The following is a 72,089-nucleotide window of genomic DNA, read 5'->3' on the forward strand; positions in this document are numbered from 1 at the left end:
CGATGTAGAAACATTGAATTAGTTTTCTATGTTGTCTTGGATCTGGGTGTTCGTGGTACCGTCGTTTCTTCTGACTTTCCATAACACAACTACTTTAGTTAGTAACATTGGGATCAGAGTAATATATGTGATGTTATCCAATATGTACCTATTATATTATTCTATACATGACTTGATTTCCAGGCACGATTTATAATTAAGTTGTACTTTATGCACATATAAATACTCTGTAATTATAATATTGGACAAAGAGTGACTACTATATACACATATTAGAGCAAGTTTCCTAAAATTCTGCTTTAAGAACGCACTCGAGTGAAATTCCGATCATCTCGTAACTCGTTGTGACCACTGGACGATATTATTACGACAATAGCCATCGGCAACAAGGGCGTGAAGTTGCCAACTTGTACGTAATCTTGTCCAGCGCGAAGTCCGGCAAACTTCGACTTCAAACAATGAATAACTTCAGACCTTATCATGTTTTGTGATGTGTGGTCGTCTTATGTGTTTAAGTTTGCTATGATATATCATGTGCAAACTTTATATAGTTGTATAGTTGTACAGTTCGTATGTTTGCTATGCAAAAATAAATAATATATTTGTATTTAAAAATTACCCTCGTGGATATTTAGGACTTTTTTAGATAAGCGTATCAATTAAATTTATAGCTTTATCGTCATCACATTAGGTTTATAATATGCTGCGTCTTTTATAACTTACGACCTTATGGTATTTGATTGTATTGTTTATAGATTGCTTAAAAGACTAAAGAATTCGATCTTTTAAGAACATTTTGGTTTCCTAGAATTCAAGCTTTTAAAATGCTGGTGCTTCTGAGAATAGGTCGTAAAGCCGTTGGTCCTGCCTTTTAAGTTCAATTGTATAAGATTGCTGTCTCACCTAAAATGAGTGAGGGAATTCCACCAAGTACACCAGCTCCCAGAAATAACCTTTGTAATATTTCCTAGTCTGTTAATTAATCTCTTAGAATTGGTTACTTTGGCCAGAAAGACAATACAAGCCAAGTTGGATGGGCAAGCTATTAAATGAATATCTGTATATCTATCTATATTTGTCTGTTGATATTGCTTCAATATTTAGGATTTTAATAGGAAGTAGTGTACGTTAATTTGGGGGAAAACTAGATCTGTTTAATTGTATGATAAGTTAAGTCCCTAAATGAGCAATTGTCTCATAGTATGAAATTCATATTTCTACAGGCTAAATATATTATACGTTGTGTTGGCTTCCTCTGTGTATACAAAGTCACTGAGAAAATATATTTCTATAGCTTAATAATAATGTTACTGGGTGGTAAGACTTTGAGCAAGTTCCTCTAGGTAGGTTACCTACTACCCACTTTTTAGATCTTCGACCGCTAACAGTATTGGTTATAGTAGTAGAGTATAGCAGGCACAAGGGGCATCTTAGTTCTTAAGGCCTGTTGATCATTGTGTGCTAAGAAATGGTTAAAACCGTATCAAAAAACAAAACCATGTAACTTCATATAATCTATAGAGTCATATAGAGTATATAATGTCACAGAAAAGACGTAAATAAAAAAATGTTTTGTAAAAGAATGATATTGTAATATTGAATAAGTTTTAAACCACAATATAGGTACATAAGCCCATACTGATAAGTAATTTTGCAAAGCGTTTATTTATAAGTGAGGTGATTCCCAGAAAGAACGTGATTTGCTTTAAAAAGTACTTTACATTGTATTCGTTGTCATTTCATTTGATAAAATAACGGTGAATAGACGTGTTATTTGTTATAATAACAAAAAATTAAGTTTCATTATTTAACGTTGTCCTTATAAATATGGACAGATCGAAGAAACCTTATTGTAAGTTCTTTGTGTTATATTATATCTTACTTGAATATTTTTGTTCTGTTTGTTTTTAAACCCTTTGTTAGTAGTGCACATTCACTTTTCAATATTAATTTTATTTGACAGAGAAAGTATGACTATCTCTCTCTTATGTGTGAAATTAAAAGGAATAGCAAAATGATAAAGATGGGATAAATATTGTGCCTTTTAAACAAAATGCCGTGGACATAAGTTTTTAATTAACACGGCTAAAATTATTGCCATCCCTCTCTTGTGTGTAAAATTAAAAGGGATAGCAATATGACTAAGATGAGAAAAATATTGTACTTTTTAAAAAAAAAAAAAATATCTGCTTTGGATATATGTGTCAAGATGACATATAAGGATATAACGTGTTCATAAGCGAAGATTTTGTTGGTCAGACTCTGTGTGTAATTTTTAATTATACGCAATACAAGCGTTATATATAAACACACAATTAAAAACCTATGTGACTCATTTCGATAATTCCAGATACACCAGTCGCAAGAGTATATCAGAAACCAACGAATCTGCTCCCACCACTGCCACCGCCATGCCCCAAGCCACCACAACCCAAATCGAACGAAACCACTTTAACCAAAAACGTCAAGCCCAGAATGATATAGAGCATTGTTTCTTAACCTGTGGTCCGCGGACCCTTGGGGGTCCGCGAGTATAGGTATGGGGGTCCGTAGTCTCATCTATGGACCATTTAATAATAACAAATAAATGTAACTAAAAGTCTCTCGTAATCGCTACGCTTTTAGCATGGCGAACGTGCGCCAGCGACGGTGTCCGAGACTGAAGTGAAGTCCGAAATGTGCGTGCAGGCTATAACTCTCCCCGCACCGCCCGCGCCTGACACTAGCGCCGAGTAATCATTTGTGTTGTGTGCTTGCGCCTGCATTGTTTTGTTTTGTGTTGTGTTGCGTTGGAGACGTTACGTTACGTTTTTAAAGTGATTGTGACTATTTGTGACAATGAAACGCTGGTTAAAATCAAATGATTCCGCTTCAGACGAAGCAAATGAAAAATCTTCGACTTCAAAGGTTAAACGTCGAAAGTTTTGCAACGAATACTTAGCTTTCGGTTTCACAAGTACCAATTTAAACGGCGAAGAAAGACCTCAGTGCGTCATATGCTACGAAGTTTTGTCGAATGAGTCAATGAAACCGGCCAAACTCCGACGTCATTTAGAAACAAAACACCAAGATCTTCGTGAGAAATCTAAATCCTTTTTCCAAATTAAAGCTTCGGAATTAGAGCGAAGCAAAAAAACAATGATGAAGACTGCTACTGGGACCAATAACGAAAATGCTGTATTAGCGTCTTACCAAGTATCCTTGTTAGTTGCAAAAAGTGGTAAGCCTCACACCATCGCCGAAGAATTAATATTACCGTGCGCTAAAATTATGGTTTCTGCTATGTTGGGAGACAAAGCTTCCAAGGAATTGGACATAATATCGTTATCAAACAGTACAGTGAAGAGTAGAATTGATGAAATGTCAGGAAATGTTAAAGAGCAGTTGATTTTGAACGTTAAAGCGAGCACATTTTATGCTTTGCAATTAGATGAGAGCACAGATATTAGCAATGATGCAAACTTGCTTGCATATGTTCGTTACGAACACAACGACGGTATAAATGAGGATTTATTATTCTGTATGCCTCTGCCTTCGCATACTACAGGTGAAGCTATTTTTGAAGTATTGAACAAATTTATGTCCACTCATGAAATACCGTGGGATAAATGTGTGGCGGTTAGTACCGATGGTGCTCGAGCTATGACCGGTACACGAATAGGACTTCAGGCGCGCGTAAAGAAGATGAATCCATCTATTGTCTGGCATCATTGCTGCATTCATAGAGAGGCATTAGCTGCTAAAAATATGCCAGAAAAATTAAAAACAGTGTTAGATGACATAGTGCAGGTAGTGAATTTTATTAAAGCGAGGCCTCTAAATTCCCGTATTTTCGGAATGATTTGTGAAGAAATGGGAAGCATTCACAAGCAGTTGTTATTGCATGCTGAAGTACGTTGGTTATCTCGTGGCAAAGTTGTGTCACGTGTTTTTGAGCTGAGAGATGAGATAAGAATATTCTTTTTGAAAAATTCTGTAGGCGGAGCTAATAAACATGCTGATAAATTTAATGACTTTGGATGGCTCTCAATGGCAGCATATTTAGCTGATATCTTTAATGCCCTTAACGAGCTGAACTTGGGTCTGCAAGGGAGAGATAACAACATCTTCCAAGTTGAAGATAAAATAGAAACGATGCTAAAAAAGATTGACCTTTGGACTAATCGTACAATTAAACAAAACTATAATCACTTTCCTACACTGGCAGCGTTTTTGGAATCCTCTGGTGAAGCAACGTTGTCAACACAAGTACAAGACGAAATGATTAAACACCTCCGCACGTTGAGGTCTTCGTTTCGGAATTATTTTCCAGTACCCGACAAAAATAAAACTTGGATAGTAGACCCTTTCAACACAGACGTTACTGATATCATTGGCTTGACAACGGTACAGGAAAATCAATTAATCGAAATATCCTGTGATTCAGCTTTGAAACGAACTTTCAAGGAATTCTCTTTGTCAAGTTTTTGGTTGAATGTAAAAAAAGATTATAAGGAAATATCAGAAGAAGCACTGAAACATTTGCTGCTTTTCTCAACCACATACCTCTGTGAAAAGGCATTCTCTGCTCTGGTATATACTAAAAATAAATACAGAAACAGATTGCATGTGGAATCCGATTTGAGATTACAACTTAATAGCAACATCAACCCAAACATCACTAACTTAGTTGCAAAAAAGCAGCACCAACCTTCACACTAACGTTTTTGTATAACTAAGTACTTTTCTTAATATATATATAGTAGATACTAAAATAAATGTTCAGAAAATTATTAATGTTTTTTTTTATTATTAAGGGGTCCTTGAAATTGTGCTTGATTGCCCAGGGGTCCGTGAACTGTAAAAGGTTAAGAAGCGCTGATATAGAGCATAGGATAAAATGTCGCAAATAATAACTGTATAGAAGACTCTACTCTTTGCAGAAACAACTATTATTCTTCGTGTTGCTAAACATAATTATAATAATATGTTATTTTTGATATATTCAAAAAAAAACCGTATTACCTTCACATATAGGTGAGTTTCGAATTCATTCATCCAGTTTCGAAAAGCTATTAACAGTACATCTCGCATTTAAAACATTAATCTTATATTTCATAGTATCAGCACCCATAATGAAAAATCTTGAATAATTATTATCTATGTAAATATGTATTAATTATAAAAACAAAACAGTTATGTAATAAAAGTATAAAAAAACGACCGATTGCTTATTTACTGTAACAATGTAAGCCTTGGACTGGGTTAAAACAAAAAAAAAAATTGAAATTCGAAGTTTAAATTGTGTAAATATAATCAGTTTTTTTGTAATACAAAGACCAATGGTACAAGTTTTAAATAAATGTCAATTTTATATAGAACTACAATACCACCAATAATCACGCTGGCGATTCGATTTTTAAAAGTCTAAAGCTAGTTATCGCCCGTGGTTACGCTCGCGTTTAAAGGGCTCATCGTCAGTTAGGCATAAACAAGTAACTTATATCTTTGGAGTTGAGTTTAGTTCATACCAAATTTTATCAATTTTTGTCCAGTGGTTTGACCGTGAAGGAGGAACAGACAGGCAGTTTTTCTTTATATTATTTGACAAAAAAAAGACCCGCTGAGTTTCTGACAGTGAGAGAGTCTAGGTGTTTGTAAGTGTCTTCTACATTGAATTAAGGAATTTGAGATTTGAATTGAGAATTACTCATTAAAATATTAGTAAAGATTATTATGTTCTGCTAAACGGATGCGTACTGTATGGGAATTTGGTGATATCCCGTTCGCTACTGTACTGACTCACTACTGAGTAATATAATTGGGCGAGTTATATTACACGTATTACAATTAAAAGAATACCATACACGCTTACTTATTCAAAAAAAAAAAAACATAGTATTCCTCTTTGATAGTTTTTCTTACACTGGTCTAAATTATTAATTAGCAAAAAATTTGATCTATGTTCCTGACCACAGACAATCAAAATAGCAACTTTCTCTTTCACTGATTTTCAAATTTTAATTGCATCTCGCTTCCGCAAAATCAGTTGTTTTATCAGAACCACAGAAAAGACGTCATTGACCTCAATCCTCCTTACCGCTTACTTCGATAGAGTTCCTTTATAATAGTTTTATTGAAATTGAACCTTATGCTGTTGCATTAAGACGTATAATATGCGAGCAATAGTTATTATTACCGTATCAAAGTTATTGAAGCTGTCAATGTATGCCAAATGGTCAGTCCATTCAGTTGCGAACCGTTCGTTGCAAAGAAAACTTGTTGAATACGATTCGAAATTTAAAAATTTAAAAAGTGTATATTTAATTAAAATTGTATGAGTGTGCGTGTTTTTTTATAATTTGGATTTGGAATCTCCTTTGTCAAGTAAGTTGTGTTTTATTTATAGACAATGCAGGAGACTTGTCGTATTACAAGAACTTTTTTAATCGCCATTCTATTTTTAAAAAACCGCTCATTTCGATTTTTTTTTAATTGATTTTGACATGTGATTCCCATTTTAACTGATAGTGATGTTTTTATCTTCGAGTCTTTAATTGATTCTCGTAATTGTTATCGATTTATTTTATCTACAAAATTATGTTTAGGTGATAAAGGTTTGTTTATCAGTAACGGTTGCATAGAGTAGTTTGATAAACTTATTAAAATTATGATACTGCTATATATCTATATGTACTTGATAAAATATTGTATTCCAGTTTTGATTAAATTTGAATTCGTTCGAAAACATGCGCTGTAGTTACAGATATAAAAGCAACTTTCACAAAAAATACACATAAAAATTCGCTCAACAATCAACATAAAAAAACGCAAGCAAAACAGAGCTTTATATCAAAGCAATACACACTACATTTGCAATAATGTATTAATTATTGCGAATATTCTCTTAGAATACCAATCAGAAGGAAAAAATACGTCCCGTTTTTAAATATTTTAAGCTCTATTACATGGTAATAAAACTGCTATTAGCTTGAATCTTGCCATGCCATGACATTACATGATAATGGCTAATTATAATATAATTACAGGCATAGGGACATATTTCAAATGCCATGTTTGGCAAAGTATTGGCAATAATCTTCAATGTCAATGTCTTACAACTCTTCTTGTTGTCTCCATTGGTGACAGGAGGGCTGGTACAGTTTTTGCCTAGAGGATCGGAATTGAGAATCAATGGGGAAATGCTATTCTTGGCATGACCGCGCGGTCATGATTTGTAAAGAAACTATTTATTGTATAAGAATAATTTTTATGCTTGATTAATGTAATTTGATGGTATTTCATGAACATTTGTTTGTAATTAATCATCAGAAGAGTAAACGCCTCGTAGGTTCTTGAACCTAACCGGATACTTTAAATGTAGGTCAGTCAGTTAAAATTACATACAGTGAGGAACATATTGTGAGAAAAGCCTTGAGCATGGATGTGGACGGATATAGAGGTAGAGGACGACCAAGGAAACGATGGATGGATTGTGTGAAAGAGGATATAGTTAGAAATATTGTTACTTGTGCGATGAAGTCTGACAGAGAAGTATGGAAGGAGAAGACATGCTGCGCCGACCCCAAATAATATTGGGATAAGGGCAGGTGGATGATGAGTTAAAATTACATTTCTGCTCGATTGGTATCTTGATTTAGATCTGCTGACAATACTTTGTTTAGGTAAAGTAACAGCCTGTAAATTTCTCACTGCTGGGATAAGGCCTCCCCTTCCATTAACTGGGTTTAGAACATATTCCACTACGCTGTTCCAATGCGGGTTGGTAGAATGCACATGTGGAGAATTTCGATGAAATTAGACACATGCGGGTTTCTTCAAATTTTGTATTTTTGTTTAGGTATTGTTTTATAAATTATGAGTAAATCCTCAAGTTCAGCTATGTGATTATAAATCATATAATTTCTAAAATATTAGTTTTGTATATTTTACTAATAATGAGAATACATATTTATATTCCATAATTAATAAGTAATTTACAATGAAAATAATTTATTATGAAATAGTCCTATATAGCTTATACAGACCTTTCCTAGAAAGCGAATAAATTACCAAACAAATATCGTAACTTAATCAAAACATAAATATGAGAATTAACATATATATTTTGATTTCACGAATCTATTATATAATATATTTATTTAATACGAAGAGATATAACAGTATATTAATAATTGAATATTATTATCTAAACAACTTAAAACACATTATTCTGAATCATTTCATACTATCACACACACACATACGATTGTCCTACAGTAGTGGTAAGTATTCCGAGTGACGTAATGCACAGTTTTACAAATAACTATTTATATATTGACATGCGTACTACAATACTTAATTACTTGATAAAACTAATCGCTGTATTCCGCGGCAGGGCTAAGTCATCTCCTCATTTTGAGGTGCATGACAGTCGACGAAAAAAGTAATGATTTTACTCTAACATAGTATAAAACAAAGATGTCACTGTCTGTATCTATGTATGCTTAGATTTTTTAATACAAAGATTGATTCGAGAGGAAGGTTTTTGTATACATATAACACGTGGACAATCTAGTAAAGAAACACTTATAATTTAGACAATCTCTACTATATTTAGTATCAGTACTGCAGCCGTGCGAAGTCGGGTTGTATCGCTAGTTAAAGATAATTTATGTTATTAAGTGGAATGGTGCTGTTTTACTGACGACCTCTATGGTCGAGTGGTGTGTGTTTTCAAGGGTACGCCACTCCGAGGTCCCGGGTTCGATTCCCGGCCGAGTCGATATAGATAATCATTAGTTTTCTATGTTGTCTTGGGTCTGGGTGTTTGTGGTACCGTCGTTACTTCTGATTTTCCATAACACAAGTGCTTTAGCTACTTACATGGGGATCAGAGTAATGTATGTGATGTTGTCTCATATTAATTTTTTAGTATTAATAAAGATTAATAAAGAATTTGTGAGATGTGTACAATATAGCTGAGCTATTAGCAAATCGGATGAAAACGTACATTTAAGGTTTCTTTATATCTTCATTCATTCCTCGATTAAAATAGTCGTTCTAGACCATTTAAACATCTCACAGTCTCATCATTTCTCTTTCACAACAAATCCACATTCATAAGTGATTCTAGTAACAGCACTCTACTCTTTCATTTTCTTGGAAGCTATTTCCGGGTGATTAGATAAGAAACCTTTGTCGTCGGTGTCATGAAAGTCATTAGGATTGGTTAAATGCACCCATCGAGCAGGTAAATCCCTCAATCACTAATTTAGTCGCGGTGAAATAACCCACTAGCGAAAGCATTCCCAAGAAGGACTAACTGTTTAAGTGTACCTGATGTAAACGATTTTTCAAATGAAGTTCAAACATTTCAATAACAAGGGCTAGTACTGCATAATTTCCAGGAGCTAATTCATATTTATATTTCTTTAAATTTAACTCTTGGCGATGATGCAAAACGTCACAAGTACATTAAATTGTTAGAGGAAATTATGTCATATGTGCATCTTCATTTTGGAACAGAGTGATCGAATTAGGACCAACGTGATTTGACTACTAGGACTTGATGGTACGCAAACAGCATCGCCCATATAAAATATAAAGCATTCCTTACATTGCCAATGCATCGACAGCTTTGAGAACAAATATTATATTTTCCTTGTACTTTACTGATCAGTAACATAAATCAGTAACATAAAACATAAAAAACCAAAACACATATGTACATTCTAAATATTGCTATTAAGTGGTAGAATATCTGATGAGTAGTTATTACATACATATAATTCGAAATTGGCTTCTGTTTGGACAATGTATTTTTCTTTTATTAATTACTTTTGTATAAGCTGTGGATTTTGTTACAAATAAATAAATAAATAAATAAATAAATAAATATCGTAACGGGTTTGCAGTCTTTTCACCAGTTACGAAGAACCAGTAGTTGGATATTTATGGCCTGTAGTGGTTAGAACGCGTGCATCCTGTCGATGATTTCGGGTTCAAACAGAGGCAAGCACCACTATGTATATACATGTGCTTAATTTTTGTTTATAATTTATCTCGTGAAGGATGAGGCGGGGAAGGAAAACATCGTTAGGAATCCTGCATGTGTCTAATATCATCGAAATTCTGCCACATGTGCATTCCACCAAGACGCATTGGAACAGTGAAGTTGATTATGTTCCAAACCCTCTCCTTGATGGAAGAGGAGACTTTACCCCAGCAGTGGGAAATTTACAGGTTGTTACTTTACTATTTTTACTGAACACACAGCGACCTGATTAAACCCAATAAGGACCAGGAAATGAAGACTCAACTCATTTTTGTATTAAACAGTATTAATAACAATACGTGCTTCGAAAGAATTGAATAGAATTTGCTAATTTGCAATTATTATTAGTATGTATTACAAAACGTGTTAGAAGGAAAATATCGTTGTAATTTATAAACAATGCATTAGCCATTTCCTTAGTAATATATTTATTTATAATTGCTTACTAAGTTATTATATATTGATATAGGCACTTAGATTATATGTATTTGCAAAACAGCATAAATATTGCCGTTTTTTGATAGAATATGATGGTATGGTGGATGGTCCAGATAACTTGGACAAAGATCTACCACGTAACAAACTGATAAGTGCTTAAAACTGAACCAAATCGGTGGTAGATTTTTGACTAATTCGTTATTAAAAAAATTTGTTTGGTTAGCTAATATCCTGTTACATAATCGTTTTACTTACGGATACAAGAATTGTTTACGAGGCGTAATTCACAACGTCAATATCATTCATTCATTTATCTAATATATTTAAAAACCGCGCGACCGTCTGTCACAATGTTGGGTTAACTTTTTGACGCGATGTTTGAGTGCTTCGGACGTACAAAGTCATAGTAAAGTTGTCGTTTTAATAATTTTTTGTAATTAATTATATTATTCATGTAAAGTTATTAAAGTCATGTTTGATTCATATTTGTTCTTATAAAGCTCGATAAGTCTATTCCCTTTCAAAAGTAATTCTCACGTCTAGTCAATAAGACTGAAAGAACTCACTTTGTTAAATGTCAATTCAAATTGCATCCATTGAAATGTTCTCACTTTAACAGCCTTTGTCGCTTACTACTTTATGACTTTACACGTGATCTAATCTGATCGTGTTCTTTTCCTTAAGCTTGAATTTTAAGAGTAGGATTTGTAATCTAGTTCATTTCAATTTTGATGATTATTTAAGAAATATATCGCGTGATACTTATATAATAAATCATATTAATAAGTATTAGGAAATATATAAACGATTCAAAGTATGTTAGAAAGTGTTATGATTCATAGAATAAAATATCATAGGGTATGACTCAACCTATAGAAATTTAGGTTTTACCATATTATTTATATAATTTAGACCTTACACCTTAAAGAATAAAATTCATATTTCTGTAACTTGTTGTTACCAACAAAAGGTAACCACAATTGTTTCTAGGTGAGTAATAAATTCCAGCGATGACATAAATCTATAGAATATGTAAAAAGAAAGCAATCTTACTAATGATGTAGGTATTCTCTTATTATTAACTCTCTTTTAGTATTTTAAAACTAGCTGTTTCTAAGAAATATATTATCTAATTCCTTTTTGCAGATAGACATTTATATTGCTTATGAATACGATGTAACTATAAAAAAATCCCAAAAAGAAAAAAAAGGTATCTCTTCATGTTCTATTTCATTTTATTTTTTTTATGAAATATTTTGACGTCATTTCGTCGTAATGCTTCTAAATAAAATTTGCAAAGCCCTATCGCCATTAAATTTGGGAATATACAACTTTGCCAACTCGTTCCTTCTTTTGTCTATAAAAAGTAAATTGAGGTGCCATTGAAATTTTCCGTAATAAACAATGACGCCTTTATTTATAAATATTAGTTAGAAAAAGCTAGTGTGACTTTTTGTCCGAGTTCCAAATTAGTGTGAGAGAAGGAGACATTTAAGTGTTTATCTAAACACCCTTTAAACAACGTTTACAAGTGAAACCTTGTATCTTATAAAGCCTCAAGAATGAAGATCCTTAAGATTGATCAAAGTTCCTCCAAACTTCACTTGTAATAACTTGTTGAAACCATTGTTAACGTTATTGTAATACTTGAAAAAGTATCAATTCTTTACTTACCAAAATCAAAATATATTTCATTCAATCAGGCTTTCCCAAATACTTTTGATCACATGCTGTTATACAGCTGATCTTCATGAACGAGTTGCTAGGGTTTTCCAACCTTGTGCAATAGGTCAAAGACTGGTTTGTTGAACCCAAAACTGGTCGGATCCGCTTTCAATAACACTTAATATTGTGCAAAATTTTAAGACAAAAAAGACTCTGCACTCGTTAAACCAAATCACGTACAATTAAAATTATCATAATCAAATTGATATATTTCCTTAAAACAGATTAATTTGAAGCAAATCTTTAAACATCTTGAACATAGTGTTGAAACTTTCCAAAGGTATGTTAACCGGGTGTATTAACTAATAGGGTTCAAATCAGAGGAACGAACAGTTATAGGTTCAATGGATTGTTATGTGTTTCATTTGTGTTTAGTATTATTATCGTTCTCGATAGGGAAGATTTATCCACAAATTAGATTAGAAATAGAAGATTCATCCAATGGAGAGGAGGGCGTATTCCACAATTGATTATATTGTGCTCTTATGTCTGTGAGCAATATAGCTTATAAGTACTTGGTAAAAAAGTTTTTGCGTAAATTCAGAAGAAAAACGTTGCATAATTTTCGTATTTTTTGTAACTATTAATTGTACCTATATTTCGCCAACGTAATTTGCGATAGAGGAGACTTAGTAATAAAGTATTTATTTAAGTATAGCGGTGTAGTATTTCGTTTTAATTCATATATCAATAGTCTTTATCACTTAAAATATTCTTTATTCAAGTAGGTGTAGTGAAACGAAATACTTTTAAATCTCATTATATGACGAAAGACCGATCGAGCGCTCAGATCATTGTACTGAAGCCATAAAGCAAATATTCAACAAAAGCGAATTGAAATTCCCGGTACGGTATTTTGTTAATACGTCACAAGTACCGTTACTTTCATTATTAATTATTGACGTATTAACAAGTTTTTAATTACTGCACTACGAGGAATTTGGATTCACTTTTGTTCCTTGGCTGTCATGGAAAAACTCTTTATCAGCACGCGTGTTCCTCTCATCTTACAACCTGGGTGCCTTCAAACGAGGCGTGAAGAGACATCTTGCAGGCCGGCATGGGGCGGGTGACTAGTGCAGCTCATTCTTGCTGTGCGTACTAGTCGTCTTCGCGTTTGGACTCCATTTCCACTTTCCATCAGGTGGAGTGGAGTCATGCTTTATATACAGTCATGTTTTACATATGACTCCACTCCACCTGATGACTGACTGACTCCACATGATACAATAAAAAATAAATGTTCCGAGAGTTCTACCTTAGATTTTTATAATGTACCTTGATTTTTTTTTCAACATCATTTCAAATTAAAACTACCGATCCAATTCTAAATCTAGAATATTCTAGAAAGATACGGATCAACCTAAAAAGTAAAGTCGTGTTTTTATTCAATAAATGACGCTCGTTAAAACTTTCTAATAGATCGTTATGACCTTTTGGAAATTTTTCTTTTGTATAAAATTAGTGATTAATTAAATCGATTTATAATAGCATGCTATAAATATATATTCTAGTCAAACGTCCTACAATAACTGGTTTGGTCTGACACTGTGACATACTTTAAACAACGGGATCTCATACGTCACTAAATCGAAGCCAAAAGTCATTCACACGTATGACTTAGCATGACGTGTATATGACCAATTGGAACACACGGGTCGATATTTCGGATAAATGATTAAAATTATAATTTAATTAATAACTACATTAATAGTAGCAATTTGCCATTATTAAGAATTATTGATTTTCTTATGTGTCCTTCCAATTTCGTTGAAAACTTGTGCTAGAAGGGGGGGACGGGACAATGGACTAAATAGTCAGAATAGGACCTGCTACTTTTTACATCACTTTGTGTACCTTAAACCATGACGATTTTATGAGGCAATTTCTGCCTAGCACGACCACTCAGTGCCGGCAGATTTTCCGAACCGACACGACTTTGGAACCTTCAAAAAGACCACACATTTCGCAAAGGCCGGCTACGCACATAAAGCCCCCTGATGTTGCAGAAGCATCAGTAGATTTTCAGTAGCATCCTTAAGCAAGTACGCAGTGAACTTGGAATTCACGTAAAAACTCTTGCACCTAAATTCTCGCAGTCCTGTCAGAAGAGAGCGGCTATATTTGTAAAAACGGGACAACCAATATCCCACGCATTGCTAGTTTCCGTTAACAATGGCCGACAATACCTTCACCGAAGTCGGTCAAGAGGGCATCGTAATCTGTCAAAATAAATTCCGCTGTTGTCATTAGTTAAAATCAAGTGACTCAATGTAAACAAATTCATGTGATTTCCGTATTTACTTTATATATACATAAGTAAAAGTCATATATTATTAATTTGGAAATACCTCTGTTGATTATATTTTAAATTTGGAACTATAGTTGATAAGTAAGTAATACGGTCAAGGGAAATTTTACAATAACAGTATTGACCTTGGTTTACAAATGGTTTTTTTTGCTATCGACACTGTACCCTAATTAACTAAGTGCCTCGTTGGTCTAGTGGCTAATTATAACGCTGTTCAAGAAATCCTGGGTTCACACACGAGTTTACCCGATAAAATAACATTTTTTTTTTCATCGAGATATTCTCAGAAACAGCTCTATAATTTTCGTTATTAATAAACACAAGCGAAGAAGGGAGATAAAGTTGGACTCCACCATGATTCATTGACTCGGAATACATCTTTGTCTGCTTTGGTGTTAATGGTCTTTTGGTATTCGTGAGATCCTGGACTTTTCAACAGTCTGATTGTTAAAACACTTTAATAAAATAAATAAATAAAATTACCTTTATTTAATTGACGACCTCTATAGTCGAGTGGTGTGTACACAGGTTTTAATGGGTATGCCACTCCGAGGTCCCGGGGTCGATTCTCGACCGAGTCAATGTAGAAAAAGTTCATTACTTTTCTCTATTGTCTTGGGTCTGTGTGTTTGTGGGACCGTCGTTACTCCTGATTTTCTATAACACAAGTGCTTTAGCTACTTACATTGGGATCAGAGTAATGTATGTGATGTTGTCCAATATTTATTTATTGATTTTTTCTTTTTTACAATAGCGAGATGCCTACTTGGTAAATACTAAATATATATTTTAATTCTATCTTGTATTAAAGTGATCGGCAACTGGTTGCTTTTGTTGAACAGTATAAACATTAAACTACATTTAATTATTGATTTATGAACAAAACCTATCGTGTCTATAATTGGAATACTTACCTTGACCATTGCTACTTACATGATTTTTAATTACATGTATGTTCGGGAAAATATTAACTGGTTTGTATGAAGTAGTTTTAAATGAATATGAGGAAAAACAGATAACGTTTTTAATATATTCAGCGTAAAATACGTCTTGTAGTCTCTTAGCACGTAATTGGATCAGGTGCGATGTTAATTAGTGAGATTATGTTATATTAGTAGGTTGATAGCGGGTATTGGAAGAGTATCTGTCATATAAATGCTGGTAGGGTTTGTGCAAGCCCCTCTGGGTAGGCACCCAATCATTATATATACATGCTAAGCAGTAATTCTTTGTATTATTGTGTTACGATTAGAAATATTAGTAACTACACTTACCTTTATAATAAAACATATTGCCTATTAATTTATTGAGATAGAAAAACTAAAGAATGTAGTATTCGTTTCATTATATTGAATGAATTATGGAATCCAAATATAATTTACCATCAATGAAATCATATATATGTATATGTTAACTAATTATAATTACATACCTACAAACACACACAATCTATAAAAGAAACGCTATCAAAATGTTATAAATAAAAATATAAATATCAACGTAATTATAATTAATTCCACAGAAATACATAACGCTTACAATAGCGATATATTTGCTAAAAGAATACACTAATCAGATCGTGAAACAACCCTGAGCATTTGCATTAAAAATATCTTTTAATCGCGGCCCGTAATACCCCACGCCATTCCTCGAGAAAGTCACAGCGGCTGTCACACCTAGCACGTAGCCTCCACCAATGATCCTAAATTTACGTCTTCAGGGGGCCTAATCGACCATTTTTTCCCGCCTGATTACCAAGAAAGCTAATATTGACCCCCCGCTCAAACAAATGTTAACCCTTTATTCGAGCCCCTTCGAAAAAAAGCCCATAAAATATATCTAATTAAAAAATATCCCCGAGTCAAGACTGACGTTCATAAAGAATGTCAATTAAGCTTGGGACGTTTTTTCTTACGGTGTATTTTTTTTTTTCGGCAATATTTTCTGTCGTTCCGCGGCCGGCAAAGGGTTAAGATAGCGAAATTAGTATCGGTATGAAATATTGAGTAATTTAATATTTGGCGTTCGAGGGAGCCGGGAGTCGTTTGTTTGAAATTCTTTTATTTTTTTTTATTTAATCCGCAATAGTGTTTTATGGAGGTGATTAAATATTAAACATTGGATAAGGAGACAAGATCTGCTGATCTGAGGCTTAGGCAAAGTCTCGTGATCATATATACCATCGGTCTCGTTTCTTAAAGAAACTTTGCATTAGTTTTTAATAGTAACAGCCTGGAAATTTCATACAGCTGGGCTAAAGTCTTCCTTTAGTTAGGAGTACATTCCACCACAATGCGTATTATTGGATTCACATGTTGTAGACAGCCACGTGGCAGATCTACCGGGTGCAGGATGCCTCACGATATTGTCCTTTTAACGATTTACAAATACAATTACGCATATTAACTCCGTAACTATTATTAAAATGTTTCACATAAAAACTCAAATAATGGCTAAAAAAACAACAACTATACAATAAAGATTAGAACGTACACTCGAGTGAAACTTAACAATTTCCAAGGAATAGTGAGTCAGTGTAATTAGAGAAACAAAGAACAATTTATGCATTCTTATTCTTAAATACTTTTAAATTTTCCGTGAAATCTGCTATCTCTGTCGCATTGTTTTGGTGTGAAAAGGACAGTATGATTTAGTGGCTAATATTTATTGGTGATTGGTCTTTAAGCAAATACATTTGGGTATACACTGATCAGATATTCTACCGCCACCAATATTTAGAGTTGATTTGAAGGGTGAGAGAGCCAATGTAACTACAGGTATAAGGGATATACCATCTTTGGTCCCAAGGTTGGTGATACATTGACGGTGTAAGATGGTTAATGTTTGTTACAGCGCTGACATCTATAATGACTTATCATCGGGGGCTTATAAAAAATATATATTTCTATATTTATAATGCAAAATTGCATATATGTCACTACAGGGCGTAGTCCCAATTCTATATTACAGCACGTTGAACAATAATATATAAAATATGATATCTATGTTGGATATACATATTTCAAGTAGCAATTTTTGGGAGCTTACTCATTCAAATGAGTCTGTATTATATTGATTTGGTATCAAATGCTATAGTAGTATAGTATAATATTGGCAACTGTGTTTTGGAGAATATTAGGAATGTTTCACATGAATACAAACTTCAATCTTCGCTCTTGCATAATTTATACAAAATAACCTTATACTACTTATTAAAATATTTTTTTTGATAAATCTTTTATTAGCGCATGATCGCATTATGAAAGAAATTTAAGATTTCTTTCTTGGCTTAGTGAAATTAGTTTTACGTTGGTAGTCAGTTAAGGGAAAACATTTTAGATATACACTTGCAAGTCAAGATATAACATATTTATACCGAGATAAATATATTCTTTATATGAATTATTTAAATAGAACATAGTGCATCCATTTTAATTATAATTTTTAATTTTCGAACGCCATGTACTTGTCACGTGGTAATTTAATTTGGGACGAAAACGTATCGCCTAGATTAAGACGAAAGAAAAAAAAAATTAAATTCGTCGTCGAAACCTGGGCTTGAGAAATCCTTATTAAATCCGTCGGGATAAATAAGTTCGTTTGGCGAGTGAGACTTTTTTCCGCCTTTTTTTGGGTTCCGTAGCTCAACTATGAAATAAATTTAATCGACTTATATGTCCCTTGAAGCTTCGAAAGTAAAGCCGAGATGGCTCAGTGGTTAGAACGCATACTTCTTAGTCGATGATTGCGGGTTCAAACCCAGGCAAGTACCGCTAAATATTCATGTGCTTAATTATTGTCTATAATTCATCTCGTGCTCGGCGGTGAAGAAAAACATAGTGAGGAAACCTACATGTGTCTAATTTCATAGAAATTCTGCCACATGTGTATTTCAACAACCTGCATTAGAACAGCGGTGTAATATTATGTTCCAAACCTTCTCCTCAAAGGGACAGCAGTGGGAAATTTACAGCCTGATGTTGTTGTTCGAAAGCTTCTGACAGTGTAAAGTCACTCAATCTTAAATATATTTCTAATAAGCCGGATCAATTAAGCACCTTGAAGACTACTAGTTACTACCATAGCACGTTACAAGAAAACTGAATTGGCGTACATTTCACAATATAGCTATTAGCTAAATCCATGGACTGACAGACCATATTCCTACACTTATTATTACAGTTAGTTAATACGATATATTTACAACGTTTTTGTTTTAGTTATTGGAGCTCGATATTTCGACATTATCTACGAATGTCTTGTTAACGAGAAAAATAAAAAACATGGCAAATATCCCGTATTAAATAACTGTAATGAGAAAAATAGCCATGCTAATTTAAATCTAATATATATATATTTAAATTAAATATCAATATACATGTAAATATATATCAAAATACACTATTCTATTCGTATAACTATGTACCGCAAAGAAATGTAATATTTATATTATACAGAACCCTCGCCCTAAATGGAAAGTTCACGCTTTTATTTTTCAAAAATTAGTAAACATTTTTCGCGATTTGTATAGCTTACGTCCGTGTAATTAGTGATTGTCTCCTCTAGGGGCGGCAATTTTTATTGGCACCTTTTTTCCTTTGACTAATGAAGGGGAACAGAAAAATGGCGGGATTAGGAGAAACGTGATCACCTTACATAGGGATTAGATTTTAAATCTATACTAATAGTTAAGATAACTGTTAACTGGGGTCTTAACTAACAATAGGTTAACTATGCAACAAAGAGTATTTAGTTAAATGTACATTATTAAAACAATACTAAACTATATGAATAACTTCTTGTTACTTTTGTTAATTTATGAGATTAAAAAGTTTTAAAACAATTAAGATAAAATTTGTCAAGTAAAAAACAAATTACCTGATTGAGAAATGTCAAAAGTCGATTTGAGGTGATACACTGTTTTAAAGCTTATGATATTGATATAATAGCTATTATTGTTAGTGTAGTCGATACACACACAATATTACTTTCTGAAATTTTCAGTCCTTAGTTTTCATACAATATTATTATTTTATTTTATCATTTATTATTTTTTTTACAATAATGTATATGTTTAATTACTTAGAGGGAGGAGTTTGTGCAAGCCCGTATGAGGGATTAGGTACTTATTAGGTATTCTCAAAACAATCAATATTACTTAGTATTGTTGATTTCCGGTTTGAGTGTGAGTCAGTAACTACAATAGACAAAACATCTTAGTACTCAATTTTTCTGTCGCATAAGTGATGTAAGGAATAGTTAATATTTTATACATTGTCTATGACTGTGGTGGTGACTACTTACCATCAGATAAACCGTTTGCTCGTGTACTTACCTCTCCTACTTTATAAAGAATAAATCCATTCTAAGAACCAGTGGCGGATTTACAAATTTGCCGCTAGTAGGCTAGTAGGCTATTCAATTTTTGCCGCCCCTACTGACTTTTGAAATTCGATACGTACGATAAGTACATGCAGTATACATTCATATAGTACGACACAATTTAAATGTAGGATCGGCATAATTCGTAAAACCGGTCACATCTGAATTAAGTACGCTATCTGAAATTATCAATATTTATTTCTTATGTGAATATGATCTTTACACAAACGTAATAACTTGTAACATACGACCTAATATATTCATCAATTAGATACGTCGATTTACATGCACTTGCGTACTCTATCTATATCGCGCCATTCGACGCTATTCGTCGCTAGCTCGAGCTATTTCTATTGGATGTATAAATAGGCAGTAATCGGTTTTATTGAATTTGTCGATGCTACATCTAAGTTGTGTCATACTATACCTAATTACTCTCTCAAAGTTATAAAATTAATCAACTATAAAAGTATACGTATATGTTATTCTAATATCAATATGTTAACAAGCGAAGTAACATACAAAAGCTATTGTGAATAGTTTCTGGTATTATATATAATCAACGTTCACAATCAAACATCTAGCTTTCACAAACAAACATACATCTCATCTCGTGATAAGCAAAATGGCTGTCACCGATGAAAAGTAAATATATAAATAAATAAATACATAACTTGCATACACGGAGCTGTACAGCGCTTTGTGTGCGCTGTTTTAATATGGATAAGACATTAATTTATATTTAAAATCTATATCTTCTTTATTAATTTCCTCTCAAGAAGGAGAGGAGGGAGAAGCAGAGTTCTCCAGTAGTGGGACGTTAACAAGCTGTTACAAGATAACATGAATATAAACTGATTATTGCTTATTCAAGCTCGATCGTGTTTATAATTCGAAAACAATCTGATGAAAATCTGCCCTACCAAATCCAAATGGCTTTCAAGTATTCAACATATAAGACCGCGAAGGGCGTCATATTTACAAACTACTAGCTGTCTGGCAGATTGTCTTGCCTAAACTATGAATAATCAATTCGAATTTGTATAATTAATAAAAATAATTATTGTAACATACAAATGTATATAAGGAGAGTGCCCTTGCAATTTATTTATTGACATTGCAAATAGCCGACTATGAAATGAGCACTAATAAATGATAAATTAATTGTTTTATCAATATAATACTGAACAGAGTCGATATGTCTATCGTGATATAATACGCAGAAATGTAACAATCTTAAGTGCGTTATTAGATAACGCACACTAACATTCAGTTCGAAGTGAAGTTACGCAGTAACATACATACGAACATATATATTTATTACAACACTAATGACCCGCCCTTCTTCGCACGTGTGCAATGCTAATACTAAATATAATATACTACAGATTTCTTGTTTTGTTTTTTAAGCATATGGGCTACCTAATGGTAAGTGGTCGCCATAGACAATGACGCTTTAAGAAATATTAACTATTCCTTACATCGTCAATGTGCCACCAACCTTGGGAACTCAGATGTTATGTCCCTTGTGCCTGTTACACTGGCTCACTCACCCTTCAAACCGGAACACAACAATACTGAGGACTGTTATTTGGCGGTAGAATAACTGATGAGTGGGCGGTACCTACCCAGTCGTGCTTGCTTTATTTACTATTTTGTCCGTGTATTATATACAAATACCTTCCTTTCGAATCATCCTATCTATTGAAGTAACCACATCAAAATCCTTTGCGTCATTTTAAAGATATAAGCATACATAGGGACAGACAGCGCTAAGCGACTCTGTTTTATACTAATAATAATGATTATTGAAATTGAAAAATATACGTCAGCAAAAAGGTTTTAATTTTTTGCGTCATACTTTTTATTATTTTTTGCATGCAATATCTATCGTGATATGAAAGGATCTATACGACATAGATATAAACGTGTGTGTGTCTTTCACACATGAAAATAAATGAATGTTTGTGATTTATAAATCGTATGTGTCATTTTGAAGTCTGACGACGAGGATTACCTGTTATAATTGATATATTTTTTTATAACAGTAAATACCTAAAGATGTGATAACAGTTACTCAGAATAACTGTGCTATTTTTTGTCTCTGTCTTTGCAATTGTCAAAACATATTTAAAAATCAACATTATCAATATTGTTATCATTAACTTATCATGAGAGTAAAGATCTGAAGCTAATCTGAATTCTTGCCACCATTCCACGTAAACAAGATTTATACGGTAACTATTTTTAATCCATACTCGTATTTCTTCAGATCTGAAGTTCCCAATGTCACTGGCTCATTCAGCTTAATCAATAACAAACAGGAATACAGCAATAGAAAGTATTGCTGATTTCCGGTGACTGTCATCGTCATAATTATAAATAATAATATCAGCTTTATATGAGGCATCGATAAAACAGTAACATAAGTGGCATAAGGGGATTTGACATTGAATTACATAAGGCACAACATATATGTAAAAATGGAAATGGTTTCTAAAATATTGAAAAGTGTGTTTCTAATGTGGAAAATTACTTTAATTTGTTCTTCTCTTCCATTCAATTTTATTTATAGTAATATAGTCTATGAATACTTCGTCCACATATCCGCTATCTGATACCAAGTAGATATCTTTCTTTTAATTATTTTTGTTCTTCATTTATATACGTTTCATTATTTTTAGTGAACAACAACAACAACAGAATCAATCAAACGGTCAGAGTCAGTTAGTGAGTTAGAGCAGTATACTGACTAAGTTAAATCGTATACATATCAGTGTAACATTCTTCAGGCTTCTTTAATTATAGTATTCACAAAGTCTTCATAACAAGTTCTGAAAATTTAATTTAATTATTATAAGAATAATTAATACAAAAACGAACAAAATAAACGCAGATCCACACTAGCATGTCGTTGAATGGTGCAGTTCAAACGCAGGCAAACTTTCCGCACTGTGTTCGGTGTGAAAGCGTCGTTCCGATACAGTTGCTACCTTACACAAATATCCACACACTGGCAGAGATATAATAGATATACATATATATTTAATCTATTATTACCTACTATTTATAAGGGAGGAAATATTCCAAATATGTATACTAATATTAGAAATACAAAAGTAACACTGACGGTTACGAATTCTTTTTAAATGTTGAAAAAGAGTAATTGCTGAGATTCTTGCCGGTTCTTCTCAGTAGAATCTACGTCAACAGATGGTAGCTTCACTTAATATCGTTTATAAAAATATTCAAAGTGCTTGTAAAAGCCTACTTTAATAAAGTTTATTAAGATTTTTTGACCATACCATCACTGTATGACAGCGTATTGAATATCGGAAGTGTTTTTTTTACCACCTGATGTTAAGTGGTCACCACGGCTTATATACAGCGCTTTTAAAATTAATAACAATCCCTTACGTCTCAAATACACTACCAACACTTGGAACTAAGGTGATATTTCTCTTGTGCCTTCCGTTACACTGGCTCACTCACCATTCAACCAGAACACAATTATAATAATTGCTGCTTGGCGGAAAAATCGTATGAGTGTAGCCTACCCAGACTTACAAAAAACGCTACCACCAAGTATTTTTATTTCTTACTGTTACCACGAGTAAGATATACAGCCGACATACAGAAAACATTATTAATGCTTATTCTTATGCAACTGATATATAGTTAAACTTTGTCCTCAATCATAAATAAATTACTTTGATCGATACGACCTATTTATATCAATTGATTGATAAATCAATGAGATGCGAATGACGTTTGTGATATAACTATTAAACCTACGGGACTTAGGTTTCGATTTATTCATTTTGAAACAAATAAATCATTATGTAAAGTATAATTACTATACTATTCTAACTTTAACTACTACTTTAACTTTAACTACTACGTACTATATGTATTTTAGAACCAGAAGTAGGAAGTAGGCTAACCTCTCAACTATCTTTAATTTACCACAAAAGAAAACATTTAATCTATAACACAAATAACCATCAATAATCTGCACACAGTAATAAACATAATGGCGATCCAAAATGTCTCGATGTACACCAAAAACATAAAAAAAAACATTAAATTTCGTAGATTTTACGTCCGTCCTTGTCTAAACTTGTTTAATATCCTATCAAATTCGTTTCGATAAAAAGCGCAACAGACAGACACACATACATAATAGTACCTATTCGTGTTTATATTATAAATATAGATAAAAGAACCCAAAATATCGTTAACAATCTCCAATCGTCTGTCAAAGTCTAAATTACCCTTAAATTCATAAAAAGGCAATCCCTTAAATATTATCCCTTTGTGTATCGAGATGCAGCTAATCGCCTGAAAGCCTTCGAAATCTTTATCTCGATTTACGTCTATCCCTTTTATGTGGATTCAATTAAAATCGATCGCTGAAGCGTTTTTCAGTTCGCTATCATCAAAAGACGTGAAACATAATCAATTTTACAAATATCTCCCAAACCCCTGTGAGCCTTTTTCTTTGACGAAATAAATCTCTGCTGGAATTACGTTCTATTTTATATTGACGTATGTATAAATTGCTTCAATTGATTTCATACCTTATTGAAGCGTAGTAAGGTATAGTTTCGAACTAGTAGATTCGTGAGTTATATCTTCGGTTTGATCAATATTAAATATGATAACGTTGTGTGAAAGAATCGAAGTTAACTTTATTAGAAAATAACGTACAGAATTTTGGGTCTTATAATCTACTACATAAGGAAGTAACTTTCGTGAACTGTAAGTAGGATATAGGTTGTTTAGTTTTGTTGATGTTATCATCAATTCTGTATTTTTGTATTATCGTTTACAACGTAACTGAATCTTTCATAGGAAAAATTAGCTAATAAAACGTCGGCATACATGATAAGACGTTGATTAAAATTTCCTTAAACATTCAAACAATATTTTAATCAAAGATCTTCTGTACTGTAAATACCTGCCCAAGGTCAATAGAAAGAGGTCCATTATTATTAATAACTTCGCATCGCAGTTGAATTCTAGGATTTACTGTTGAGGTAGATTGTCTTATTAAGCCGAAATGGCGTAGTGGTTAGAACACGTGCATCTTAACCGATGATTGTAGGTTCAAACTCAGGCAAGCAGCACTGAATATTTGTGTTTTTATGTAGTGTATTATAACAATCATCTCGTGCTCGGCGATGATGGAAAACATCGTGAGGAAACCTGAATGTTTCTAATTTCGTAGAAATTCTGCCATAAGATTATTCCACCAACCCGCATTTGAACATCGTAGTGGAATATGTTCCAAACCTTCTCCAAAAGAAAGGGGAAAGGAGGCCTTAACCCAGCTTTGAGAAATACACAGGGTGTTGTTGTTGTCATGCCAGGGAATGATTACCTGTATCGGTATACATGAAACATAGAAGAACATATTTATGAAATTAATTTAGCGTAATAGAAAACTAACATTATAGTAATAAGACACACACCACGCGTAATAAAATTATGTTTCACATCAATAATCTTAACAGTTTAAAATTAAATTAATCAATGATAAAAAAGACGTCTGATAAAACTTCAATAATAATTATCGGACATTGAATGGCTCGAAATAAAACCCTCTTCGCACTGAAAGTCGATTCCCGATGTAGCGATAAAGATTGCTGTATTATTGATGAGGCGCTCGTTAAAGACGGGACTTTCATGGAATCCCTATTAATAATTCCATGATACATTACTCTCTTTGATTTAATCTCGATCATGTATAGCTTCATAGTAAGTTAATTTTAAACGAATTTTCTTTAAACATACAATGTTTATACATAGAGCTTAGATGGGGTTCTTTTGCTATGCTGGAGGGTTGGCAGATTTTTTTTCTTATACCTCGTACCACATACTATATCTCTGTTAGATTGAGGTTGGACCTAGTGGGCTCTGCGATAAAATTTCATAAGTATTTTTTTTTTTAATTATAAGAATACAATTCTTATTTCCTTACATAGACTAATATTTTAAAGTCTAAGATCTCTTTTGAGATATTTAAATTAAAAAAACAGTATCCTTCAAGTAGAAAACCTTACTAACCCCACCCACATGTCTATGAAATTGAATGTTTTGGTGGAAGAACCACATCCTTGTTAAAGGTGTGGTGGTCTTCGATAAAAACTAAATCCAAATAAAAACGAATATAAATTTAGGTAGCTAATTTTTTGTAATTATTAACATTCACACGAGATTTTTACTGACTATTTTATTTCATATCATTTATTTATCCTTAAACGTAAAGTAAAATACGTTATTAATCATTCCATAATGTCAGTTATTAAATACGTTATATATTGGGAAAGGAACTGTCTTCCAAATGGGTATCCCACGTCTATTTTGGTAATTTTAGTTTTATTATTATTATTATTTTTTACAGAAGAATTAATAACATTAAATGCTTAAATATATACAAATATGAATTAAAACTAGTTGCTGTATAAATCTTGACCGCGTGGAATGGCAATGGCAAGAATGCTAGCAGCATTACCCCGTTGAATCGCAATTCCGATCCTCTGGGCAAAAAACGAACCAGCCCTCCTGTCACCAGTGGAGGCAATGAGGCGAGGTGTTATACTTTTAATGAAGTTTTTTGCGACACTTCTCCAAGGGCCAAGTGTTTCGACAGCAAATGGAACAAAAAAGTAATTAGATATTATTTTTTACAGATAAATAATGCCGCCCACAAAGGACCAAGGCTCCAAATACTCATACGGACGGTCATTCTCTAACAGTAAGTATAAAACTACATTCAACTTATATTATAAGAAAGATCGTGAGCTTATCCTCTGCTTAAAATCTTTGGTAACATCTTATATGAAAAGATACCTTGAGCCTTGATGGTGAAAGGTACATGGCTTCGTGGTCATAAAAATATGGACGGTTCTAGTCAGATCCTTGTAAATTCATTATAGAGTGTTCTGGTATCAATGGAAGCTGCTGGAGGAAGATCACAAGAGATGCATGAAATACACAAATACTGTAACTCAAAAACACCATTAAAGCAAGTGTGGGAGATTTGGAAGTATTTTGTATACTACATGTAGTTGAGTAGTTTAATAGTTACATATCTCGACGGCTAAGCGAGATGACTAACTATTTATTTCTTTATAGCATTTTAGAAGAATATTCTTGCCTTTTGGATTTGGTTTTGGATGACGCTATGTAGAAATTATAAATAGAAGAAACCTTTTCTGTATTTTTTTGGAATAGGTACTATACTGATATTTTAAATACAAAAGTCTGTTTGTTCTTTCAAGGCTAACTGAACCATTTTTATAATAAAATTGGTGGAATAGAATGGAATAATATAGCTTACGACTACAACTAATAGAAACCAGCGAAGTCACGGCAATACAAATATTTTTAATAAAGTAAAGAATATGATGAATGAATATTTTTTTCTTTCAGATGAGATGTCAATGTCCGCCAAAGTCTACCACCCCGCCACCAACTTGCTACCACCTACCCCACCACACTCTCCGACTGGAATCTCGCCAGGCTTCCCCAACAGAACCACAACGTCTTGGAGCAGACAAAATAGTCAAAGCAGCGGCAAATACTCATAACAATATGTAAGAAAATTTTGGTACCAATGTCCTTAAGAATGTTGAGAATAAGAAGGAGATATAAGGAAAGTTCGAGAAAAAATTTAAAAAAAGAATAAGATGGCGGCGTTCGAGTTCGTGGCGCGAAATTTATTTATTATCTTACAACAGTGAAATTTTAAAGAGTTCACTAAAAGATGATGTAAATAAATATTAATAGTGGAAATCCATTTATTTTTTTGTTCTAGATTAATTATTATAAAATGTAAGAAAATTAAACTTAAATAATCATTAGCACTCTCATACATATGAAGAAGATTTTATTCTAAGTTTAAAGAAAAAAGGTGCGTTCATTTAAAAAAAAAAACAGATATATTGTTGAATTGTATAATGAAAAACAACCACAAGTTAAATTTTATTTTTCATACAGATATATATTCCGCATTGATAAACTTTGTTGACAATAATTTTATCATTAGTGATATTGATAACATGTATCTATTTTATCAATATATCAATAGTTACCCATTTTTTTATAATGCATTTATACAATTATATTATATGTAAGTATAATCATGATCATGACAAGTAATGTTTTATATTCGAACAGTAGAATAAGTAAAAAGGTGGAATACTGTTGTATTATAAATAAAGATACATTTCTACAGTTAGATTACAATCTGTCTCTTCAGATTATAATCTAACGAATTTTGTAATCTTTTTTTATGGTATCGGTTGGCGGACGAACATATGGGGCACCTGAAAGTTGTCACCATCACCCATAGACAATGACGCTGTAAGGAATAGTTAATATTCCTTACATCGTCAATGTGCCACCAAGAACTTTTGAACTAAGATGTTATGTCCCTTGTGCCTGTAGTTACACTGGCTCACTCACCCTTCAAACCGGAATACAACAATACTGAGTACTGTTATTTGACGGTAGAATAACTGATTAGTGGGTGGTACCTACCCAGACGGGCAAGGCCCTGCTATAGAAGTATTGTGAATCGTGATATATGATTGCAATTTAACGAATGATTTTTCGCTATATTGTAATCTATCTAAGTTAAAACGTTAGATTACAATCTGCCCCGCGTCAAATTGTCAATTTATTAAATAATCATCTCTCAAATAATTATCTCATATTATAAAATTTTACACTTTGGAGTTCTTAGTCACCTCTTGACGTTTTACATAAAATATCATTGATAAATCTATTATAGTATAATTATTGTATATTCCTTACACTACTATAATTTTAAGAAATATATTAAATATGAATTTCTAATATTGTAATCATCGTTTTGTCACGTTTTAGTGACGTAGGTGCTTTTCTGTAAGAACTCACTTAGTATATAACTTATTTGATAACTGACTATCTTTGATACGCAATTTTGATGCGCATGTCGTTTGAAAGCTATGATAATAAAGGTGAATGTCGCATAATACTTTCTGACATATCACGTTCTTGTTACGTTAAGTACTGAGTTTGTTTTTACAGAATAATCTTTTTTACGTGTTACTTTTAATGTGATACATATTTTTTGTACTATAATAAAATGTTTTGGAGTGTACACCAGTATTTTATTTATGACTTATTCTGCTTCCTCATCATCTTCTATCATTCAGCCAATCACAATTAACTGCTGGATATGGGTCTCTCCTAAGAAGCTAAAAGATCCCGATTCTAAGCCTTCCACATCCCTACTAGATGCAGAAGGCTTAGAATAGGTTGGTTGTTTGGTTTCGCCTTATTCTTTAAGTCTAAGCGAATCAAATTTTGGAAAACCCCATCCGAATCCCAATCTTCTTCTAGGGTATAATTGGCGTTGACTTATAGCACATTTATTTGGGAATTTTTATTTTGGGTAAGTTACACTATTAGTATGCAGGTCTCTAAAAAGCTTTGATACTTAAAAATAATCGATATACGTTTGAAAAGCGTTAGAAATGCGCCATCAACCTTGAGATCTAAGATGTAATTTACACTAGCTCATATAAAACTGGAACATAGAATACTTTCTAAGTTGCTATCTGGCGGTGGAATGATGAAAGGGCCTACATAGATGGGTTTGGACTACCACAAAATAGGCGCGATGTGTTGATAACAAAAACCAATTAGCAAGATGATTTTTGAAGAATAAATCATTTTCGTTATTAATAGTAAATTAATTTTGGTATGTATGTATGTAATGTCATTCATACTCCTTTCTTTCGTTCGTTGTTTAAACATAAGGATATAACTGTCTCTAAATGTATTTTTTTCATTTATGAGATTCCTTCAAAATAATTTAAAAAGATTATTTCATTGATTCTATTAAGCATTAAAAATCATAACAACCATAATAATATTTTAATTATATACCTATAAAAATTAAATTTTATATAATACTACAAGGAGTAAAGCGCCATCTATATTATTTTTACCAAAGTAATAAATCGATTACTGTTAGATACTTTGAGTGTATGATAATAGATGGCGCTACTATAGTTTTAAAATTAAAATAATTGCACATTCATTTTATTTAAGTAATTATACATGTCTTAATGAATTATACTTTTAAATTATATTCTAGTTATTTTGTTTCATAGAGCAACAAGTAAATGGTATTATATTGTGCATTCCTATATTGCCATCTATCGTCAGTTTTTGGTACTATATCAAAATATTCCAATAATCAATGATCAACTTATTCAAAGGTAAGTAGTACTTACTAAACAACCAAGATGGCGCTGTTTAATGATTTTTATGATTCATTCGTTCAATATTTTGTCTGAATAAATTATCAATTAATATTTATTATATATCAAAACTATTTGGATGTAATACTGATGATTATCAAATTTGTCAACAGTATAATCTATATCCATCTTTAACTTTTTAAATGAAGAATTGATTTAACAGACATGCTAATGAAATTATGTAAGTTTCTATGAAGGCCTGTGATAAAACTTAAGTTATCCATACCGTACCGTTATACTAGCTCAAGTGTGAACCTGCCTTTATATCGTTTTCATACCAGAGAAATAATTATATGAAACAAACCCTTTGTACCAGCCCTTCTGGGTAGGTACCACTCATCAAAATATATTTTAGTGCCATGTAGCAAAACTTGGGTTAGTGAGCCAGTCTTAACTCCAGGCACAAAGTTTATAACATCTCAGTTCCCCAAGGTTTATTGTACATTGGTAAAGTAAGGAATGTTTACATTTCTTACGGCACTGATGTATATGAGTAGTCGTGACCACTTACCATCAGATGACCTATTTTACCCTTCGCTCACCAATCCTTTTGTTTACAAGTTTTATCTTAGATTTATAATAGAAAAACAGCCTTGACTTGAATCAAAAAAGAGTATACACAGATAATAAAATAGGGACCCACCTTACAAAAACCTTCCTCTCGAATCATTCTATCTATTAAAAAAAACTGCATCAAAATCCGTTGCGTAGTTTTTTAAAGATTTAAGCTTACATAGCGATATAGGGACAGAGAAAGCGACTTCGTTCTATACTATGTAAGTGATATTATTACTATACTTTTTACGACATATATATGTTTACTAGCTTTGCCGGCGACTTCGTGCGCGTTGTAATTTAACAAAAATGTAATTGTACAGTTCGCAGGTTTTACTTTAACTTATTAATTCTTTATTACGCAGCTTTAGTTATATTAAGTCATTGGTAGGAGGTACCATATGTGATAGCGGAGATGTGGCATGCCTAAACTCTGCGCTGTACTGGACACTATTTAGACATTGCAGCGTGACTTTACTATTGTTTATGTATAATTCCAAAATAAAGGTAGCTTAAGCTACTCCTTATACATCAGCTATCTAACTGTAAAAGTCGCGTCAAAATCGATCCAGTCGTTCCAGAGATTAGACGGAACAAATGTGTGTACATATGCATTTATCAAAAAGCGGTTTTTTTAATATTACAAACAGACACACCAAGTTTATTATAGATAGATATACTAATTATAATAATACTCTTTATTTATAAGGAACAGTATATTACAGGTGCCTTATAAAGTATAAATAGACACAGGTATGTTTCGTCTAAAATATCAAAAACAACAGGCTGTAAATTCTCCCTTTGAGGAGATGGTTTGGAACATATTCCACCACGCTGTTCCAATGCGGGTTAATGGAATACTCATGCGGCAGAATTTCTATGAAATATGTTACATGCAGGTTTCCTCAGGTTGTTTTCCTTCACCGCTGAGCACGAGATGAATTATAAAGACAAATTAAGCACATGAATCAGCGGTGCTTGCCTGGGTTTGAACCCGCAATCATCGGTTAAGATGCACGCGTTCTAACCACTGGGCCATCTCGACTAAAATATCAGACATGTAAAATTATATCCTAAAAATCACGGTAGTATCTTCACGCAGATTTTTCTTACGTTTTTATAAAAACCCGAAGTTGAAAATAACGATCATATAATTACAAGTTTTTTTCTTAACTTTAATATTTATCGTTCCGCCTTTTCAATATTTCTTGAAAGCATTCTCTTAGAATTATCAGCAGAGATACGGTCATTTTAATTTAAAATATCGTCAAACTTATTGATTTATTAACGTTCGAGTTTTTAATTACTAAGTTTCGAATTTGGGAGAGGGGTGGACTAATGTAAAATTCTTACGTTTTCTTGTATTTATTTTTGAATCGCTTCGTTTTAATATATCTTTGAGAAATATTTTGTATTTAAGCTACGTTAAATCTGGTTGATTTTTGGACGGATGAGCAGTTTGCAAGTGCATATATTGTATTGATTGATATTTTAAGTTATGATGTAAAATAGGCCTGTTTAGAAATGTTTTACAATATACATTAGCGGTTTAAATGGTTCAGGTGAATAAGTTTAGACGTAGTTATCTAATGTAAGCGTGTTTCGCGCCCAATTACCAATTCGTATTTATTTATTCTTTTATTTTATGTCTTATATTATGATATTTTAATAAAAAATCCTGTATCTATATAAAGTTTATTAAATCTTATATTCACGTATGTCAGGCGATTTACTAATAGCTTAGTTACATTGTACTACAAACAATTTTTCATTCATATATCTTTATTTATAATACAACACAATTCCACTTAACTGTTTATATCCACATTCACTTGGTTTAAGGCTTTGTGCAAGCCCGTCTGGCTAGTCACCCACTCTTCAGACATTCTACCGCCAAACAACAGTACTTGGTTGTTGTGTTTCAGTTTGAAGGGTGAGTGAACCAGTGTAACTACAGGCACAAGGGACGTAACGTGCCCTTACGTTGGAGATGTGTTTATATTTTTAACAGCGTCAAATTTTATGGGCGGTGGTGACAACTTACCATCAGGTGGCCCATATGCTCGTCCGCGAACGTATAGCGTAAATTAAACTTTAATTTTGCACCCAAATTCCGATAACAGATCTTTGATGTTCCATGCGTATTGTTTTCGGCAAATCCATAATTAATACCGTAGATTATTCAAGCAAAACGATATCCTATCAATTTGAAGTCAAATAATGTTTATTTGGATTTTATCTCCTGTGGTTGGAATACACAATGTCTCTGTATTTAAAAGATTTTCAAGTATAAAGATAAAAATAAAATGTAATCTATAGTTTGAGTATTATAAATAGCCGGTAATAAATTAGGAAATAGCAATAAATCATTCTTATACATGTTTGTGACATAGTATATATGTGGGAGCAGTTTGATTTGATCGCCTTGATTGCCGGGTCAATTTTGATCACTATAGTTGTCGCCGGTGTGTTTACGATTCGGAATTTTTCAATTCGTACTCACAAATATATTGTCTTTATTAAAAATATATGTATATTAGTATTTTTTATATGGTAGTCTTGTCTTTCAATTGTAATTTTAAATCGATTAGATAAAATATGTTAATTAAAAAAATAATAAAACCTTTTTAGTCGAATTATATATTAAATTACTGTCGGTTCGAAAAGCAGATTCTACCGAGAAAAATCGTCAAGTAACTCAATTATTACAATTTTCATAATTATGTATCCTGCTTAGAAATCAACAAATACTACTGAGCCTTATTAATTGCAAGAGAGTTTGGAGTTACTCATTCCTGATGCTTATACTGTATATATAAATATATGTAGCGGTGAATACGAAATAAACATTTTTATATGAATAAAAAATTGTTACAACTGATATTCTTGCCGGTTCTCGATATAATCAACGAACATTGCATTGTATTGCATAAAGATGGTATTTATTATTCTTAGTACGTAATATAAGTGAATTTTGTTATATCAAAACGATAAGACTTCGCCTTTTTTTAATATAATTTTTCGCCAGTTTACAATCCGTCATATAGTTACATAGTATAAAACAAAGTCGCTTACCGCTGTCCATATGTATGTTTAGATATATACAGTACAAAACGGATTTTGGTGTAGTTTTTTTTTATAGATAGAGTGATTCGAGAGAAAGGTTTTTGTATATTATACATGGACAATATAGTAAAAAAACACTGTTAAATTTAGCTTCTATCTGATACCGTAAATAAACAATTATTTGACCATCAATAAGAAAGTGTAATGCTTCTACATTGGATAAAGTTATGTGAGTTTGAGTTTGGCAAATTGTGTACTAGTATATATGTAGTATGTAGTATAGTATGTAGTATGTAGTATAATATCGGTATTGCACCCGTGCGAAGCCGGGGCGGGTTGCTAGTTTATGATAAACTACAGTTACAGTAACCCGGTAACGCTGTTATATAAATAGCGTTAAGGTGGCGTAGGCTTAGCACAGATACTGTGTATGGCTTCCACTGTAAACGAGTTCGGTTAAACACAGAAGCACTAGAAGGATTTTTGAGAAGAGGTTGAATAATTTAACACTTCCAAGAAATATATTCGTGGTCGGTGTTTCATTAACAAGTTTCAAAACGTACTTTTTAGTAAAACACAGTGTTCATAAAATCAAATTTAAAATAGAGTTAATTTCAAGTCACGTTACAATCGTTATTAATTTACAAGATACATTTTAATTAATAATCATTACTTTAATGTATATTGCATAGATAAATACTGGCATAAAACAGAGCAGTCCCAGTTCAATTAAAGAACATATAAAATATATGATTTTTCTTAATCGTAGGCTTTTGGGTAAGCTGTCTATTATAATAGTATATAGGTATGTCAGTCTATATAGTCCGGATTAGTAAGCTGAAGTGGCAGTGGGCTAGTCATATTTGTCGTAGAACCGACGACCGTAGGGGAAAACGCGTTCTAGAGCGGAGACCGCGTCTCGGCAAACGTAGTGTAGGACGTCCTCAGGCACGGTGGAGTGACAATTAACGCAAGGCGGCAGGCAGGAGCTGGATGCGAGTAGCCGGAGAAAGACCACAGTGGCGTGCACTTGGAGAGGGCTATGTCCAGCAGTGGACGGGAACGAGCTGATGATGATGATAATCTGTATAAGTATGACTAATATAGTAATTAGTACTACTTACTACGTACTATGTTAGACATATATTCTTTGGCGAAAGAAAGGCTAAGTGAGTCTGTAATTACAGGCTTAAGGAACATAACGTCGTTGGTGACTGATTATTTACGATGAGTGTGCGTGTATGTCTATGCTTGTGTATGTGTGTGTATGTATAATATATATTCAGTAGATTTGCTTTTCTCAAATAAACTATAATAAGTTATTCATGTCCATGACATGACACAGCTTCATTAAGTTAAAATAGCGCAATTTTGATTTTAATGTTGGTCAATTTTCTCTTTCGCTATTAAACTGTAACGAATCCAACATACACCGCCATACATACTGTCAATATCACACATCCATTGCATGATCGGTGATGCATTTTCTATTATTAGACTATTGTATCAGACTCGTGAACTAAATATAGCAATGAGCGAACTTGGGTGACAATACATGATAATCGATGTGTTTTATTGTGTTTAAATATACCGCTGTATAATGAGGACGGTGTCAGGGGTTAATAGCTCTGTGCCTCGACCGTATTGTCAGGTTTAGAAGATGATAAGTGGCATAATTTTTGGCTGTATACTATAAAACGACGATTGGAAGTAAGAAAACATAATGGCACTTAGGTCTTTCTGCTTTTGAGGTGGTTTTGAAACTTTTTCCAAGCAATCACTGTAAGATCGATATATTACAATTTTAGATCGTCACACGAGGATTTTGCATAATGTATGCCTAGATGTATTATGAACATGTGTTGTTCATATGAAGATTTAGTCATTTTTGACAGATTTGAATCAATATTCGGTTATTATTCGCTTCTTCGAACATATATATCAGTAATAGAAGCCATGATATAATTAACTTATCATGTTCGCAGACATTTTTAACTTTGCCGTTTCGTAAATTCAAAGCGTTTGTAAAAAATACATGGGTAAAAAAAGCATATTATTCTATAAAAGATTTAATATCTATAAAAGTGTGGAGTTAATGTGACTGTTGACCTTTTGACTTCCAAGCAGGATATATTTATTTGAATAATTGTATTAACTAACATGACTTTGTATTATATAAATGTTGGAAAAGAGTAACTACTGAGTTTCTTACCGGTTCTTCTCGGTAGAATCTACTTTCCGAACCGGTGGTAGCTTCACTTAATTGTAAAATGACGATTCAAAAATGCTTGTAAAAGCCTACTTGAATAAAGTTTACTTTGATTTTGATTTCTCTTATAGAATTTATTGTGCTATTTTGTTCCAAGGGATCCATTGGTGATAACACATTGAAAAAAAGAACTCAAAAATCCATATGATGTTTAGTATTCTTGCTCGATTGTATTGCAATAAGCACAAAATATATGTGCTAATAACTAAAACATCAGCTCTTTAGATAATGTGTAACATCTGCCGTTTGCTAGTCAATCCGTTACATTTTCAGGACCAATTTACTGAACCGAATTTGATGATTTTTTTTATAAAACAAGCTTGAACGTCAGAACTTCTTTATGCATAAAACCAAACCCTGAAAGAGAATATATGTTACGAAAAACTAGTTCTTCTATCTTGTTGTTTTTATTCAATGTATCGTATATCAATTAAATGACTACATATTATTTGTTTTAATTTTTATTTTCCAATTCGAAAAAGCAAATCTCCGTACGTAAAACCGACATTTTACAAGTGAGACGCGAAGTGATTTTTCACAGAATATCCCTGCTGTCTTGAAAACTTAGGAACCAATCCTTTAACTTACCGACGAAACAACTGAATGTAACAAAAATGTTCTTGGTGAAGCTCAGTTTATATCTTATATGTAATAAGCTTTCACAGCTTTCTGGTAGTGAAAGTCCCATCATAATCGGTTCAAACGTTCCAGAGATAAGCTTTGAACAACCAGATAGACTGACAGACAAAATTTGTTTCAATATATAATATGTGTGTCTTACGATAGAGACGCTTAGTTTTCACATGCGAAGCTTTGGCGAATATTTAGTCAATACTTACCTTTTGATAACAATAAACATTCTTATTCAAATATTGCATAAAAAGAAAACAAAATAGTTACGGCAGATATTTTTACCTATAACAAAATATGCCCCGGGTGAGGATCGAACTCACGACCTTAAGATTATGAGACTTACGCGCCGCCTACTGCGCCACCGAGGCGATGTATCTAAATAATAAATAATTGTACCAAGTCAGTAATTGTACACATCTTAAATCAATTTAAAAATAACAAGTTAACTTATTTGCTAAATACGATTCCTTGGTGGTAGGGCTTTGTGCAAGTCCATCTGTAGGTGCCCCACATGCATCAGATATTCTAACGTCAAACAACAGTACTCAGCATTGTTGTGTTTAGGTTTAAAAGGTGAGTGAGCCAATGCAATGTAGGCAATTATACAGGCAAAAAGGACATAACATCTTAGGTGATAAGTTTTGTGGATATGGAATGGTTAAAATTTCTTACAGCGCCATTATCTGTGGGTTTTGGTGACCACTTACCACCAGGTAGCCCATATGCTCGTTCGCCAATCTATACCATAAAATAAAAAATGGAAATTTCCAGTGTTTAGTTTATTTCAAAGTGTATTTCGTAACCGTTTGTTTGCATTAAGGCTTTTTTTTATCCGTGTCAATTTTTTTTCATTGTATCGAACGCTTCGTTTATTTAAATAGTCTAGTTTCGAATTAGCAACAAAAAATAGGTCATCTCTATAAACTGCGTTCTCACAGCAATTGACAAAAGCGACGGCGCCAGAGCTTATTACCAAAGCATTCGATATAATAGAATTAGCGATTCTAAAATATGTATTTCTCATATGGATTGTGTGAAATATTTAGTCTTTATATACATATATAGATATCAATCTTATGTATGTCTTTCACTAAAATTATAATCAGCTAGACCGATTTTTTTATTGGGTAGTTTAATGGTTCCCTGGATGGTTTATGACGAGCCTGCGCAGGTGATGCTAAAACCAGGTTTCTGGTTTTATCTATACATATAAAATAAAGTTGGAGTGTCTGTTTGTAATATTAAACAGTCCTTTTTACTCAATGCATATGTATGTATACACGGTATATATACCAAAATAACATTTTTTATAATTTTTGTCGGTCTGTCTGTTATTTTTCCGGCTACTCTCTGGAACGACTGGACCGATTTTGACGGGACTTTCACTGGCAGATAACTGATATAATAAGGAGTAACTTAGGCTACAATATTTTTTTTGTTAAATTTAAACGCGTGCAAGGTCGCTAGCACAGCTAGTAGTTAAATAAAAATATAAGGTTTAGAAAAAGTGTCAGTGAAAGCTGGTTCCACGGAGTGGTTGTGCGAGGTAGAAAATGCTTTCAAAATCGCACTGTTGTTGATTTTCCAATATCTATTTAGCGTGAATAAAAATTTGGAATTCAGATGCGATGCATGTGAGTAAAATTAGGTTGCCAGGATAAATCTAGATCATTTTCCATCATACTAGATGCAGAGTGATACACCATCTCTGCACAAGCTCTGAAGACTTCATTCTCTGACACTTTTTTCAGCCGAAAATTTCAATTGCAATTAAAATATTTCGTTCATTCGATTATATCAGTGGCATTATTTAGGTGTGATTCTAATTAAATAACGATTTCCCTAAAATATACACGTATTGTTAGGTGAACTATACATATATGTATTGTTAATGTGTAGAATTGATGTATTAAACACAAGGTGAACCGGGACCGAATTACATATAGTAAGTACCAAAACCCAATTTTCCCTTCTGAATAAAAAAAAGATATGTACTTATCTCGCTACTCAAATTTAACTTAAATCAGATTAGCAGTTTAAGAGTGACGTAGAATTACTTTCCTATTTAAAATATTAGAAAAGATGTGTTTCAGGGTTACTTTAGGAAGGTAAAAGAGAAAAGTATATGCCCCGGGTGAGGATCGAACTCACGACCTTAAGATTATGAGACTTACGCGCCGCCTACTGCGCCACCGAGGCTTCGGGATGCAAATTGAAAGAAAGGTTCATTCCTCCCATGAAAATCATTTATATCCTATTTTAATAAAGAAAACGTACATTAAATAGATTGAATCTTTTTTCTCGGTATAATTTCAAATTAAGTTATTTCTAATTAACTGTAAGGTCACCTGTCAAAGCATCACTGCTTGACCAAAAATATGATCTCGTCTCGAGGAGAATACTTGGAACTTATTCCACCATTCAGCTCCGATGTGGCTTGGTAGTATACATATGAATATCCTCTGATACAGGCAGGTTACCTCACTCTGCAGGAGATGGATTATTGACATTTATCAACCAAATTTACTAATACTAGGCCAGATTTGAACCCGCTATCCTTATTTTTGTCGTATAGACGAGTTACAATTCTCCTACCTGATGCGAAGTGGTCTCCCTACTGTCCTGTAAGAATTATTATTAATTTGTCGTAACAAGAAGCTTTTTGCATCAAGAATATGCCCAAAAAGCTTTCACAAAGAAAATAGCTACTGATCAAATCATATGATCGCATGGAATACTTGTAAGAATGTTACCATCATTTCCCCATTGAATAACTATTCTGATTCTCTGGGCAAAAATTAGACTGTCACCAGCAGAGGCAATATCATGATTATACTTTTTATAAATGTTTTTGCCCTGTGACATCAAGGTCCAAATGTTTGAACTGCAACTATATACTTTTTATTATATGATACAGACGAGCGTATGGTAAATGGTGACCACCATAGATAATAGCACTGAAAGCAATATTAACCATTCCTTACACCATCAATGCACTACCAACTTTGAGAACTAAGATGTTGTGTTTCTTGTACCTTAACACGAGCGGTATATACTGCTGTTTCGCAGTAGAATATCTAATGAATAGGTTAAAAAATTTTGCCCCGAGTGAGGATCGAACTCACGACCTTAAGATTATGAGACTTACGCGCTGCCTACTGCGCTACCGAGGCGATGGTATTGCAAATGAATATTGCGAATAAATTCACATACAAATCTGAATTGGTACTTAGAAACACTGGCTTCTGTACCTGATGAAATGAAAGAACAGTAAAATAGTTTCCAACCATTCTTGGTAGAGCTGCAGTGATGTTATCTACCCAGACGTTCTTAAATATTGCTTCTCAAAGAAATAGTAGGACGGCTTTGTAGGAAGGTGTAGGTACTAGGTAGGTGTGAATGAAAATTGAGCAAGAATTATAATAGTTATAATAGCTCAAGACATTTTATTTTGGAGCCCTACCCCTAAATATACTAAAATTATATTACTATGGAAAATCAAAAGTAACGACGGCACCATAAATAACCTGACTCAAGATAATATAGAAAACTGATGAACTTTTTCCTACATCAACTCGGCCAGGAATCGAACCCGGGACCTTGGAGTGGACCCATGAAAACCGGTATACACGCTACTCGACCACGAAGGTCATCATATTCTTATACTATATGCGTAAACATTATTATAATAATACTGAAAATAAATACAAGATACACACATATAATATACTATATACATAGTGTTGTGTATTCGTTAACAACAGATATAAAATTACAACAACAACAGAAATTTGCACTGAGTGCAAAAAGCCGACGCGACCGCAACTATTGGCGCGGGTGCAATTGACAGCGGCGCTCAATTTATGGCCCGCACTGTCTACCGGCCGATAGAGATCTGCGTTATTTTGACACTGGATACGACTAATTTATACATAACTTTTCTTGGTGGTAGGGCTTTGTGCGAGCCCGTATGGATAGATACCACCCACTTATCAGTTATCCTACCGCTAAACAACAGAACTCAGTATTGTTGTGTTCCGGTTTGAAGGGTGAGTGAGGCAGTGTAACTAAAGCCACAATGGACATAACATCTTAGTTCTCAAGGTTGGTGGCACATTGACGATGTAAGGAATAGTTAATATTTCTTACAGCTTCATTGTCTATGGGTGATGGTGACCACTTACCATCAGGTGGCCCATATGCTTGTCCGCCAACCTATACCATAAAAAAAAAGCCAGCCTCTCACGGTAATATTGATACTAATTAAATACTCTACAGAATTTGATTCACATTAATCACATTGGAAACTCTTAAAATTATCTGTGATTCTTTAGTATATTGTACATGTATTATATACAAAAATCTTCCTAACGAATCACTCTATCTATTAAAATAAATCGCATCACATTCTGTTGCGTAATTATTAAGATCTTATAAGCACACATACAGACAGACAGCGGTAAGCGACTTTGCTTTGTGCTATGTAATAAATAATAACATATTTATGTGTTTCAATATGTTTATTAAATTAATAAATAGAAGATTTTTGGTATACCTATATCCAATAATATTACCTTATTTAACTTATTTGGTTTTAATACAATGAAAAATGAGCTGAGATGGCCCAATGCAATTCAGCTCGACGGTGAAGGAAAACATCGCGAGGAAACCTGCATATGTCTAATTTCATCGAAATTCTGCCACATGTGCATTCCAACAAATTATTGAACTGCCAAAATTACACCATCAATATACCACCAACGACGACCTTATACTGGTTCACTTATCAATTTCAAACAGCAATACAAACTATAATTGTTTGACGGTTGAATAACTTTGAAGTACAAGTATCATCCGCCTGTAAAGATGGATTCGTACCAAGTGGCACCATCAGTAAATTTATTGACAAGAAACATTTACAAGAAGTCTTTGCGGATTACTCTTCAAATCTGCACATAATTGTTTTGGGCTATTTTAATTAATTAGATACATAATATAGGGTTTCTTAGTACCAATACAGATTTGACTTTAGAAATTATTCTCAATATTCATATATTATACCATCGCCTCGGTAGCGCAGTAGGCAGCGCGTAAGTCTCATAATCTTAAGGTCGTGAGTTCGATCCTCACCCGGGGCATAATTTTTTAACGATATCATCATCACTACACAGTATAAAACAAAGTCGCTTTCTCTATCCCTATATCCCTATGTTTGCTTAAATCTTTAAAACTACGTAATGCATTTTGATGCGGTTTTTTTAATAGATAGATTGATTCGAGAGGAAGGTTTTTGGAACATACATGGACGATATAGTAAAGAAACACTAATCATTTTAAAAGTTTGCAGAGTAATGTCGTAAATAAATTCTGTAGTACGAGTATATTTATTATCAGTATTATATACCCCGTCCGAAGCCGGGGCTGATCGCTGGTTGGATTATAGACCATTTGCCATATCTAGTTGCACGATATCATCGTTACGATACATTTAATTAATCCACACATTGGAATAGTGTGAATTTTGACTGCAACTGAAGCCAACTGTTATTTGTTTTGTCATTTTAAATTAACGCCCGCCGTGTGGCGATCGAACGGGCCGCGCTTGTCACCCCCGTAGGGAGCTTTTTTATTTCGTTTATCGGTGTTAATGACGCTGTTTGAATAATTAATTTCAACTATACAAATATTGGAACACTTATATGAATTATTTTATCAATTTGAATATACCAGGAATTTGTCTTGAAGTTAGAACGTGGAACCGAACCCAGTTTACGTTATTTTAATTTTATTAATTTGTTTCTTTTTTTAAATTATTCTTTTACTTGGTAGTGAAGGGAATTGTTAGGAAATAAAGACAAAGGAAACTGTCGTTTACCGATCGGCATTGAATCAAGCTGGTGACATAAGTTCCAAACCTTCTTAAAGGAAGAATATGACTAGAAATAGTCAATCAAATATTAAGAGGCTGTTACTTTTTTATAGCCTTATTGGCATGTCAATTTGTATTCAATACAATACGGCTTAGAAGGTAAAACATATAAACTGAAAAATCAAAATTAGGCAAGCATCAATACTTTAGTGCTTAATTTATAATTCAAATTCAAGTAGATTTTTTTGCCTTGTAATTTTATAGAATTACATTGATTGATAAATTGATGAATGATATATTTATATAAAGGAAGTTTTAGTAAATACAAGATTAGGTGAAAAAGTGTGGACTTTTATAAATATTAATTTAATTTTACTTTACAGATACACTATGTAATTAAAATAGTGGTTATGATTAACTACCGAACTCATTGCCAGTTCTTCTTGGTAGTATCTACTATAAATACATAAAAGTTAATATATATGAGACAACATCACATACATTACTCTGATCCCAATGTAAGTAGCTTAAGCACTTGTGTTATGGAAAATCAGAAGTAACGACGGTACCATAAACAACCAGACCCAAGACAATATAGAAAAACCCGGGACCTCGGTGTGGCGTACCCATGAAACCGGTGTACACACCAATCGACCACGGAGGTGGTCATACAGAAAAGCAAGCGCGTATTATTCAGATAGAAACATGTTAAAACTTTATTACAATAACCAAAACACGGGTGATACCGCGCGACACTGCTATATAACAATAAAGATTAAAATCGCTCCCAAAAATATATCTTCTAATTAAATTAGTGAGATAAATCGAATTCTGAACGGCGAGTCGGTAATTATTAAAAAAGCGATCTTAAAAAATTGGGGGCGAAATAAATCATTCGGCAGATAAGCGTAGGAATAATTAGCTCGGGGGTCTTTTTCTAATTAAACATAAATAATTAAGCAATGATGCAATTAACTCAAAGGTACTTCGTTCCATTTTTGAAATATTCGGTAAAACGATCTCGTCAAAACAATATGGCGGAATTGTTGGCTGTCATATTGGCAGTATATTGGTGAACCATTGCCTGCTATATAAAAAAGAAAAAAATATATCTTGTACATATTATTAATAATAAAAGTGACTTCAATTACTAGAATTATGCTATAAATTCAGTAACAAGTATTATTAAGGTCAATAGACATTTATTTTATTATGAAGGTACCCCCTATGTTTAATTATTATCAGCGTGCGTGTATGAGTAAAATGTGACACATGTGTATACAAAATGCATTAGTGTGCGTGAGGCAAAATTTTAAAAATTAAATTCTAAATATTATATTAATAAAAAAATATATATTGCGCCTTTGTTATGAATGAGATTTGAACTCTTGGTAGCTTTCATATATTTACTCGGTGGCAGGTTCTTGTGGGTAGGTTACACACTTATATATTTTATCGCCAAGCAGTAATACTTAGTATTACTATGCTTCAGTTTAAAAGGTGTGTGAGCCAGTATAACTACAGGCGCAAGGTACATCTTAAAGTAACATCTTAGATCCCAAGGTTAGGGCGCATTGGCGACAACGAAGGTATGGTAATATTTTTTAAAACACTAATGTCTAAGAGCGGTGGTGACCACATATTATATTGCCCATTTGACGGTAGAATATGTAATTTGAGTGGATTATACTTACCCAGACGATCTTAAACAAAGCTCACCGCTGAGTAGAACATTACAACAAAACGTCATTTCATATATTTAGTATAAACGTAAACATTTAATAATAAATAAATATATTGGACAAAATCACATACATTACTCCGATCCCAATATAAGCAGCTAAAGCACTCGTGTTATGGAAAATCAGAAGTAACGAAGGTACCACAAACACGCAGACCCAGGACCACATAGAAAACCAATAAACTTTTTCTTTAACGAATCGGTCGGGAATCGAACCTGGGACCTCAGAGTGGGGACGCATGAAAACCGGTGTACATGCTCGACCACGGAGGTCGTGAAATTTAATATTAATTGCAATAAAATATTCGTTAGTTTTTCACAAAGATCTCTTCGAATTTTGAATATTTAAGTACCCTCATACATTTAGCATCTTTATCAGGGGGGAGCCGGGTGTATTACCTAGTGAAGGCATCAGATATGAATCTTTAATTTTCCAAATTTATTAAAACGCTAAGCGAACTCCACGTTCAAACAGCAATATTTTTAACGACGGAGGTTAGGCGTAGTCATGTGCTTTAAATATCGATAATTTATCGATAGTCGATGTCAAATAAATTAGTATGATTATTGTTTGTCTAGTTATTTGAATTAAATAATTTAATTATTAATTGATATAAAATAAATGATTTTGTTTTATTAAAACACAGCCAAAATAATTAAGCCTAGATGGGTGAAATATAATTAGCTAATTGAAACATAAAGTTATATAAAATATTTAAAATATAAATTATTAAAATATATTCCCGGAAAGAAAAGGTGGTATTTGTGTTAACTGAAATTGATAAACAGTATTTTTTTTTAAATATCTATATGTGTATTAAACACGGCAGAAAATATGTATTGTTTTTATTTTCGCTTTGGTATGGTATCGTCTTAAAATAACTTTATTTTGATGTTTTAGTATAATTATTCAGTGTTTATCTTAATTTGAGGTACTACACGTATATAAAATATTCCTTATTATACTATACTTATAAATAGACAAATGAAAATCGTATACGAAACGAATAAATGCTGGCAAAACATGTTGATTTTCAATTGAAACCAGTTCGAACTGGTATCAGAAATTGATCGCTCTCCAGTAAATATCAATGGAAGCAATGACACAATCGTGAAACAATGTGACTACACTAGCTAAAATGCACAAATTGATGCGTACAGGATACTATACAATCAATTCCTCTATCAGTGATTGTTTCCATTGCTCGACGGTGACTACAACGTAAATAAAATAATACGATATTTTGGGAGTCGAACGTTATTTATAAGAAATTTGAATTTGGAATTTAATAGTGATAAAATATTTGGTAAGAAATGTGCTTGATAAAAATAAAATTTAAAAATACCACCCAATGAGTCTAGTCGACTTCCAATGAAAGCCTGAAGTAAAAAAATAATATGAGTGTTTTTTTAATGAATCCTACCTGGCTTACAATTATTAAAGCGTTCTAGGTTCAAATATAGTTCATCTTTTTAAATTGGCAATGATAGAAGTCGAACAGAAACTGCTAGTCCTGAATCTTGATAGGAATGTGATAACGAGTCTTAATGCACTATTTCATCACTTGGATGAATAAGAAAAACTCGGGGAGGACTCATGACTGCATTATAAATATAATTTACTTGGTGGTAGGGCTTAGTGCAAGCTTGTCTGGGTACTCATCAGTTATTCTACCGCCACATAACAGTGCTCAGTATTGTTGTGTCCCGGTTTGAAGGGTGATTGAGTCAGTGTAACTACAGGCACAAGGGACATAACAACTTAGTTTCCAAGGTTGGCAGCGCTGACCACTTACCATCAGGTGGCCCATATACTCGTCGACAACTTATACCATAAAAAAATATTTAGCAAGTAGTAGAGCAGCGAGTTGGGATCAGCTCATCATTCTCCGCAAGGGAAAAATAGACTCTTAATGAATGACAATGGAATTCGCGGCGTTTTTAAAATTTTTGATTTTACGATTTTTGAATATATACTATATCTTACCCCCTGACTGCTCGTGAAGATAGTTTTGTATAGACACATTTCCATGAGAAAAATGTTGAAATAGTGCCGTGATTTGAGGAATGCGAACGCGCCGCCATATCGACTTTGGTCAATATGACATCATTCGTTGATTGTTCGACAAACTCGTCCCATATGTTATCATTCAATTATTTCATATTGATGTCGAATTGATTCAAGACCTCGGGTCTGAGGTCATTCGGTATTTTCGTCGTAATAACATTGTTCATTCATAAAATCGCTGGCAGTTGATATTTTTGTTACGCAAATATTATGAATGTAAATTGTTACCATTTCCTGTAATTTAGTGCATATTACATACAGATTTTTTACTCAATACAGAATACCTATAAATGCGAACCTGTGATGCATTCATAGTTATTTTTTTATGGTATAGGTTGGCGTGAAAATATATTTTTCCAGAATCTTCTCATTTTATGTTATATTGTGCTAAACGAGCAGGAGACTCATCTATCTGGAGTGATTGTATAAACATAAATTCATCCAAACTTTTGCTCTTATATTAGTTAGATTTCTGTCCACCACCAGACGACCTAGCGATATGTCGGAGAAGAGTAACTCCAATGTTTTTTCGCTGTTGTTCTCTTTAGAATTTAAATTTTATTTTGATTTTGATAAATATTTAGAAGTCAATATTCAAAATACTATTCCAGTAGATGCTGGCCTTGGTCATAGTTACATTCTTTGAATTAAAAAAAAGAACGAGTCTAAAGAAAATACTATATATATAAAAACATAATTATATAATTAAAATTGAAATAAATGTGACCAAACATAGATCATACACTCGGCAACAAGCTAGAATAAGCTAGACTAATGAGTTTAGATGAAAACTTTGTTAAAATAAGTGAAACCACGAATTAGAGTCACTGTCTTTATCTCTACGTGACCTTAAGGGGACTACAGGAGCTAATTGCCCTTGAGAATCACGCGCACACACTTACACTAACGACAAAAACGGCATGTCCCCGCGCGCACTACGCTTAGCGAGGCGGCGAGGTTACGCCTGAATATTCCAATAGATGGCGCCGAACCGCCGCGCGCCGCGCCGAGCGAAAGCGAAGCGAAGTCAATTCTATCAATTCTATCAATCATAGATTTCATAAAAATAGACAGGACAACAGAATTATTTTAATTTCTTTGTGTCATTTAAAAAGTTATGATAAAATTAAACTGAATTAATTAAACTTAAATTATTATTATTTTATGTACAAAAAATAGTTAATTTAAACATTTTTTTCTTTATTTTTTACTGTATCAATTCAATTAGTTGTAATACTAAATATTAAATCGTACCTATTTTTAAATTTTGTAAGTTTGTTAAGCGATTTATTAAATAAAATTGGAACTGTTCGTAATTTGTACACTGACAAAAAGCGTAGTTTGTTCGTTTTACTAATATCGGTACACAAAGAAAAAAAATTAAGTTAAAAAAGTCAGCATCAAAAAGTTACTATAAAAATAATATCGTCAAGTCGGATTAGTAGAATTATTGGTTAACTCGGTCAATCACAGTGGGTTTAGTCATAAATCTCATAAAAATAGTTTGGATATTAGAATTATTTGTATTGTTTTTGACTGATATTTGAAATAAAACTGATTCAATTAAATTCAAATATTTTTATTTATTTTTGGTTTAACAAAAAAACAAATAAATTTCGTTTCAATTTTTTTATTAAAATATTTTTTTTAATTATTCGTTCGTCGTCGTTCGTTATTAAAATATCTTGGATACTTGCAATCAATATTTCACCCACTTTCACTGAAGCTACGAGCTAAAATTTTTCAATTGATACTATTTTCAATCTTTAAAAAATATTGAATTACGTATATGACACTTCTAAATATTTTAGTTCTTTGGTTCACAACAATTACATATTTCAAGATGGCCCAGTGGGTAGAACGCGCGCATCTTATTGCGGGTTCAAACCCAGGCAAGCACCACTAAATATTCATGTGATGTGCTAATTTGTATTTTTTTTTTATTATTATTAAATTTCATCCATACATAACTATATTTCCTATTATAAACAAAATTGATAAAATTAAACTCTAACGTAATAGAAAATAGCTTCCGTGTTATTTTTTTTCGATTTTCTTAATTCTGAAAAAGTAAATGCATAGTTGTTAGGAATTAAATTTTAAAAATTATAAAATATATATATATTTTTAAATATAGTCCTTTAAAAATAATAAAATTTTAGTTCAGAGTGCGGGGATCGAACCCGCACATTCTTCTAGGACTTGCTTGCATTGACCAAATACTCCATGGTGATTGTAAGAAATCTGTCGAAAAATCTGATTCTATGCGAACTAATTGCATTGTTTTTAATAAATGTTTCCAATAATCATTATTTATAATATATATATATATATATATATATATATATATATATATATATATATATATATATATATATATATATATATATATTTACTAATTAAATACTCTTACCTTTTCATATTATCTTTCATATGTTCGGCTTTTTAATTTATATGAACGTTTTTTTAGTTTTCTTCACAGATTGTACTTTATTTCCCATGTTTACAAAATTAAACTTTATAAAAAATAACTTAACAAAAAAATAAATGGCTAACTACAACTAGACTATTTTAACTTAATATATTTATTTACATAAAAGAATAATATTCGACAATTAATTTACAATTAAAATTACACAAAAATAAAATCTACGAGATTTTATTCGCAACGATGCGGTGAAAAGAGCGACACGTCTGTATAGCAACAGGCCTCGGCCGGCAGTGTCTGTACGAGGCGCTCACGCACACATGCTTACGCATTTTGGTCGAAAATAAGAAAATCTGATTTAAAAAAAATCTATTGATTTTACTAAATAATTAAGATAATAAATTTTTAGTATATTGTTTGTAGAATAATGTGACAAAAGACCAAAATTATTGAAGGTATATAAGTGTAGTTAAAAAACAAAAAAAGACTTTTTTAGAGGTAACTTTGCGATTTTTTTCTATCGTACCAAATTAATTACATCATGTTTTCAACACAATTAATAACTAGCATCTATCCTGAAGATTAACATATATTTTTTTCATTTGGTTTATTGCATTGGATTATATACTTTTTGGCATTTTAAAACTTGCATTTAGCTCATGTAGTCCCCTTAATATTGAATGTGAACCTTAATAATTTTATAAATATTGAAAATGTGATAGAAAGAAGTATCGAACTAATATATAATGCGTAAGTTTGTATGTTTGTTGCGGCTGAATGGATCTGAATGGAATTTGGTACAGATATAGATAATACTCTGGAATATCACATAGGCTAGTTCCCGGAAAAAATATCTATTATTCGAGAAAAAAATTCATGAGAAAAAAAATCATGGTTAATTAATACAATTTATAACATTAATAAAACAACAAAACATACACAGATAACAAATATATCACAAAAATATGAATCGATATTTAATCATAATTTACTAACATAAATATCGGTGATTTTAATATAGATATCGTTCGCATCCCTAGCGTCGGTACGCGATAGGAAATTAAAATTTTCCTCTTCATTTAAAAGAAGCGCTGCCCCCGGCTAACTCCTTAATGTTCTACATCTATTTCAGTATTTTCGTACATATAATGTCTGTCAATGTACTTAGTGTATGTATTAATATTTATTTTGATTATATTTACCTTTCTCGGTGTAAGGACTTTGTAGGAAGTCCACTGGGTACTACTAAGTCGTATGCAATAGTTATTATTTTTAGGATAAATAGTATCAGATGTAATGTATATGACAGGTAATTTCTCAAGGTAAGTGGTGCATTTGTGATGTAAGGAATGCCTTTACAGCTTTTATTATTTTAATATTGATGTTATATTTTACCTTATATTAAAGTTAAGTCAATATTCACAATCTGCTGTAACGCAAATTACAAGTAAGTTATAAAAATAAACTGATTAGTAGTAATAAAATTTCATCGTCATAATCATCATTACACATAAAACAAAGTAGCTTACCGCTATCTCTTACTATGTATGCTTTGATCTTTTAATTACACAACGGATTTTAATGATTTTTTTTAATAGATAGATTGATTCAAGAGACAGGTTTATATGTATATTATATGATATAGTAGGGAAACACTGATAATTTTCGAGGTTTCTACATTGATGTAAATTTATGCGCTTACATTGCAAAAAAAATCGCGATACTATGTGTGTATTTTTCAGGGATAATCCACAGTAACCATTTTTTATCCTTTACTTTTTAACGAGTATATAGTATGTAGTAGTAGTATAGTAACGAGTAAGCAATAGGTACTAAATTAATTCCTATACAATTAATTATGCATCGTGCGTTGAACATAGATCAATATAGTTCTTTCTTGTATGTAATCTAAATGAATATTTTCGATGATAATACAGGTTTCAAACGCCCCCTGCGTTTGAAACATAACATAGCGGTTTGTATTGTCTAATGACTTAGTATCAGCTTTGCACTCGTGCGAAGCCGAGGTGGGTCGTTAGTATTGTATAAACCACACCTTTATTTTATGATGTAAAAGGTAAAATTTGCGGTATACAAAAGATATTTATATTATATCAAAACTATTCTCAATTTGAAACATTTAGATTTATTGTTAGGACTAGCAGACATACCGATAGCTGGCCAAAATTAAAATTATTTTCGTTTTGTTTCATATTATATTAAAAATTCAATTATTTATAAATTTAATACAGTCACTTCAATTTTATTTATCTGTAAAGATGTCGGATTTTATCTAAATAGATTAATTTGGAAATAAATAAGACGATGTTTTGAGTTTGCCAGTATTATTGGTACGATTAAGCGCAAAGCACACGAAAAACACAAGAAATAACATTTTAGTTCCCGTGATTGGCGCATTGGTGATAAAAGGAATGGTTAATGAATCTTGCAGCTTTGTCTATGGGCAGTAGTGACCACTTACTATCAGGTGGCCCATATGCTCCTCCACCAAATAATAGCATAAAATAAACTTTACGTGCTTCCTGAGGAACGAGAGATTAAGTAGCCACTTCAAAGTTCCAAAATCCAAGCAGTTACTGATAGGCAAATAAATTTTTAAGCACCCTACCTCGCGTTTGCACCCAGAATCTTGAGACCAGCGGGCTTTATTAAGCCTCTAGCTCAATAAAGGCTCAACAGATATATAATTTGTTTATTCTATATTTACATTTATTACATAGTTTTAATAATAAACTCATAGTATTTTATCTATTATTAGAGCACCACCCACCTCATATTCTATGAGCTATCCTAACTTACACCGTTGGTTTCCTGGAAGAGATCGCTATGTAGCGATGCTGTTCTATTAGGGCCAAATCTATGTATCAAACAACAAACAACAACAGCCTGTAAATTCCCACTGCTGGGCTAAAGGCCTCCTCTCCCTTTGAGAAGAAGGTATGGAACATATTCCACCACGCTGTTCCAATGCAGGTTGGTGGAATACACATGTAGCAGATATTCTATGAAATTTCACACATGCAGGTTTCCTCACGATGTTTTCCTTCACCGCCGAGCACGAGATGAATTATAAAGACAAATTAAGCACATGAATCAGCGGTGCTCGCCTGGGTTTGAACCCGCAATCATCGGTTAAGATGCACGCGTTCTAACCACTGGGCCATCTCGACTCTCTCAATCTATGTATAATTTATTTTTATTTTTCTCTGTGTTTAAAATTATCATAAATAGGCAAAGTCGTCAGCAACAGCTAGTTGTCGGGTTTTCTCTAATAAGATTCTTGTTATACTCAAGTTGAAAACTTATATTTTCCAGAATACCGATTTCACACAAGCCATAAAATAAGTTTGCGCAGTTATAAGGTTCTCTTTGACGGTATTGAAAGAACTCAAGAAATAATTGCCTTGCCTTCAGCTTTTTCAAAGAAATGTCGGCTATGTTGAAAATTAAAAAAAAAAAAAACGTGTTCCGAGACGGCATGTTTGATTTCGTCTGAACAGAGGCAAGTATATTTAGCCTAAATAGTACTATGAGCGCCCACATAGCATCAAGAGCCGTTCTGACATATAACATACAGCTTTCTTTGTGATATAAAAGTAATTTCAGCTAAAATAACATTCAAGGCGAAGCGAGGTCTAATATGCCTCGTATGTAGATGATAAAAAAGCGCTGATGATGAAGAGTTAATACCTGTTGACTTCCAAGCAGGATATACTAATTTAAATAATTGTTTTTAACTAACATGACTTTGTCTTTTTTAAATGTTAAAAAAGAGTAACTACTGAGTTTCTTGTTGGTTCCCCTCGATAGAATCTAGTTTCCGAACCGGTGGTAGCTTCACTTAATTGTAAAATGACGATTAAAAAGTGCTTGTAAAAGCCTACTTAAATAAAGTTTATTTTGATTTGATTTGATTGTGGTATGGCTAAGAAAAACATAGATTTCGCTGTCGTGTGGAGGCCGTAACGTTAATTATATATTGTAGGAGAGTGACAAACATATTTATATGATGCCTATTGAAATCATGCTACGGTGTACCTACTTTAATGGGTCTCTTTGACCACGTACCACACTAAAGAAATAAAATTCGATCATATCACATTGAATTTAATTTTTTAAACGTTATGGGGGTCTAATAGACCGCGTACCGGTATTATGTTTTTATATGAGGTCTTAAACGCCTCGTATGTCGATTAACACTTTGGCAGCGTGTTAATCAACTTTAAGAAAATAATGGTATTATTTATGCCCTTATTAGCGTTACAGGTGTCCATGGGCAGTTATTACTGTACTATACTATCTTGTTCCAACAGACTGGCCTTGTGTTTACATTGGGAGAACAGAATCTGAAAGTTCCCTGTGTTAACTCACTCATGCCTCAGAAACTCATTGAAACACACAGATTTTTAGAGTGAGTGAACTGATGATAACTGACTGAAATACTGAAAGACTGTTTTCGAATCGCCGCCATTTTCGAAATAGGACAAAGTTACTTTATAAGTTTAGAAAACATTGTTTAATTTGTACAAACGTGAACTTGACAAAATGTTAAACAGAAGTTTTTCTACGAAGAAACAAGCATATGTTAATACAATAGGATTCCTTCGTCAATGCTAAGAATTTCGACCTATTGATAGATGGGAATTTGCGTAGAATCACAAACAAGACTGGGGTCCGAGACGCATAGCAGGCATTCCTGCCTGAGCAAGGGAGATTACACGTCAGTTGAGGAATCGAAGGCAGTTTAATTAAATTTGTATCAAATTATCCACTAAGAAATCGGAACTGACTTGTGGAATTATAAAGAGCTTGAAGAACTGTTTTTAATTTTTGGATTTTTGAATGCCATAAAAGTTGACTCTGAAATCAGTAATAGAATCATAATTTGTATGTGCATAATTGTTTTAAATAAATATATTTTTTTAAATATTGGACAATATCACATACATAACTCTGATCCCAATGTAAGTAGCTAAAGCACTTGTATTATGGAAAATCAAAAGTAACGACGGTACCACAAACACCCAAACCCAAGACAACATAGAAAATTACTGAACTTTTTCTAATTCGACTCGACAAAAACAAACTTAAATGATTCTCCATATTCATGTATTTCACCATCGCCTCGGTGGCGCAGTAGGCAGCGCGTAAGTCTCATAATCTTAAGGTCGTGAGTTCGATCCTCACCCGGGGCATTAGTTTTGTTAAATGCCAAAGTAAAATCTAACCGTATATATTAAATTAGCGGCCAATCCCTGCTTCGCAAGAGTGGACATAATTTTTTTAATTATATTTGTAACTTTTATTTATATTTCTTTTGTTGCTTTTTTTCAACATGTTTAATTGTCGTTCTATTTCAATTTATTTAAACAAAAACCTTAAAAGTTTATCTATATAAACCTTCCTTATCAATCTCTCTGTTCATTAGTGAAACTCTATGAAAATCCGTTCTGTAGTTTTGGAGTTTATAGCGAACATACAGACACACTCGGTCGGGGGAGTTTGTTTTATAAAAAGTAGCGATTCCGGTGGTATTATCATCTCTATATAATTACAGCTACTTTACTGATTTTCTTTGGCTGTCACCTATAATACTTCGATGGGAATTCGATACGCGGCTTAGTGTTGATCGACATAACAAGTAATTAGAGTCATACATATGTATATTTTCAACCGACTTCCAAAAGGAGGAGGTTATCAATTCGTCTGTATTTTTTTTTTTTTTTTTTTTTTTTTTTTTTATGTTTGTTACCTCATAACTTTTTACTGGGTGGACCGATTTTGATAATTTTTTTTTTGTTTGAAAGGTAGTGCTTCCCGTGGGGTCCCATTTTTTTTATTTTTTTTTCCGATGATGGTATCCATGTGAAAACGACATAAGTCTTAAATTTGCATTATGTATATGCGCGACAAATAGGTGAATAACTGAAAATCACGTTAACCAATTTTGATAATTCTTTTTTTATTATAAAATATATACTTCAAGGGTAATTTGGTGAAAGTTTGGTAAGGTTCTGAGCACAGGATCCATGACAAAGTAACGGAACGGAAGGGAACGGAACAATTCTGAGGAGCACGTTAGCGATACTCGGTCGAATCTTTTATTTATAGGTTATTTGGATATTTGAGTCACCTTCCGTAATGTGGTTATGTTTATGTAATTATCATAGTCGAATATTATAATCAACTAGCTACCCACCCCGGCTTCGCACGGGTGCAATACTGATACTAAATATACTACAGAATTTGTTTATATACGACATCACATCGCAAACTTCTAAAATTATCAGTGTTTCTTTACTATATTGTTCATGTATTATATACACAAACCTTCCTCTTGAATCACACTATCTTTTAAAAAAAACCGCATCAAAATCCGTTGCGTAGATTTAAAGATATAGGGACAGAGAAAGCGACTTTGTTTTATACTATGTAGTGATGGAACTCCTATACGGCTCGCAGTTAGGGTGCGATATGGGGCAGAATTTCTTACTATCTTTAATCAAATTTTGTGTATGTGATGTGATGTCATATGATGTGCGAAATATAGTTGGTCTTTTTCAAAGTTTTTTTGCTGAGTTCGATTACAGCTCTTTCGAGGGATCCTTGTAGTTTACGCCGCGTGACGTATTAAATCCGCATTTTCGAAAGTCTATTTTTGCTTTATTCGCAAGTTTCCTTTGTAATTGTCCTCGAAGTAGTTTCTGACTCATATAAACGGAACGCTTAATCTATCCATATTAAAAAAAATTAGTTAGTCAACATCAGCTTCACTTAAAATCAAAAAATAAATAAAATTTTAACAAAAAGAAAAACCGACTTCAAACAAAACATTATTTTAAAACAAATGAATATGCACGAAAAAGTAATAAAAATAATTGCGTATTCAACATATTTTTTAGAGTCTTCCTAAGTTAAATGAAATGAAAAATATGAGACTACTTAAAAGTCGATTAACGATTATATCATGTAGTTATAATTATTGTTATATTTGGAGTCGGTGTCAGCCAATAAAACCCTACAGTATATCTATCAAAAAACAATACGAGAATACTTTAACAAATATGTTTTTACAAATTACCTTTTACACAAATCAATCAAGGGGCTCGTATCGCTTTTTTCTTTTGATTGTTGGGGCAAGGGCACCGTGGCTGACACCGGCTCCAAATATACCAATAACTATAACTACATGATATAATCGTTAATCGACTTTTAAGTAGTCTCATATTTTTCATTTCATTTAACTTAGGAAGACTCTAAAAAATATGTTGAATACGCAATTATTTTTATTACTTTTTCGTGCATATTCATTTGTTTTAAAATAATGTTTTGTTTGAAGTCGGTTTTTCTTTTTGTTAAAATTTTATTTATATTACTATTCATTGACAAAGGTTACATTTTGCGTGTATTCGCTTGGTTGCAAATAAAAAGCCAACACCACTTAGTCTCAATAAAAATAAAAAAGATTTGCATTCTAAATTCAAATAAACTATTAATATTGTAATCAATTTAATTTTAATAAATGGAAGATTCAAATATTTATATTTGGAATTATTACAATGTAAATTATGAACTAGAGATATTAATAGTTAATAATAACAATACGACTATTGATGGCACTTAGCTGTGTAAAGAAACATCAATTTGAATTCAAATGATAAATATATATAAGATACGTTAAATTTGTGGGACTTTTTAATTGTAATATTTTTAAGATCGCCTTTTTATATCAACTACGCTAATTCCAAAGTGTTTTTTTGTACATTTTATATTATTTATTGAATTTAATTACCGTCGAAATTTTTCAAGAACTTTTTACTAAATGTAAATAGTAAATAAATAGTTCTTCCCTTAGACGCGAAGGCAGTCTCGGGTCATAGCTAGTTTAATATAATACTTAAATATCATATAACTATACAGAGTATCTTGTCCAGAGTAACCAATAAAATATTCCACAGATAACGTATAACATCTAATAAGAAGGGTGCGAAATCGCATTACAACCCTCTAAATCATATATTAGCGGCAAAATAAGTCTAATGGCTAACTTGTAATCAAAGAAAGAAAACTGACCATATGTAGGTGACGTTAAGATGTGATACACTGAGAGAGATTTATATTTAATGTAAAATATTTTTGACGCTTGTAGTTACAGCGGATCTGAATAAAATGTTATTATAACAATAGTGTATAATCCACAATAATGCTGATTATGTTTCATAGGAACAATATAAACACTGCCCAGGACTATTGTTGGGTTCCGGTTTAAAATCTTTGAAGGGGAGTGAACAGGCACTAATGACATTTCAATTCAAAAGGTTGGTTAAGTATTGTCGTTATTAGGCCCATATGCTCATCCGCCAACCTAAACCATAAAATATATATGTATTACTTACATAAATGTAAATGAATTAAAGACTTGTAAGTTTTCGTCTTCGCAGTCATCGTCCTGGAGGCATGATTTTCGCTTTTAAAATAAAATTCATACAAACATAGCTTTACCATTAATTCTATATTTAATCTAATTAATAAATTAGATTGAATGCTAAAAAACGATACATATAATATAAATATTATTAATGATGGAGATGGTAAATGATATTCATGTCAATTTTAACGCTATCTCATTTCTAAATTGGTGGTAACTGTTGTGACGATTAAAAAGTTTTTAAAGTAATGTAAATGGAGCACTGCTTGTCTAAGGCCTCCTTTGCTCCTTGGGAAATCGCTTAGAGCTAATCGCACCACGCTGCTTCAAAACGAGATCTATCCAGTACACGTGACAGCATTTCATTTAAATTAGACTAGGTGAATTTTATCCCCCGATTTATACTTAACTTATAAACAGAAATTAGGTTCATACTTAACTTATACTTAACTTATAAACATAAAAGTTAAGATACAATAATTGATGCTTACCTGGGTTTGAACCCGCAATCATCGGTTAAGATACATACGCTCCAACCACTGCGCCATCGTGCTTGTTAGAATCATAGTCTAAATTATTTTGTTTTGAACTGTGTTCGCGATCAAAACGTGTAAGTTTTGGTTGAAGGTTTTAAAAGAAAAAAAAAAATCGTTCAGTGTCTTTATGCATCCCACCTTTAACGGTAAGGGGGGGTGGACATCAAAGCGTTAAGTGCCCCTCCACTCATCGGATCCTATTTAGAGTCCCCTCAATAAATAAGATTATATTTTTGTTACACGCTACTTTTATTATTCGATTATTATAATATTACCATTAGTTTGGTGTCGATTATTTTTGTACTGTAAAATATTAACAGGCAACACTGAAATATTTCCATAGACTATACAAGTATTTTGGGCAAATATGACATTGGAAATATAAAAAAACCTTACCGAAAAGTTGTGACACGTTGATTTGTATAGCAATTTTTTAGTTAATAATTTTCATTATGCTGCTACCTTAAAGAGTTTCTTTTATTTAACAGAATAATATCAACTATGTTTTTTTTAGTGTGGCGAGTGATATTAAATTGATGTACACGTGTTCCTCCCTCTTACAACCTGGGTGCCTTCAAACGAGGCGTGAAGAGGCATCTTGCGGGCCGTCATGGCGAGGGTGACTAGTGCAACTCATTTTTGCTGTCCGTACTAGTCGTCTTCGCGTTTGGACTCCACTTCCACTTACCATCAGGTGGAGTGGAGTCATATGCCTACCCGGATATTACAAGAAAAAAAAATTGAAAATATATGTCTTGGTTGTTACTATTGAATGTCTTTACACACACGTCCTCAAGAATCCACACATACATATATACAGTCATATTTAATTCTAAACACGATTCAACAACAAGCATCATTATTTTATGGTATAGGTTCGTGAACGGACATACATGGACAATATAGTAAAGAAACAAGAATAATGGTGTAGTACATTTATTATCAATAACGCACCCGTGCGAAGTCGGGGCGGGTCGCTAGTATTAGATAAAAGTATTATTTTACTGTAAATTAAAATTACAATTGCGATACACATATTATCCTGTCAAGCTGTACATTTTACTACTTCTCCTAAGTTCAAACACAATATTCCTTTATTCAATCTGGAAGAATTATACTTACTTATTGATGTCAATTAAACAATAACACTAGTTCGGATAAGGAAACACCCACCTGAGAAGAACCGAAAACTCAGGGGTATTTGTCTAAGCAGTTATATACATATCATCATCATCATCATCAGCCCGTTTGTGTCCACTGCTGGACATAGTAGGCCTCTGCAAGTGCACGCCACTGTGGTCTTTCTCCGGCTACTCGCATCCACGTAGATCCACTCCACCGTGCCTGAGGACGTCCTACACTATGTTTGCCAAGACGCGGTATATTGAATATCAATTTAGTTGTGGTGTCCTTTAGGAGCTGGATGCGAGTAGCCGAAGAAAGATCACAGTATCTTGCATTTGGACAATGTTCAGTAGTGGACAAACATGGCCTGCTACTGATGATGATGATGATCCTTTAGGAAACGGTAGTAGATTTTGACTATCACCGAAAATCTTGTATACAGTCCGGCGATTCATTTTCAAATATTTTATACGAATTGAAAGTAGAGTGAGCTTAGTATGTAGCTCGTCTATATTATATGTATAGCGATGATATATTAGTTTTTCATAAACGGACAAACATTTGTATTAATACTTAGGGAGGCAGAAGTAATCTAAAAGCCTGAGCTTTGGACGAAAAATACACTCATACATTTCGAACTGGGCGTGCCATTAAGCCGCGTGCACACTGCTGGCACATACTTATATAATTAATTTAGATATTTAAATTGAAAAATAAACTAAAAAGATTTATTGATGATTCTAGTGTTATTTCTATTGTAGGGTTTTGTGTTAGCCCGATATCCAAGGGACATAACATTTCAGTTTTTAATTATTTCATTGTTTTATTAAAAGATCTTAGAATCTTTAGAATTATCCACTTTTTTTGCAATTAGTTTAGATTAGGAGCCCAATTCAGCACGTTACTCCAATGAGTATTGTTGGATTCACACGTAGCAGAATTTTATTGAAATTAGGCACCGGTTTTCACACGATGTTTTCCTTCAACGCCAAGCACGAGCAGAATTATAAAACAATTAAGCACTTAAAATTTCTGCAGTTCTTGTTTGGGCTTGAACTTAAAATAATCAGTTAAGATGTATGCGTTCCAACCATTGATCCACTTTGCCTCATCATTTATAATAAAAGCTTGATAACTGAAGTAAGTCAATACACTATTGAGACTCTTCGTCAATAATCCAGATATAAATATATAAATAAATTAACAACTATAAAAATATATTTTTTTACCCATTGTGTACACTCAGCCGTAACCAAAACCAAATACTAATCCCGCCACACACATTAACAGATCTCTAGCAGTAATCCGTACAGATTTACTCTACGTAACTTAAAACATGTTCGCTTTGAACACAGCCTTAATTGAATGCACAGAATTTTCTATTACCAGCTATAATAATGAATGAAAGAGCTTACTTATTATTATGTATTACGGAAATTCATATTGCAACATTTTAATTATGGCTTAAATTACTATGCGATAAATATAGAACGAAAATGTCAGTTGTAAAAAAATAATATATGCAACTCTATATTAATTGTAAAACTGAGTTAAAACGTTAATGTATAGAACTGAAATTCATTTGGAAACAATTTTACACTTAAATCGTTTCAAAATTAGTAATCGTGAGAAGAATAAAAACATTCGAAATTTGAATTGTTTTCTTTTCTCCAGTAACACGTGTTTAGAAATGTACTCTTGTTGTCTATCGATAACCGTCGGGGCGGTTTTCGTCGGGACCAATTATTTTTTTCATTAGATACGTGTATCAGCACCACGTGTCCCCAGAAACCATCGATACACGACTGGCGCGAGGAGATAACAGCACTCACAAGAATACGTATATTACCTTGAATTAAAGCTATGATATCTAGATGTGACAACCTCCAAAACTAACAAATGAAGTGTCAATTTTAAGCTTTCTCGGTCGTATATTGCATTACATGGCATTGCATCATAAATGGGCAATGCTAACTATTTTCACGGTACACTGCAGACTGTAGATCGATTCTGTAACAAATCACTTAGTATTTCACTAGTGAATTGTAACGACTCAACATTTTCATAGGTGTATTCTATAAATTTTATAGTAAATTTAGTTATCGTTCCATAGCAACACATTCAGATGTTTCATATCGTGACCTGAGGTGAGCTTCGAGTGAAACGAATTCTTACAGAATACCTCTACAGGTCTTATTCTGTCATTCATAATTACTTAAATCTTCGTTTCAATTAGGTTGAACTATTGTAAATATAATGAATAGTAGCACATTTCATCTTTAATATTACAAAAACTGTCGTGAAATATCATCAAGCTTTTAATGAGTTCCATTTTTAAACTTATGTCTAAAATATTCGTTTGACTTTATGTCATTTCCAGTACAATATAACTCATAAATACCTATACGTAATAACAAAAGTATGTTACTTAACAAATCCAAGTTACCAACAAAGGAATATAGCTTTAGTGGCATATTAAGAGTCGTCAATAGGGTACATTATTGCATGACGCGAACTGGTAATTTCATAAGATAACTTCGTTGTCCATTGCTAATGATGAGAGTATGAAATATAATAGTCTTACGATGTTTGTCGTCTATTTATTAAACATCACAAAATAGGACGATATTTGCTATAAATATTTCAACATAAATATATATGTACTTTATATATTAGCTAGGAAATAAAAAAAAATAATAATTTCATTCAAAACGTTTAATTACTATTCTATAGAATAGTATTTAGTTACTTGATATTATTCTAGAAACCGTGCAAAAAATGCAACGTGTGAAAAATTATTGTCGTGCTAATAAGTTTAATGGTGTTGCCTGAGACTCCGATTTTAATGTAAAAATTGAACAAGGACTGATGTCCTTACATTTCTGACATTCACTAAATAAATAGAAAAACTACAAATGTTTATCTAAGGAGAAAAATGGATACTGAAATTTAAAAGATAAAAGGTACCACACACACATACGAATCATCGAATAATCGTATATACAATAACTAATCAAGTCCCTAGCCTTAGGGTGGAACCAATATTTTCCAATATCGCGTAATCGACGCATCATTACTGTCGACGGCTAACATAAATTAATACCTTTCCCTTTATGGTCCAACGTCTGGGGAGCTTAATATCCTCTCTCATAAGTATTGATGTCTGTTTGTGAAGACGTAAAATAAATATAAAGGAAAAAAAAACAGAAAATATTCGAGATTCGTAGTTTTTTTTAGAGCTGAATGCTACTGGGTCTTTTGTTGTATCGAAATGGAAAATTTCGAACGAATTACGTCATGACGCTTAAATTTGAAATTCGAATGTGAGAATCTGATTGGATAGTTCGAATTTGGAAATATTTTCAAATCGAATCCAATCCATTAAACAGTATATTTAGATATACTACAAACGTACATTTAAAAAAAACTAAATACTTTTTTGAGCTACGCATTTCATATGAATCTGGAGATTTGGATGAATTAATAAGGTATTATAAATAATATTCGTTTAGTGTTAAATTGGTATTTTAGTGGTATTTGTTAAATTTATCGTAAGTACCATCGGACTTTTATGGCTATAGTTATATAGATAGAAGCTTATATATTGTTGCTGACATATGTAAATTATATAACTGTACCTATATGATACATCAGACTTTCGATTTTCCCTCACCACAGAACTAGTTATTAATTGTGAATACAAATTAAGATAACAAAAAATTTAACCAAATTTTTATCATGATGTTCGGTTAATATAAGCGTATTAAAGTTACCAGGTACTCTTATGATTAGTATTCACATATGTAACACAAATTTATTATAATCTTAATTTGTCACGAATTATCTCAAGATATTTAAATTAATTGTAATATTGATCAAGTTTATCCAATTCCTTACTTGGATAGCATTAGGGGGGGAAGATGACATTTGAAGGGGGGATCCGCCATTTTATTTTTAATGTTTATTGCTTTTTGCCGGATAAATGCGCCCCCATGGGAGTGTGAGGCGAAGAATCAATGCGGTCGAGCCTTAAGATCGCTACTAAGCATCTCACTTTGTTTTATGTTACTATTTTCGTGACAATCGTACGAAATCTGTGCTTAGTGGCTTATATTTATTGTATAGCATAAAGAAAAAAAATTATGGTATAGGTAGGCGGACTGGTAAATGGGTCAGCTGATCGTAAGTGATCACCACCATCTATAGATATTGCTGTGAGAAATATTATTTCATCTATCTAAGATGCCTTTGTACACAGCACATGATCTCGTCCTTTATACCGGAACACAACAATACAACGGATGAGAGAGTGGTACTTTCTAAACTTGCACGTATCCCTACCACTAAGTAAGATAAATAAATAGTATTAATGTTATCTCAAGTAAAACGTTCATATACAAAGTAATCAATTAATTTTATTGCTTTCTTGGTTCTTCAATTTAAATTTTACAAAATATATATGAATTGAAAGAAATACTAAATACTTTTATGACTATTTTTAAACTTAGAATATAATTGTTATAAATTAAATTATCATTAAAATGATCGGTTAACGATTATCGGCAAAGATGTGCTATTTTTTTTAAATGTGGTAAACAAAATATTATTTAAGATTGCCATGATAATCTACTTAATGGATTATTTGTTTCGATTTCATAGTAAACCAGACAGTAGGCATGTCTTTTATATATGAAAGTGTGAGTAGTACTTTCTAACTTACAAAGTTACACTTAGTAACTTGTAATTCGAGTTTCGCATCCGTAGTAGGGGCGGGCCCTTCAGCCATTTTCATCACAGATGTTTTCTATGTTAATTCTATTGTTTTTTTGTTAATTTTTATAGTCTCCTTCATGGTCGATTTAGCCAGTTCGCTTTAGGATTAACGATAACGAGGCGTGGGCCTAAATCTTTGCTTAATTTCATTAAAATTGTTTCTATAAAAATCACGTTGCTACAAAATAATAGGGCTAAGAATATGCGAATTTTCTTTAATTAAATATTCAATTATTATTATAATAAAATAAACTGAACCCATTGATTAAAATAATTAATACTGTATAATAAATATAAATACTTGTAATTGGTATTACTGTGACCCCGTATAATTAGAATCAACAACAACACTAGCCTGTTAATTTCCCACTGCTGGGTTAAAGCCTCCTCCCCCTTTAGAAGAGTAGGTTTGGAACTTATTCCACCAAGATGTTCCAAATACAATCTTAAGAGAATAATTATAACATTGACAAAAACTTAGCGTAGGAGCGTTATAAGATTCAGTTTGATGGAAGATTAACAAGTAAATAAATTATGATCAATTTATTCAACTGTAAAGGCAGGTCCCTAGTTAAAAAAAATCAAAACATCAAAGATAGATCACCGTTATATAGTGTAAAAGCGAAAAAATAAAACAGTTATTACGTTATTCGATAAAAAAATTAAATATCGATACGTCTCAAGGCATTGCAATTTAAATATTTTTTTTTATTTTCACAAAATAATTTATTTGTAAAATTAAATAAGACCAAAGACAACATGGTGGAAATTGTAGCTTTACTTAATTAAAACGATAATAATCTATGTTGTTTAAATTGAACATATTATTACTTTAATCGATTTCAAACAAAGGAGATGAGGTTCATGAAAAACCCTTACGATTATTTTTATGTTTTTCCTCAGAAATCTGTCATTTTTGAATATAATATCAATTTGAAAATATAGTTTTGTTTAGAATGTTATTTTTCTAGTCTGGATAATTTGAAAAAAAAAATAGTTTATCTTATAAAAGTAAAAAGGTATTTATACCGTTACACCACAACATTTTTCTGGACTAAGATTGCCTGGAAGAGCCTCTACCGATGACACCGCGAATAAGATTATTATTACAATCGATTTCAAATTAATATCGATTAAACATCATAAGTTACTCTCATATATCATACATCATAAGTTAATGTAATTATAAAATATTTTTGAGTAGTATTTTAAGAAATTCGTTATCTAAACGGTTAGATTTGTTTAGGTTAGGTTGTATAGGTTAGTTAGGTTTTGGTTAGGTTGTATCCGATAGGTGGGGCTGAAAAGGGGATAATAAATAAATTCTTATTGAATAATGGATGCAGTTGATAGGGACAGCTAGTATTTTACATGTTACATACATACATACATACATGTTATGAAACTGTATAATTGGATGGTTCCGATGACATTAAAAGTCATACTCAATGATGGACGGTGGAACCTGCAAGCGGTTTATCGATATCGATATATCGATAAACCGAATTAACAAATTGTTTTTTAAATTTTTTAATTAATATAACTGTAATTATTATTTAATGATACATGTATTTTTAATCGTCCAAAGTAGTTTCCATGCAATATGAAGTCGTAAAAAAAAAAATTAACGCAAGTGGTAATTTTACGATATGATTTTTTATGCGTACGTAGACATAAATAAACTCGTTCCTATTCATTAGAAATTTTATGATTAAAACGCAAAATCATATGGGAATTTCGCAAATAAAACTCGAATAATGAAAAAATATATCTGCAAATGTAAAAATCGTCCCCTAAAATCCATCTCGGAATTAGCGTATAAACAAAAAAAAAAATATATAAATAGTCTAAAAATACTCCGCTCTGGGACATAACTCTCGTATCTTGATTTGAACTTGGCTAATTTCTACCAGGGTAATAGTAATTTACATTTAAACCATGTATATTCAGAATTTCCCCCGACTTCGCTTGCTATTTATCAATATAAGTTTCAGTACTTTGAGAAAAAATCGAAAAAAAATTCCCAAATTTTTATTCAACAATTCTAAACTAAATACCGTTAAATATAGCGTTGAATCGCATTAAAAGGTTTTCCAAGACTCTTATTGTACAGACAGATGGATGGACAGGAAATTAAAAAAAATAAAAGTTTGTTATAATGAAATATTTTTGAGCCAGATCTACTCCGACCGGTGCATTAGCAGCGCATCTTCCCTCAGGGGTCCGTTTTTTAAAACTGTCATTAATTTCGAGTATAACCCCCCACCCTTCTTGTGGGATTGGCGAGGGGCGATTAAACTGTTTTTAACGTCGCCCCGAAAAAAAAAAATGTAACTAATCAACAGATTGATTCGGAATATTTTGGCCTGAGGCTGAAAACTGTTTTAAGTACTCGCGCTTTTTCGGGGATTGTTAGGATTTTAAGGTTTGTAATGAAATAATGCCTGTTTATTGATGATCAGTGGAAAATTCTCTAGAGATAGTGCATGCTTCTTTAAGAGCTGACGGCCCTAATCATATGAACAATTCAATTCAAGGAAACTATTGCTGCAGTATAACACAAATTTAACTAAGATGTATCTTCAAATGTCACCTTTATAATATAAAAAAGTAAAGTAACAGCCAGTAAATTTTTTTGCTTGCTTGCCCACTGCTGGGCTAAGGCCTTCTCTCACATTAAGGAGAAGTTTTGGAACATATTCCACCACGCTGTTCGAATGCGGTTTGGTGGAATGCATGATGATTGACTGGGCTTGAACCCGAAATCATCTGTTAAGATGCACACGTTCTATTTGTTGTTGAGCTGAGATGACCCAGTATCTCAGCTAAGCAGCAAATTGAATTGATTCCTAATATACGATTATAGGTACATAATATAGATTGATAGGAATTTAAGATAAACAATTAATTAAATTAAAGAGAAACAGCGATGCGTCCCGGCTTTTCACAGGTGCAATGCTGATACACAATAAAATGTCTTTATGTACATTCACATCTTTTTTGTTATTCGACAATAAAAACCACTATGATCCTGACATTTTGAAATCTGTAATAATCATATAAACTTTTAATCCCTGTTCACCCCTTAGACGAAGATTTTTGTGTCTTAATAAATCTACCTATAAGGAACTTTAAAAAATTAAAGTATGTAGATGTTATAGTTTCTGAGATGTAGTAGTTAGTCAGTGGAAGGAATTTTGAATTGTTACTGGCTAATTTATATAGGTATATATCTTGTTCTATATACATTATGGAAATCTTAAGTACCTTAATTGTAATACAATGCCATTTCAATTAAAAGTGCTTAAAAATATGCAACAGCCTGATTAGTCATTCATAATTATCATTTACTTGCCGTTACATCAATTTTTTGGTATTTGTACGGCCATTCTTCTAACGCCAGTTCTCCTCAGGTTTTTTTGATAATAGCTTAATTTATTTCATCCATACACCACATGCACTAAATGTGGAATGGAGTCATTCAAAGTTGAGGACAGGTGAAAAGTGAAAAGTTATTTGGCCATTATAATCTGGAATTCGTAAATATATTCTAGAAAATTCAAATATTAACGGACGATTGCATTCTCTTGTGAATATGTTTTGATTTCATGTTCTTAATTTGTTTGTTAATTCATAATGTGATAGCGAAGATATCGCAAGGAAACCTTCATGTCTCAGATTAGATCTATCACTCAATTCTCAATGGCAGCGTAGTAGAAGCCACATAGTCTTCTCTGATATAGAGGAGATAAGATCCTAGAAATATCAGACAACATCACATAAATCACTCTAATCCTAATGTAAGTAGTTAAAGAACTTGAGTTATGGAAAACCAGAGGAAACGACGGAACCACAAACACCCAGACCCAAGACAACATAGAAAACTAATAATAATCTACATCGACTCCAGAATCGAACCCGGAACCTCGGAGTGGCGTACCCATGAAAACCGGCGTATACACCACTCGACCACGGAGGTCGTCAAGAAATAGAAGGTAGCTAGATAGAGGAGATACTTTCTTAATAAAAAAGAGAAATAAATGAAACATTTTAAAGATCGAAAATGAAGCAGACATCTTGAAATCGAAATAAAAGTCACAAGATCTCATTACGAGTTTGAGAGGTCGATCGATAAATGAATTCGTTCCGTCACGCCAATGCGCTAATCAGTGGAATAGATTGTCCCGACGAATGTAAAAATTAAATTTGCCAAGTCAATTTCATTTTTCATTAATTCATCTTCAAGGGTCATGGGTACAGATGCTTAGAATTACTGGATGAGGCACTTTTTATCATTTATACTATCTTTCTGTTGTAATATGACCATATTTCTTACATTCAGTTTTAACCACATTTTTTCATATCGATGATGAGATCTTACACACTGTACAGTTATGTTTTTTACAAAAACGAAAACTTATCGGAGCTTGGTTGTAGAATAACTAATAATCAAGTCTGTATAAACCACTACCATCGACAAAAATAATATAAAAAAATAATTCATTGTCAGTTTCCGGGTTGTCAAATGTCGAATCAAATTTGCAAGGCAGGAGACAATATACATTCATCAGGCTTTGTAATAGTTGTCATATATAGATTCAAATGTATTACTTTTGTATATTTATCTGCATACTACATTTAAATTTTCAGATTTGTTTAAACTACATATGAGTTAATTATTACAAATGCTTCTAAAATTTCCGTCATACGATTGTTAAAATTTTCACGATTTTTTTTTTTGTTATATGTTACTGAGTATTGACAATAATATACTATCATGGAAGTCTAAGTAGTATATATCTTATTTACAAATGTTTGGTGACACGATCTTTAAATGTTATACAGGGCAAGTTAAAAATATATATCACTACCAACACGCTCCGGTTTCGCATGGGTACTTGTATTGTTATATTATAACCAAATTGCATAAAATCATTATAAATTGTAGCATATGTATTATTCTGCTGTATAACCTATATTACAGTAAAATTTCATGCAAATCAATAGGTTTTTCGTGAAAAAGTAACAAACATATTTCCACCTTACAGACTTTCGCGATTATTATATTATTAGGTTATGCTTATTTATTATTAATTATTAGGAATTATTGTTTTGTTGTAATGTCTCTTCCATATTTTTTAATTCGACACAAACAACCGATACCAACTCTATATAAAATTTCCCTCAGGGATTGGGGATTTTTTTTTCTTTACACAACTCTGTTTAACCCCCAAATGGCGGCTAATTTTAAGACGGAATGAATGATTAATTATTGACGGCTCGTTCAGAATCAGCTCCGGTGGGCTGTTTGTCTTTGATGTTAATTTTTTTTAATCCCTCAGACATGAATACTTGATCAAGGAGTTCTTTGTTCATTTCATCAATACGATATTCGAAATGGCCCTTAAAAATATCATTCAAAGTTGACTATTTTATATCATATTGTTTGAATAAGATTTTTATCTCAATCTTCCATTATATTACCGAGAAGCTGACATTTGTGGTTTCAACATCTATATTAATATTATAAATAGGTAAAATATGTTTTTTATACCATATAATTTACTTTATTAATTACTAGCGCCGCTCCGGCTTCGCATAGGTGCGATACTGATACTAAATATGTTTATATATTTATTTATGACATCACATTAGAAATTTCTAAATTTATCTGTGTTTCTTTACTATATTATCCATGTATTATATACAAAAACCTTACCTATTAAAAGAAACCGTATAAAAATCCATTGCGAAATTTTAAAGACCTAAGCATACATAGGAATAAATAGCGGTAAGCAACTTTGTTTTATACTATTTAAACTATGTAGTGATTATGATGATACGCGGTAGTCCATACTAATAGTATAAAGGAAAAGTAATTATGTTTGTCTGTCTGATAGTTGCTCTTTCACGACTATTTTAATATCTAACACCTGACGATCACACCTGACTTTTTTAATTTAAGTATATATACAATGATTTTTAAAAGTTGGTTCTGTATTTTGTTTGTTAACGCATCGCCTCGGTAGCGCAGTAGGCAGCGCGTAAGTCTCATAATCTTAAGGTCGTGAGTTCGATCCTCACCCGGGGCATATCTTTTATTATAGTTAAAAATGTTTACCGTAATTATTTTATTTTAACTAGACTAGATTTCAATACGAAAATGTTTATTATTGGCCTGTATATATCTACTATCATATACTCTGTTCTAATGTACGAAGAAAATAGGGATGTACTAAACACGTGTACATCGTAAGGCAAACATATAATACAAGGGACGGCCAGCTGATGTTAAGTGGTCATCACTGCCCATAGACATTGGCGCTGTAAGAAATAACAACTAATAACCATACTGTTATTTAGTTAGAATATATATATTTGGCAACATCACATATATTACTCTGATCCCAATGTAAGTAGCAAAAGCACATGTGTTATGGAAAATCAGAAGTAACGACGTTACCACAAACACCTAGACCCAAGACAACATAGAAAACTAATAATAATCTACATTGACTCGGCCGGGAATCGAAGCCGGGACCTCGGAGAGGCGTACCCATGAAAACCGGTGTACACACCACTCGACCACGGAGGTCGTTGAAATATAATGTCGGGGTGTCTTTCCAGATAGGTTTGTACAAAGCCCTGCCAAGTAGTAATTTCCTCCAACATCTACAGTCAACATGTTATCGGCATGAAAACCGATGTAGACACTACTCTACCACAGAGTTCATCAAAGTTAGTAAGGACGACAAGTTTCTGGACATCAATTTTATATGAGAATCATATAAAAAGTTAATACTGGAATAATATTATTAATGAAAGAATTTAAATAAAGGCTTATTTTTAAAAAGGTTTTTTATTTTTGTTTTATTTATATCACTATCGTCACTACATTTAGATATAGCGATTCCTCCCAATTATATGATCTTTTTTTTTACATATATATATACATAAGTATGTTATTGATAAGTACAGTTTAATAGTTCCATCTTAGTAACAAAAGGTAGGCGCGCTTGAAGAAGCAATGCGACCACGCTGACAATGACGATACTCACAATGAGTGTCGCGTGACACCATGACGATCAGCGTGACCTGCCTTATACAGGGGTGCTAAAACGTAATCCCATAGAAATTACTTTTTATCTATCATGTTCAATAAATAAACATGCAAATTATGTAAAGATGTTATTGAGAATTAAGAAGTTATTACAGTTATTTAAAATATATTTATTTATTATATAAGAGATTCGTTCGATCCCTTTGTATTATTTTAAATAATAGAAATTCAGGCTCATTCAACCCTAAGTATTGTGTTACTATTTAAGACGCCCTTGCGCGACCTACCATCAAGTAAATAGCTTCCAGAAATAACTCAGTGTACGAGTATGTAGCAGTGTGGAGCTGAGATGAGAGAGAGCCCGTAAATTTTACACTGCTGGGCTAAGGCCGCCTCTACCTTTGAGGAGAAGGTTTGGAACATAGTCCACCATGCTATTTCAATGCGGGTTGGTGGAATACACACGTGGCATAAACTCTTTGAAATTAGACACATGCAGGTTTCCTTACGATGTTTCCCCTCACTGCCGAGCACGAGATGTATTATAAAAACAAATTAAGCACATGAATATTCAGTGGTGCTTGTTTGGGTTTGAACCCACAACCATCGGTTAGGATGCAAGCGTTCTAACCACCGGGCCATTAAAACAAACGAAGTTTAAGTTTGAAAAATAGCATGCAATCGCATAATAGAACACCCTGTACGTTGAACGTAGGACCAGTAATCCCCGTCATTCAATACAAGTCGCATCCGCAACGCACCGCTGCCATCATTGTCTGTTTGTTGGCACAGGCTTTGTGTATTAATGAATGGGCTATTTACCTAAGTCTCGCCTATTGAGTTTCCGTCATGTAGGTCACTGCAACAATTGTTTTTAACTTCCTTGATTTCTTTTAAGTCTGCTCATTCCTAAAAACTCCAAGTTTTATAAGATATATATTTACTTGGTGGTAGGGCTATGTGCAAGCCCGTCTGGGTAGGTACCATACACTCATTAGTTATTCTACCGCCAAATAACAGTACTCAGTTTTGTTGTGTTCCAGTTTGAAGGGTGAGTGAGCCAGTGTAACTAGAGGCACAAGGGGCATAACATCTTAGCTCCCAAGGTTGGGAGTTAAAGCACATTGACGATGTTAGAAATAGTCAATATTCCTTATAGATTAATTATCGATGGGTGATGGTGACCACTTATCATCATATGCTCGTCCGCCAACCTATAACGAAAAAAAAAACACTTTCAATCAAATGAGCCCCCTGTTCGTCTGCCACATGCTATAAAAAAACATGAATCGTTTAGTTAATCAAT

At 32.6% G+C, this 72,089-nt stretch overlaps 1 protein-coding gene and 6 non-coding genes across 7 annotated transcripts; 4 read left to right on the plus strand and 3 right to left on the minus strand.

The window, feature by feature from the left end:
- The first annotated feature begins 2,838 nt into the window (after positions 1 to 2,838).
- LOC124533047 (zinc finger BED domain-containing protein 5-like) lies at positions 2,839 to 4,701 on the plus strand. Its single transcript, XM_047108217.1, has one exon. It carries the CDS (start codon positions 2,839 to 2,841, stop codon positions 4,699 to 4,701), a length of 1,863 nt encoding a protein of 620 aa, XP_046964173.1.
- Positions 4,702 to 37,029: 32,328 nt separating this feature from the next.
- On the minus strand, positions 37,030 to 37,102 carry Trnam-cau. Its single transcript has one exon. It is a non-coding gene; the product is annotated as a tRNA-Met (tRNA).
- Positions 37,103 to 38,860: 1,758 nt separating this feature from the next.
- Trnam-cau lies at positions 38,861 to 38,933 on the minus strand. Its single transcript has one exon. It is a non-coding gene; the product is annotated as a tRNA-Met (tRNA).
- A 901-nt stretch (positions 38,934 to 39,834) lies between these two features.
- On the minus strand, positions 39,835 to 39,907 carry Trnam-cau. The gene has a single exon. It is a non-coding gene; the product is annotated as a tRNA-Met (tRNA).
- Positions 39,908 to 41,799: 1,892 nt separating this feature from the next.
- On the plus strand, positions 41,800 to 41,872 carry Trnam-cau. Its single transcript has one exon. It is a non-coding gene; the product is annotated as a tRNA-Met (tRNA).
- Positions 41,873 to 53,983: 12,111 nt separating this feature from the next.
- Positions 53,984 to 54,056, plus strand: Trnam-cau. The gene has a single exon. It is a non-coding gene; the product is annotated as a tRNA-Met (tRNA).
- Positions 54,057 to 69,742: 15,686 nt separating this feature from the next.
- Trnam-cau lies at positions 69,743 to 69,815 on the plus strand. Its single transcript has one exon. It is a non-coding gene; the product is annotated as a tRNA-Met (tRNA).
- The last annotated feature ends 2,274 nt before the right edge of the window (positions 69,816 to 72,089 follow it).

This window comes from Vanessa cardui, chromosome 10 (assembly GCF_905220365.1).
Source record: "Vanessa cardui chromosome 10, ilVanCard2.1, whole genome shotgun sequence".
Lineage (NCBI taxonomy): Eukaryota > Metazoa > Arthropoda > Insecta > Lepidoptera > Nymphalidae > Vanessa > Vanessa cardui.

Excerpts from the sequence above, each read along its gene's own strand:
- LOC124533047 (XM_047108217.1), top strand. The coding sequence starts at position 2,839 with ATGAAACGCTGGTTAAAATCAAATGATTCCGCTTCAGACGAAGCAAAT.